The following is a 71,512-nucleotide window of genomic DNA, read 5'->3' as shown; positions in this document are numbered from 1 at the left end:
TTACTTGAGGACTATTTCACCAGACACTGTCACATATTGTATTCATTTTCACATGGATTTCTGTTAAAATCATTGTTTCATTTCATGAACATAACAGTTAGAGGAAGTAAACACATCTGCATATCATTTTAAGAAATAACATCTTATAGTGGAGCTCTTACTGCATTCTGCACACTTGATAGTCACCTGATGCATGCATGGTACGATAGGAAGCACTTTTCTGTCTTTGAAACACACAAAAACATGTTACTTTTAAGACACTTGACAAATGTGTTCCCTTTGCATCGTTCTCTCCTGCACTGTGCCTACACCATCTTTGCAAATGGAGCAGCCTGTATTTTTTGACATCGTCATTGGGCTGTGGTTCAACAGACCTCCTCTTCTTTGTTGGAATGTACTCTTCATCATCAGTACTTATCTCATCATCATCACTGGCTACCTTGTCAACCTGTTGACCTCGACCACCTTGTGCCTGAAGAATATTGCAGCCTCTCCTTCTCTAGTCCCCAAGAGACCTGGTGAACTGACCTGTACTCGATCCAGTGTGTGTGTGTGTGTGTGTGTGTGTGTGTGTGTGTGTGTGTGTGTGTGTGTGTGTGTGTGTGTGTGTGTGCGCGTGTGTGTGTGTGTGTGTGTGTGTGTGTGTGTGTGTGTGTGAGGCTCTCATTTCTCTTTCTAGACACTGTAATACCAATAAACTTCAAAGCCCTAGCACATTCCTCTTATCCATAATGGACACCAGGAGTTGTCACTTTGTCCCTGCTCAGGTCCCCTCGAAAGCTGATATGTCCTCCTCTGAGCTTTCACCTACTGTCTGGCCCTCCTGCACCTCATCTCCTGACAGCTCTAAGTCTGACTCCCCTTCCACGATTCGGAGTAAAATCCGAGTCCTGCTGTTCACTACAAAGGACATTGAATAAACCTTGTGTTTTGAAAGTGTTAAATTGAAGTTAAGACTCTCATATTGAAGAAACAATTTTCAACAGAAACATCATATCTGCAAAAAATGTATCACTTACCTCCCTTGTTGCCATAAAATGTGGAACATGCGACTTTGAAAAGGAAGTCCATGTGCTCTGTTAGCCACAACCCCTCAACTGTGACATCACTAGAAAGCCCAGGATGTCCTCTTGACAGTACAGTAGGACTCAAATAAATGGTACTTGAGACTCATGTCCCCCGCAGAGGACAAAAATTAATTGCCGGGTCTGCTGTCATAGCTTTACATTGTTACATTCAGGTGTAATAACAACTGCTATCAGCTATCTGGGTGTAATAGAGAAATTAGTGACCGATTGCATCAGTCCTGCAAGGCTTTCCTGTAGGGAGAGCACATTGCGTTTGATTAATAACATACCGTAAATTAGGTATTGCATGGGAATAGAATGTAATGTGACGACGTGGGGTTAGAAAATAAGATGTTTTATAATTGTTGTTTTATAATTAATATGTAACTGCACATTTCATAGACTTTTGTTAGTTTTCACGAGTTCATAGAGGTTTATGCTAAAATGTGTAGGTGTGTGTGTGTTTGTTGTTCTTCATAGACTATTTACAAAATGTAAGCAGAGGCATTTAAAAGGTTAAAAGGATATTTTAAAAAGTTAAGAAATATAAATTGAATTTGTGTACGGTAAATTCATAGATGCTAAAAACAAAAAATTACATGTATTTTTCTTATTTTCTATCGAAATTGGAATGTGCCAGATTAATGCTGTAGACTACAGAATACCTTTATTTGTTGATGTACAAATATTGCAGGCTCCTTTATTGTAAATGTGACAGGATCAATGTACTGATGTTCATACTTTTGATACTTTATTCCTTCATTACAGTTGACGATTGATGGGAGCTGCACCATGTTAGCATGGGCGTCAGCAGCTTTTTGAATGTGGGGGGACACTTATTTTTCGGGGGGTCTGGGGGTCCTCCCCCCGAATTTTTTTAAAATAGTAGATTCAATTTCCTGCATTCTGGTGCGTTTTACACCCAAAATAATCTCCCTCTTTCTTTGTTTTTCCTTGGAGCTGGCATGGTCTGCAATTACTGACTACTATTATGTTTTGGTTTAACTCACAGAGGCCTGACACTGACACTTGGCACTTTTTAGGTACTTTATTAAATATGAAGATTCAAAAAGAATCAAAGAGTGAATTAGAAAAGAATGAGGTAACTTTGAGTCAACAAATTGAATAAAAAGTTATGAGGAAACATAAAATATGTACCTAGGCTACTCAGAGCCTATTACAATCAAACTTAGCCCTCTTCAGTGCATTGCAGAACATTCAACTATAACTCAATACAACCTGTTAAATACTTGCTTTTACTCCATTCTTTCAGAAATGGGGATGCATTGAGCACTTGTTCATATTGTTTTTCTCTAATAGAACATTTTAGAAATAGAAAAATAAATGGAACAGGTGTTTTCTTCTTCTTTTTTAACCCTAGCTCAAGCAATCAGATGCAAAATTGATTCTTTGGGTGGGTGCAATGGCCAAATTAAATAGTGCAAATGCTCAGGGCAATGAACACGGGCAGGAGATGCAATAATGACAGGACAGGTAAGCACTGTGAGGTGTTTGTCGCCATTCTGTGCTTTTGATGACATTTCGCCTGTGTCTGTTCTGCATTTAAACATGTCTAACCGCACTAGTAATGCCTAACAAAACTGCTAGTGCCATATAGCTGATCTAGCTCGTATTTGGTTGCTAGTAGGCTATGCTAATTCTATTGCTAATACAGAGAATGTCTCATAAGGTGCTAACATTCTTATCAGAAAAGCTGGCTGTGTTTGACCTTGGGAGAACGCAATGTTGCTGTTTGGCCACTCACGGGAAAACGTGGATGACTTTGACTTACTTTTCTCTTCTTAGACATTTTTTTCCCTTATATCCATCTTGGTGGATGATCTAAATATCGTCTGACTCTTACCCAGTCTGAATGTTTCGAATCTGCGTGCTGCTGCCGTGTTAAAAACAGAAGTAAAACGCGGAGTGGATTTCTGGATATGGGCAATCCCCTACTCATAAAGTGGAACGGATTTGATTGTGAAGCAATGAAAATAACGCTGACCAGTCATGCAACATATTTTTGATGGCAAATGTGGGGGGGTCCAAACGACCTTGTTTCAAAGGTGGGGGGGACACGTCCCCCCCCAAATATATGGTGGTGACGCCCATGCATGTTAGTCACCATAACACCTTGCGTTTCTCATCATTCTCACCTCTCTCCCCCTCCTCTCTCTCTCTCTCTCTGCTCTACCTTCACTGACCTCTCTTCCCCTTTACCTGCTCCATCCCTCCATCCCATGAGTCACACAGGAGGCGGACAGTAACGGCCTCCTGTCCCACCTGTCCAAGGATGCATTGCACCAGTCAACAGTTCTAGAATGCAGTGACGCATAGACCTGTCCCAGGTTGCACTGCAGCTGTCACACGTTGGTCACGTGACCACTCCAGAAACTCTATGTCCATCAACGGGGTCCGAAAAACAACAACAACAACAACAACAACAACAACAACAACAACAACAGGTTTGCAACTAATTGTTCCTGGAGAACATAACAAAGCACCCCAGTAAGTAAGAGGATCAAGATTGTAAATATCTCCATCCTGGTATTGTCCTGTGTCTTCATTCATCTTCTTTTCATATCCTCCACCTTTCAGGGGTGTAACCCTTGCAGAGATCTCTGGATGTTATTTGCTGTTCCTGACTATCTCTTGACTTAATCTTACCTTCATAACTTGGACAGGATGTTGCATTAATCTTTCCTAAATTGTATCAACATATTCCATGTGTCATTGGTTTCAGCCCAACATTGTCTTGAGGCGTTTTCAAACGTTTGAGATGGAGAGGAGAGGAGGCAGCCGTCGTAACACATAGCAGACTTGTTATCCATCGTGTCATAATGACTCGGGGTGGATGAGATTAATAATACAGAAACAAATTCAGGCAGCCAATTTTAGAGTCGGTGAGAGGGGCTATGAACCATGCAGCACACGTTTATGACTTCTGATGGTGGATCTGCATACTAACTGGCCTCGGCTGTAGCCAGACACCGCAGAGCTCAGCTGTGAAGGCCGTGATTAAAAGGGAAACCAGCTCTGATGTTGCTTGTCAAGCACAGCCAAACCCCAGACCTGTTATAGGGTCATTAAAGCCTACTTACATCATTCTCCTATTCTTCTACTATCTAACTATCAACTTGTTAAGCCTCCACCCTCTCTTCTCCTTTTTCCTTCTCCCTCTGCCTTTTCCCAATCAATTCTCTCTCTCTCTCTCTCTCTCTCTCTCTCTCTCTCTCTCTCTCTATATATATATATATATATATATATATATATATATGTTACGGTGGGAATACGGTACATGTGGGAAAACTAGGGTTAGGGTTAGGTGCTAGGGTGCTACGGTTAGGGGTAGGGTTAGGGTTAGGGTTAGGATTAGGGTTAGACATGCCAGCATGTACCAAGTCGACGTAGCACCTAACCCTAACCCTAGTTTTCCCACATGTACCGTATTCCCACATGTGCCGTAACATATATATATATATACACTATATGCACATTAGAACTAACACTAACACTAACATCATCCTGAGCACCGCCAGGCCCTCTCAGACAGCGTCTCCTCAGCTCTCCTGCTCCTCATCCGGGTTCCACGCTGCTTATCTGGGGAGCAGGATGCCAGCCACCTAAGCATTTAATGAGATATGATATTAATAAGAGCGAATTAATTTGTTTCCATTTTACACATTTATAAAATCCCAAGCTGGCCCGAGGCATTAGATAAATTGTGTTTTCATTTAATTTGGACCCTAAGCTTGTGTGTTTCATCTCCTAGACAGAATGAGTCCTCAGACGATACAGTGTTTTACAACTATGACTTGCAGAGAGAGTGTTAGTTAACTTAGAGATTTGACGAGCCTTGCACTCAATATAAAGCCCATGCAGAGTATCAGTGTCATTGTGGGATTCACAGTACAGCGTGTAAAAACAAGACATACGGGAACAAGAGAGAGAGAGGGACACTATATTATTCATTACATATCATTACATATCTGCATCACTTTATTATCTCATTACAGTCAAACATGTAGTGAGTGTAGCAGAGTGTTGCGCAACAGTATTGTTGCAGTTGCTAAGCATTGCCCCTTGTGAACCGCGTATTTGTCGTAGGTAGCCTCGAATTTTGTAGTGACTGTCATCTTTGTGCCACCACCGCCTGACTTCTGTAGTTCAGCGGTGTTGTATGGTTGGCTTGGAGTAGGTCATAATATCAAGGCAGAGGATTTAATCCGAGAAGGGGTTGGTGCATGCCATTAGCAAATGGAATCTCCTTCCTCCTCAACAAACACTGTAAATTATAATGTAATGAATGGAACTTCCCTAGGCAAGTCTTCATCCTCCTAAACTTCTGGCCGCAATTATCCTCTTCTGCTGCAGTTTGCATTCAATATTCGCTTTGAAACAAATAATGTGTTCGAAACCCCCACAAGCATCTGAACATTTGTCGATAGAATCTGCGGTGCTGGTCAAATTCTCCAGATGCAACCACTTCCCAGCACAATTTAGAGATGGGCTCACTGTCAGACTCTCCATTTAAATTGACTTAGTGAAATAAATTGACTACCCTAAAACAAGGCTCTGTGTAGGTAGATCAATAGTAGATAGGAAACCCTAAATTCATCATAATTCTCTCAACCACTCCCTAGCATACAAAATAAATTAAGTCATTCTTCCTCCTTGCAGTACTGTGACTGCCAACGGCCCCCATAGATTACTTGTATGTTATGATGGCTGATGGGTAGATGACTCGCTTACTTAGACAAATGTATTTGTTGTAAGTCGCTTTGGATAAAGGCATCTGATAAATGCCAAAAATGTAGATGTAATGTAATGTAGCATACAAAACATGCCATTTACCCGGGCATGAACTTACGTTACATTTGTTCATCTGGCACATGTGTTCATCTGGCGCTCATAACGTTTTGAATAATGCCACCCCACTGGCTAATTTCCCTCTGCCCACACACTGGGCAGCCCTGGCAAGTACAGTTGCACTAATTGGGGCAGTTGATACAGCGCCCCAGCATCCCACTGTGTCTGTCTGTGTTCCCCAACAGTCAGAGAGCAAGGCAGGGGGCGAGGAAGAGAAAGAGAGAGAGAGCGAGAGAAGCGTGGGCGGGAGAGAATGACTCAGTTTCCCTCGTGCTACCGGTGAGCAATTTAAAAGCCCATTTGGCGACAGGGCGCCATCCATTACATCCACAGTCGTAATGATGGAGGCGTTTTAGCTCCACAAAGAGAGCTGTTGTCATTGGGAGGCCACACTGTGCTGCGATAAGTGATAATTCCCTCTGTTAGTTCTTCTTGTTAGCGAGCGTTGCCAGTGGAACAAGCGACGCATTCAGAGAGCTGAGGAGAGACGAGGCCAGCATCTCTGATTAGCTCTCAGAATTGCCGCCCTTTGGTGTGACAGTTACAAGGCCATTGCCTTGTGCCACCATACAATCACAGGTGGGAATTTAGTCCCAGCAGAGTCCACCACCAATCACGGGACTGCCAGCACTGCTAAGAGACACTCCCTGAGTACTCCATAACGCTCATTGATTTTATGATGACAGAAAAGTTCCAATCGTTAAAGATGCCCTTTTCACACAGTGAGATGTATCATTGTCTCGATCCATAGTCTCTGAACCCTCAAGAGGACTATGTAAGTCCTCCACAATGTACCCCTGTTACTGCTGCCAAAAGGTTAATGCAGAGAAAACACACAAACACACACAGATTCCATTGCAAAAAATGTATTCTTTAAGTGAAACAGATAAGTGACTCATACACACGCACATACGCGCGCACACACACACACACACACACACACACACACACACACACACACACACACACTGTACTTAAAATCTGTGAGATGATGTACTTTCTTTATGAGATAATGAAGCTGGCTATATGGGCATATGGGCTATGTAAAAGCTAAACATAGCAACATATTGGTGTTATATAAAACTACAAATGATAGATTAGACTCTTAACACGTGAGTGACCTGGAGGGATCTGCACATCAGATTTGCCATAGTCATTCAAGCAGCAACGTTGTGAATTCCTGGAGAAATATCTATGGATTGGGTGCTTAGGTGGCGTAGCGGGTTAAGCGTTGACCATGTAACCGCAGGGTCCCCAGTTCGATTCTGGACATATCCTGCATGTCATCCCTCCTCTCTCTCTCACCCATCCTTCCTGTCTAAATATAATCTACTATATAATATATATATACATAATCTACTGTATCTGTCAATAAAAGTTAAAAACATGAGTGGGACTGCCCCACTCAGAAAAAAGAACAAACAAAAAAAAGAAATATCTATGGATTACCTGGCTGCTAGAGACATTCCCACTGGGATGGTTTGTAACCAGGGACAATAGGTGAATCTGCCTGTCACACGGTTATGTCTTACAGACAATGTGGACGAGCATCTTTAACTAGAACTACATGGCGTATTAACACTGCAGAACTCCAAGGTGTCGTATGGAGTGTAGAACACTGGATGTGTACCTTAACAAGGAATCTGCACTCTTACGGTTGTTTCAGGAGGTGTGCCTTATTACATAACAAGGATAAACTGCACTATTCCAATCCTCTCCAGAAACGATAGGATCCATTTTATAAACGCATTCATGCATTCCAGATGTCGCATTACCAGACGTTATCTGTCTTGCAGTCTTGCGCACTGTCACAAACAAACACATGTGTGTATATAGGGTGTGCATCATTAACAGCCGGTCATGCATTAATGCTTACATAGCAGAATCTCTGACTCGTGAGGTTTGCAGAAGCACAAACTACAACTGTCCCCCCTGCAGCTATATTCTGCTGCAGCCATTCAGGGGGTCCTTTTATACTTATTTCCAGTTGAATTGCTGTCCACTTTCCATCAAACACAGCCCCAAGACTGCTGACAGAGAGGGAATAAAGAGAATGACCCTTCAGAGTGACTGAGACAATGACACAAGACAGAAGAACAGGGCTTGACAGGTGTACATTGTGTATGTTGTTCTTGCTTTTCTCATGACCTTGTTTCTTGTCTCCCACTATATGTTCTAGTAGATGTAGTGTATCCCAAGGGCAGCGGTGGCTATGGTCAGGGGTGGTCTCAGCCCACCCAAGCGGGCGTCTTGCCCCCCGGTGGTGGCTATGGGGCAGGGGAATCTTGTATTGAACTCCCTATTCCATATTGCCTTGTACTTTATAACATAGTAACTATACTCTTGAAAGTAATTATTGTTTCACATTCTCGGTGCTTTGACCGAATAGCATAATCAATCAATAAATACACATTTATAATGCTTTACTTTTTTTTTGTTTTTTTTACAGACACAGTAGAGATTATGACAGGAAGGATGGGTGAGAGAGAGAGAAGGGATGACATGCAGGATATGTCCGCGGCTGGAATCGAACCAGGAACCCTGCTGTTACGTGGCCAACGCTTAATCCACTACACCGCCTAAGCGCCCCCGTAATGCTCTACTTTTGACACGACACTACCATCGTCAGCTGGAGTCTTGGTGCCCACACGCAATATCAACCATGTACAAAGAGATGGGAGATGAGAGGGAGTGGTTATTCAGATTGTAATCCCATTTCCTGTCATTATCCTGTCCCCCTGCTGCCTTGTGGCCTTGGAAGGAACATAATCCCTTTAGTTCTCATTATAAACCCTCTTTATCTGTCCCTCTCACTAGCGGGCCGCTGTCAGCAGCACACTCCATTGTCCCATCAGAGCACAGAACAGCTGGAGATTCCACCTGTAGCTCTCCAGGGACCACCGAACCCCATGGCTGCAGTGTTCAGAGGAGGCCCGGGACCTGAGGAGGAAACCGGAGGCAATCTAGACTCATCATGGTTTACACCAGGGGACTCTGTGAGAGGTGGGTGGTTGGAGGGGAGGTACTATATAACAATCTAATGTATCCAATTAGAGTCCTTGGACTAAAGATAGATAGTCATATATATATATATATATATATATATATATATATATATATATATATATGAATGAATGGTCTTTATTGTCATTGCTATAGTACAGGTACCAAACAACGACATTTGGGAGGGGTGGCTCCCCTGGTGCTAGGAAAGAAAAAAACTAAAAAAACAAGAAGGGAAAGGAGCTGGTTTACATAAATAAAGGCTATGTACACTATCCACTATACTATACTGTACAGATAAAACGACTAGGGTTGTCATATTGCACATAGTGTTATTGCACATTCATTTAAAGTGTCGCAGTTTGCAGGCTTGAAATGTTCACATTTGTGCCTCAGCACTACACCTGATTTTTCAATCCAGCAGCTGCCATCAATCCGTCCAGACTGTCCAGGGCCCAGAACCTATTAATATATATGTTGTATTAATATTGACTTAAATATTTGTTATTTGTCATACTGTACATGACTTTAAAAACATAACTAATATTAGTTTGATTTAGTGTAATTTCCAACAAATCATCAGTCAAGTGTTTTATCTGAAGTAATTTTACCAGTTGTCTCTGAATGCTCTCAGACAGACAGACAGACACACACACACACACACACACACACACACACACTCACTCACACACACACACGGTTGGATACACACACACGGTTGTATCCAAATCAGAAGCCGTGGATTACTAATAGTGCAGTCAGGGCTGCACTTACCGTGAGAGATTCTGCCTTCAAATCCGGTGACAAAACCAATGACAAGAAAGTCCGCTATTACCTCCACAGAGAGTGATTAAGGCAGCCAAACGGGAATACAGTGAAAAGATCTATGTACAGTAGCAATGACTCACGCGGCATGTGGCAGGGGCCGCACGCAATTTCAGACTTCAATGAAACACCTAGCTGCGCAGCTAGCATAGCTGGCTCTCTCCCAGACGAGCTGAATAGCTTCTACGCCCGCTTTGAGAACACCAACACCGACCTACCTGAGAGGGCACATACCCACAGATGCTCTGGTCATCACCGAAGCAGACGGGCGCAAGCTGTTCAGGCGCGTCGACATCCGCAAGGCGGCTGGGTCAGACAGCGTCCCAGGCTGGATGATCAAAGCGTGCGCAGAGCAGTTGGTTGGTGTGTTCACGGACACTTTCAACCTGTCCCTCTCCACAGGAATTGTCCCCTCCTGCTTCAAGTCATCCGTCATTGTCCCTGTGCCAAAAAAGAACAAGGTATCATGCCTAAATGACTGGTGCTCTCCTGTTGCTCTCACTCACCATCTTGAGCAAATGCTTTGAAAGGCATGTCAAGGCCCAGATCTGCAGCATGTCAAGGCCCACCCTGGACCCTCACCGATTTGCCTATTGTGCTAAACGGATCCACCGACAACGCCATTGCCACTGCTCTCCACTCAGCCCTCACCCACCTGGACAAGAGGAACTCCTATGTGAGGATGCAGTTCATAGACTACAGTTCAGCATTCAACGCCATTGTCCCTTCCAGGCTCGACACCAAGCTCAGAGACGTAGGCCTTAACTCCGGCCTATGCAACTTGATCATGGACTTCCTGTCGGACCGGCCCCCCCAAGGCTGTGTCCTGAGTCCTCTCCTCTACTCCCTGTACACACACACGACTGCATGGCCACACAGTGATTACATTTGCTGACGACAGAACAGTGATTGGCCTGATCACCAATGGCGATGAGATGGCCTACAAGAGAGAGGTCAACCGCCTGGCTCAGTACAGCCAGGAGAACAACCTCTCTCACTGACAAGACCAAGGAGCTGGTGGTGGACTTCAGGAAGAAAGGTCGGGAACAGGACCCCATCACCAACGGGTCCGCCGTAGAGAGGGTCAGCAGTTTTAAGTTCCTCTGTGTCCACATCTCCGATGACTTCACCTGGGACGAGCACACCAGACAGGTGGTGAAAAAGGCACAGCAGTTCCTCTTTCGCCTCAGGCGGCTGAAGAAGTTTGGCATGGGGTCCTGCGGGCCTTCTACAGAGGTACAACCGAGAGCATTCTGACTCTGTGCATCACTGCCCTCAACTGCAAAGTGCTATAGAGGGTGGTGTGGACCGGCAAGCGCATCAGTGGATGTGAGCTTCCCTCCACCCTGGACATATAGGACAAACAGTGTGTCAGCAAAGCCCAGAGGATCGTCAAAGATCCCAGCCACCCCAACCACAGTCTGTTAGAACCGATGCCGTCCAAAAGACGAAGCCTCTTCCGGAGCCTCAGGGCCAAAACTCAGAGGCTAACCAACAGCTACTTCCCCCAGGCGATCAGGCTCATAAACAAATCATCCTCAAGCACAGCCCATGAATATGGACTACCTAACCTTAAACACAGTCTACCACAACTTGTCACTTGTCCAAATGTCTCACTTATGTCTTGTACCATTGTCACTCCATTTTATCTTGCCTTATCTTGCCTATTGTCTTATTGTCTTGTGCTGCAATGTCAGGGATCGAAGCCTAAGAATTTTACTCTCATACACTTGTGTAATGTGACGTAACAATACAACTTGAAATTTCAAACACACACACACACACACACTTACACAATCACTCACCCACCCCATGTTCCTTGTTTGTGCTCGATCTAAAATGCCAGTGCACTCAGGAGGCATTACCGTCTTTGGGAAATTGCATTGGTGCTCTGATGTTATTTATTGCCTGGTGTTTAGCATCCCAATGACACCTTTAATTTCCCTCAGCCCATCCAGGTCTAGAATAATCTGTGTATGCGTGTGTGTGTGTGTGTGTGTGTGTGTGTGTGTGTGTGTGTGTGTGTGTGCACGCGCACGCACATGTGCAAGAGCATGACAAAGAGAGGCACAGGTCGTATGCCATCTACGAACATAGCTTCCTTTTCTCATGGACATATTTACAGTACACCCATAAGAATTGTATTTGTGCATAATCATATATAGATGATTAGGTTTAGAGAGGCCTGAGTGGGGGTACACCAGAAAAGCATTACGGTTGGGATATCCACTTCCCGCTCAAACACTCAGTGACACAGGGAATAAGGGGGACCACGAATCAAGGGAGAGTGAAGAGGCGGGGGTGGGTGCTATAAAGAAAAAGTATTAATTCAATTTAGACACAGTGAGGCTTCCATAAAACAAACGAGCCGACAACCGCCTTTCAATTTTGTTTGGGGCCTGACCTTAGCGTTCCACCGTTTTCATCTCTTCTCCAAAGTGGATTTAGGGAAAAGTGAATTAGACACAAAGTAATGACTTGATTTAATAAACCTCAATTATTCTACCTTCATGTAAAAGTTGGAGCGGTTACCATTCCAGACCTTAGCCTGAGGGCGGTTAGAGAGTGGGTCACTGATAATGGCAGCCTAGGTGTTATGCACAGAGAGGACTGATCGCCGCCATGTGTGTCAGAACTGTCGACAGGCTTTCCCCCCCTCTCTTCTCTGCTCCACAACCATGGCCTAGGTTCAGACAGACACCTAGAACCTGACTGGTCGATATCCAGCAACCCTGACAATTATAAATACCTCGGTTTGTATTTCTTGGTCCTTTAGATAGGCTCTCTTTGTGGTATAGCTTTGTAGGGCTCGACTGAGGGGCTTTAGCGGTAAGCCCACTCTACAAAGCCATTCATTTGTCAGAAATATGGTAATCCGTAGACTTATCCGTGACTACATCAGCCGCTCAGCAGCCCAGCTGGAGGGTTCAGAAGCCAGTGTTGAGTTAACAGTGTGCAACGGATGCCCACAGCGCTGTGTGATTTAATCAACTTTATACAGACCAAATACACAGAGCCAAGTCAAATGAAGCACAGGTAGTTTGCAGTGTGAATGTCTGCCCGTGTGTGAGAATTCTAGACGGCCCCATTTTGACGTAAAAAAAACACTACTGTCAAAAGAGATTGTGTTACTCCCAATAGTCTCGGACTGAATTCAAAACATCCTCCCTTACATTGCCAATGAAGGGACAGAAATAGTAAGTTGAAAATCAAACAGGGAGAATGTAATGAACTCAATCTAACGTGGTGAATCTATTACATTCCAAACTAGTTTTGAGTATTTGAGATAATGATATGGTCTATTTTTACTACATTTTATTTGTGTTGCAAATAACCCATGCAAGACAATGGTAATTGATACGTAACCGTAAGATGTTCTCTGAAGCGTTGACTTTATTGTGGTATTGAGTGGCCATCGGGCCATACCCATGGTGACAGAAATATTAATCCACTTTTGACCCTTGAGGTAAGAGACCAAATCAATGACAGCTCCAATACAAATCCAATTATGCTTTTGAAAACCCTTTTTCTCCCTTTCTCATTTGGGGGACTAACCAAAAACAAAGCAAGGCCCAAGCTGTTCAATAAGAATGATGTTTAATGTGATCAAATTGTGTGTGTGTAAAAGCAGACCACTTCCTTTTGGCCCACTTTTACAGTTCATGTGGATGTGTGTGATTGCAACAATTCCATATTTGTTCCCCAGCAGATCTAAATTCAATATGCTCCAGAATGCCACAGCAAACACATGGTACACATCAGGTTTGTCTCTGTGGATACAGGATACTGAAGCATTTATCCTTTATTTTCAGGTGAGATCGAACTTAATTTACATCACTGTGTCAGAAGTGGAATGCTGCCACAGTGCTTATTAGTATTTGTGTAATGTGTGCACGTGTGTATGGTGACATAAGCAGAGTGAATTGGAGGATTACCTTTCCTATCAATCTGTTTGTATGCAAGGGCAGGTTAAGACGTCTACACCAACTGTCATCTCTACGGTAACGGTGGGTGTCATTCCTGCCATATGTCTCTCATCCTTTGAATGAAAATGGCTTATACAAATTCCAAATGTTTGCTTATTATAATTCACAGAACATCCCATACCTTCACACCTTCAGTGTGTGAACATATTCTGATATTCTCCTCAGTGCTATAGACTGTGCACTGTGGTTGACCCGGAACATGGAGAGCTAGCTGTGCCAAGCACATTAACGTGCTTTAAATACTCACCAGGGTACTGAGTGTCTCTGGGACCATGTGTGTGTATTGCACATCACTCACATGACACAAGTGTACGGAAACCAGTAACATGTTTTCTTTGAGTCAGATTTCACAACATTTCCAATAAGTCTGAACTGACTTAGTTATGCATAATAAGATCATATAACATTGGTGATGGTGCATGACAGCTTGTTGTGTAGTACGTTGTGCAGTGAAAATGTGCATTTGTGTGTGTGTGTGTGTGTGTGTGTGTGTGTGTGTGTGTGTGTGTGTTTGTGTCATGTCATGCAATAAACAGAATATCCACTAACATCATAGGATCACAATGTTTCCTAATTTTTCACAGCACCTCTCTCTTTTTCAGTCCTAAAATAGAGCTGAGTCAATCCAGTCATAATCTCCTGACCCACTGATCACACAGAACACACAATTCATGCAAACATGCACTTTCATGAATGTTTTTCTGGGCAAACAGTTCAGTTCTAACAGTATAAATGCCCTCTGAGTTAATGTGTGCTGACATAAATGTATTGTTGTCTCTTGGCTGTCTCTACCAATGTGTAAGTGTTAGCATGGCTCTTCAGGCAAATTTGTGCTGATATATTAGATGTTTGTGTATGCATGTGCTCTTTAAATAGAAGGATGAGGGCATGTCCCCTATGTGTTTACTGCTCCCACTGAGTCTCTCCATTTGGTTCCACTTAGCAGAAGCTGTCGACTGTACAACCAGTACACCAGCCGTAATCTCTGTGTGTGTGTGTGTGTGTGTGTGTGTGTGTGTGTGTGTGTGTGTGTGTGTGTGTGTGTGTGTGTGTGTCTGTGTGGGTGTGTCTGTGTGGGCGCCCCTGCTGTGTGTCTGCGTTTGTACAAGCTCAGATTCAGCATCAGAGACATGAAATAGGAGGTAATTATATAATGAAGCATAATATGAAAGTGTCAAATCTACAGCCATAATTCATTGATTCTCGTTGGACTGCACGACAAATACAGTATTAGTACTTACAAAAATGGCATTAATAGTGCTTATTACTAGAGACGCAGACCATTAAAGGAAATAGTAAAAAATGTGGGTTTTACCTGTGAATCAATCACAATGATTTAGCATTGCAATGATTTATCATTGTAATGATTCTGCATTGTAATGAGGCATTCCTTGATCATGGAAGTTCAAATGTGGTGTCAGACTGCCCCCTTGAGGACAGTTAAATACATAAACTGGGAAATGGCGTCTGTACGCACTTTGGTGACAAAGAACTGGGGACTGTGATGGGAGTGAAATCTAAATTAATTGTACAAAGATGAGGGAGCCTGGCTGGCCTAGCTCACTAAGGCCTATGCTATATAATCACAGGGTCCCTGTTTCGATTCTGTCCGTCGACCTCTCCTGCATGTCATCCCTCCTTTCTTTCACCTATGCTTACTGTCAATCTCTAAATGGACTGCCCTTATATAGTGCCTTATTCCAAAGCACTTTACAATGGCCTCTCATTCACCCATCCATCCACACACACACACACACACACACACACACACACACACACACACACACACACACACACACACACACACACACACACATTGACATACCAATGGCGGCAAGCTACCATGCAAGGCGCCGGCCTGCTCATTGGGAGCAATTTGTGGTTCTGTGTCTTGCCCAAGTACACCTCGACGACATGTGGCCAGCCGGGTGATTGAACCGCCGAACCGCTGACCTTGCGATCATCAGAGGCCGGCTCTACCTCCTGCGCCACAGCTGCCCATCCGTCTCTACTGTCTCTATCCCAATAAAGCAGAAATGTCCAAAAAAACATGTAAAAAAAAAAAAGAGGCAATCTGGGATTCAAACAGCAACAAACTCGTCACCCGGCCACTCTTTGGGGGTAAACAGCTGGGTGATGGGGCTGGAGAAATGTAACCACTGTCAAATTCATAGACTGAGCTATGGCCTCCCCAGATAATTTCACCCCTGTCCTCCAGCAACTCCACTGGCTACCCACCAAGCACAGAATAAACTTCAAACTCTTACTCGCCGGTCGCCACCTACAAAGCCCACCATGGTCTAACCCCATCCTAACTTGCCTCACTACTCCAACTCCTCAACCCTGCCTCCCAACCAGGGTTCGAGTTATGTGGGAGCCAATGAGATGGTCTGAGGCTCTCTGAGCTCCCATGAAGGCAGTAAAATCAAAAATCTGTGGGGGTCGCTAATAATACATTACCACAACTATTATTTGATCAAAATGTCAATGTAATGAATATTATTTAATTTATATTATAAATATTGTAAAATAAACACGTTTTCCAAAAGAACTACACGCACCATTAATCTCCTGTGAATGACAGTATGCCTTTGACTGCCTGCACTTCACCACCAAGACACCATGGGGCGCAGTAGAATATTGTGCAACAGCAAAAGGTTGATTAATCAGCTGTGCGGTAAACCGTTGGAACACACAGTGCACAGCTGATTAATCAATTAAACCAATAGAGTGAGACACCAGTTGCCTTTCAGGAAGTAGTGAGATCGTGCACCTAGCCTATTATTGAGAAGCAAACATTCATTCATTAGCTATACAGGAGTATATACATACAGTAGTAGCTACCATGCCGCCCAAAAAAAGGCCACTGCTGCCGACCGGGTCATCAAGCCTAGAAAATTTCGGGTTTTTATCAAAGACAAATTTGACCCTCTCCCGTTCATCCAATCTTGGATAAAGAAAGGACATCGGACGTCAGCATCATGGGTTCCAGGACCGCGACCGCAGCCTACTGAAAACAGACCACTTTGGTCTATCTTGTCTCCGTAAAGGTAAGGTGGCTTTTACTTTTTACTAACCTAGTGTACTAACCTAATGTATTTTTCGCTCCTTCTGTATAGCAAAAATAACACAATTATTGGCCGAGATACATGTGTGACTATCGCTTTTATAGCTGTTGTTTCATGTGGGGCTGTTGATGTGGTGAAATTAGTAGTCTGCAGCTGTAGCGTCAGGATATGTTGGGATTTGAGGATGAGGATGATGTTTCGGTACCGGTACCGTTTTTAAAGTATCGATTTGTCACCGGTATCGAATAAAACCCAAACTGTACCCAACCGTAACTATATGTTTACATGCCAACTAATTAGCTAATTCATTTCTGTCATTTAGAGCTGAGGGGAGCAACAGAGAGACGGACAACAGGACAGCAACAGAGAGACAGACAACAGGACAGCAACAGAGAGACAGACAACAGGACAGTAACAGAGAGACAACGGGAGAGGAGAGCAATAGAGACAGAACTGAATGCACTGAACCTTTTTTTTATTCTTTGCATTATTAACACTGTTGTGTTATTGTGTTATTAAAGTGTTTAAGTGTTTTATGGTAAAGCATTATGAGTGGTGTGTGTGTGCAGGGTGCTCGTGAGTTGTATATTTTGGGGAGGGGGAGGCTTGTGTATGGGGGCGGGGGGTCCTCACACAAAGGAGTAGCCTAGGGCCACTGACCACCTTAATCCGCTACTGCCTATAGCTAATTAAAACTTGTAAGTCCCATCGCTGTGTGGGCATGATTCGCGCGTGCATGAGAACATTTCGCACTGTTATTTTGGAGACCCCCACAGAGTTCAGCTTATAACTCGAACCCTGCTCCCAACCCTGCCTCCCAACCCTGCCTCCTCAACCCTGCCACCCAACCCTGCCACCCAACCCTGCCACCCAACCCTGCCTCCTCAACCCTGCCACCCAACCCTGCCTCCTCAACCCTGCCTCCTTCTCAGCCTCACGTCTGTCGAGCCCAGGGGCGGACTGGAATCAAAAAACAGCCCTGGCATTTGCGACACAACAGCCCTATTTCCAAACGCAACACGCAACACGGATTGTTAACATAAAAAGTCAGAGGACAGATGCCAAACTACCAGTGGCGGACTGGCCACCGGGCATGCCTGGCAAATGCCAGGACGGCCGCGAGACTCTGGGCCGCTCAGAATGTAAAAAAAAAAAAAAAAACTTTTTTTTTTTTTTTTTTTTTTGTCTCTGGTGATTTTCATTGAAAATAACTTATTTCAGCCGACCGCGGCCCAAAACATTATATATCGGCCCGGGCCTCCCACGCAGTTCTGCGCGGGTGCCCGGGCCAGGGCCTAACGTGACGTGTGACGTAACGTTACACGCATTTTCCCATGATCAACTCGTTGCTACTACACTGCTTGATAACTCAACGATAAACTGACAGGAAAATTGCATCTAGCTAAAATAAAATGAATCGGGGCACTAAACGATCAAAGGGTGGGGCAGAGAAAAAGAGGGACAAATCGAAGAAAGCTCTATTGGCAGAGGGGGGGAAATTAACAAAAATAACCGATCTGTTTGTGAAGCAAGCAGCAGGTGCTAGTGTGATTCCTTCAACTAGCACTAGCCTTGAACTTGTGGAGGTAGACGACGAGGGAGAGAAACATGGAGACAAGCAAGAGGAAGTGGCAGAGGAATCGGACATGGACACGGGACTTGTGACCGAAACAGTTCATCATGACAATGACAAGCAAAAGGCGTTGGAAATTACCGGTACATTATCAGAGGGAACGGCGGCCGCGGGAGCAATGAGCGGGGCCGGTAGGATGGCTACAGAGGAGGCTGAGGAGCAGTATGATTTTTTCAAGCGACCAAATTTCGACACACTTGGACAGTTTTTCAAGTTTCACCCACATCAGTCGGCTGAAGGAACAGCCAAGAAAGCATTTAACCGCAAAGATGGATCACAACGGAAATGGGTCAGCTATCGTGAGAAGGACCATTCTTTATTTTGTGCAGTGTGCCTGGCATTTTCTAAAAAGACTGAGATTGAGACACATCCCTTCATTGATGGATATAACGACTGGAGGCACGTACACCAGAGGCTAAACGAGCATGAGAACACTGTCTTTCATATGGAATGTGTAAAGGCATACTTTTCGTGGGTAAGTCAAGCAGATATCGCACATTTGCTGCAGTCAAATCAAATGTCAGCCCGCCGAGAACAAGTGCGTAAGAGGAGGCAAGTTCTAGAGCGTGTGGTTAATGTGGTAAAAATGATAGGCAAATGTGCACTTGGTTATCGGGGACATAGATCTGAGGCCGCATACTCATTAGCTGACATGTCGGTTGATCATGGGAACTTTCTGGAGACACTGTTGCTTCTCAGTAAATATGACAGTTGCTTACAGCAGCATGTGCAAGAGTGCATTGAGAAAAGCAAGTCTGGCCAGGGAAGAGGCTCACTAGTGACATTAATGTCCAAAACAACTGTCAATACGGTTGTGGAGTCTATCCGGCAACTAATAAAAGAGAGTGTCGCTACTGAAGTCATCCAGGCTGGAATGTATTCAGTACAAATCGATACGACACAAGATATCTCAGCAAAAGATCAGTGCAGTGTTGTAGTCCGCTATGTAACAGACAGCGTTCATGAGAAACTACTGGCAGTCGTTGAATGCAAATCATCCACAGGTGAGGACTTTCTTAAACTGCTCAAAGAGACGTTGACCTCTTGCAAAATAGACATAAAGAACTGCATCGGAAACTCCACAGATGGGGCCGCAAATATGCAAGGCCAATACAGGGGCTTCTCTGCCTGGCTGTCAAAGGAAGCCCCAAGTCAAGTTCATGTGTGGTGCTACGCCCATGTACTCAACCTGGTTATGTCTGAAACTACAGGTGTAGTGATAGCAGCGGCATCATTATTTGGGTTGGTTAACGAGATTGCAGTGTTTCTTCGTGACTCATATCAGCGAATGAATGTTTGGGAAGGTGTCAGTCAGGAGGACCCCCAACACCGAAGGATTACACTGATTGGTGAAACAAGATGGTCCTCAAAGGATGCTGCGCTGAAGAAGATCTTTGGATCATTCGCCAAGCCAGACAGTGGTTTGTATGTGGAGCTAGTTATAACATTGTCCAAGATTGAGGAGAATCTACAGTTTAAACCAGCTGTGCGTGTTAAGGCTCATGCCTACATGGAGTCACTTCTTAAATACGAGACAGTTTTGACTGCACAGGTGTTCCTGCGTATTTTCTCACTAACATCACCATTGTCAAAATACTTACAGACCAGCGCACTGGATCTTGTGGCTGCCCATAGGATGGTAACAAAAACACACGAGCAACTGAAAAACCATGTCAGAGACTTTAACACAGTGAAAGAAGCCACAGACAAGTTTGTGAGATGGGCAAACAACAGATTACAAAGTGAGGAATCTGAAATGGAAGTGCAGGATGCGCTGCCACCAAAACGCATCAAGAAAAGAAAAGCAATGCCAGGTGAGTGTGCTGCTGATGCAGAACATGCAGCTACAGACTCATTGATGGCGTATAGAGTACAAGTCCACAATGTAATTCTTGACACAGCCTCTGAGTGTATGCATCGCCGCTTCCTGCAGAATGGGAAACTTTATGCTGATTTAGCATGTCTAGATCCTCGTAATTTTCCAACAATTAAAGCCAATGGACTACCTCCAAATGCACTTCAGGACTTAAGTAAATGCCTACTTACATTTGATGAAGATGCAACTGTTGAGAATTTACAGTCTGAGTTGTCAAACCTCACCACACAATGGGACACTCTGAAACAGTCTCCACTGAATGAATATACAATCAGACAGTCTGTTACGTCTGAGGAACAGGACCATCAGATGGATCAAGAAGAAGTTGATCTGGTGAGCAAAAGATGCACAACCTGCAAGAACTGTGCATTATGCTGCTATTTCCTCCTGCAGCAGTTGAATTTGTTCACTCATGTCTACCACACAATAGGATTAGCCTACAAATTTCTTTTGACACTCTCCTGCACACAAGTGGCATGTGAAAGAAGCTTTTCCACATTGAAGTTTATTAAGAATCGTCTCAGGAGCAGACTGTCACAGGACAATTTGGAGGCCTTCATGCTCATGGCAACTGAAAAAGAAATCCTAATGAAGCTGGACTCCGATGACGTGATTGACAGGGTTGCCGAGAAAAGCAAACTACTTCGTAGCCTGCTAACTAACTAAGGTAAGACACATTTATTATTATACACTGTGGCTGTGCAGTGCTCTTTTTCTGCTTTGGTGAAGCTAAATGTAATGTGCACTGTGGCTGGTGTATTGTTTAGGCTCATACATGTGATGGTTCATGTAACTGGAGGGTGTTTTGCTAACGTTATTGTATTCCGTGTCAGAGCAGCTTCTCTTAGCTACACCGAGTCTATTAGGCTTCACTGGACCTCAAGGTCCTTTTGGCTAAGATAGATGCCACAGTTCAGGTTAAGTCAGTCACTGTGGATTGTTGTCAGCACTCTGAATTCATCAGTGATTGTAGTGTGTGTCAGTGTGTGTTATGTGTTCCAAATGTCTACATTGGATTCTAGTCAGTCTGGTTATCTCAAGCTTTATATGTTAACAATCCGTGTTGCGTGTTGGGTTTGGAAATAGGGCTGTTGTGTCGCAAATGCCAGGGCTGTTTTTTGATCCCAGTCCGCCCCTGCAAACTACCAACATGTTTGCTGTAATTATATGTATTATCAGTAGGCAGTCATCAGTCAATATCTCTTTCAATAGCCTTTTCACACCGAATGTACTTTTTTGTGCTATTTTCGGCCCAATACATGCGAATTTCGGTGCATTCCTACTTCCAACTACACTTGCTCCCTGCATCCAGTTGTTGCACATTAACTGCATCGCTCTCGTCAAATTCCCCCATTCTGAAAATGAAAGCAGTGTAACGTTAACTGCTGTTATAAACGGAATGATGACATGAGGTGCGTGTCCACTGGCGATATAGAGCTGACTACGATAGTTATGGAGATATACTCCAGTTCGATGTCCGCGCCCGCCCTGGGGTGCTATAAAACGGGCGTCCTCCGTTCCCTCATTCTCCCAAACATACAATACAGCCGGGTTTGAACAAGTCGAAGTGGGCCAGCAGCCCTATGGGGCTCCGCTCCACTCATAGAACTGGAGTCTATCTCCATAACTATCCTTCTATATCGTGGAGCTCCGCCCCATAGGGGAGCTCTGCTCCTATTGGTTTAGGGCCCTGGGCATACGCGCAGAACTGCGTGGATGGCCCGGCCGATATAAAATGTTTTGGGCCGCGGTATGATGAAATAAGTTATTTTCAATGAAAATCACCAGAGACCAAATTACAAATATATATATATATTTTTTATATATATAATACATTCTGAGCGGCCCAGAGTCTCGCGGCCCTCCTGGCATTTGCCAGGCTTGCCCGGTGGCCAGTCCGCCACTGGTCGAGCCCAACCTATTAGTCCCCACATCCAGAGCAAGGCTCAAAACCTGGGGGCACAGTAGGGTCTTGGGTATCACTGCTCCCTGTCTCTGAAAAGCTCTCCCCAGGGACCTCAGGGATGTTCCGGGGCAGCTGTGGCGCAGGAGGTAGACCCGGCGTCTAATGATGGCAAGGTCGGCAGATCTGAAAGTTTGAGAGATTTGGAATAAGGCACTATATAAGTCAGTCCATTTATGTTCCCACTCTGTCCACCTTCAAGTTGTAACTCCCCAGGGACTTTAATTTTGCTCTTCCTAAAAGGCTTTCTAAAATATTGAGTTTTGCTGAATGGAGTGGCAGTAAAAATACATGATTAGCCTTGGAAGATATGTTGTGTACAGTCCATTATGTGTTCCCTACGCAGTCTAGAGGTGGCACTTTGAACTGTTGTGCCACAGTAAAGGACCAAAAACACTCTGGATGACAACCTTCATGTTTGAAACTTACTTTCTACCTACATATTCTAGAAGTGTTGTTGAGTAGTAAAAATGTGACCAAGACTGCAGTGCAGCAGTCTTTCATCAGGGTAATTAGGATATTACAATAAATACAATCCTTAAAAGCACACAAATACATTGAGAGGATTAAATGTTTATTCCCATATATACAGTAGTAGGTATAATTTGTGGTTCCTTACAACTTTAACGTGGGCGCTTTTATTTTTGATGAAATCTTCATTCCCATACACCCGAGCTAAGTGTCAAACTGAGTTCCACCAAAATAAATAAAATACAAAATATAAAACATAATCTAGATTATTATCTAGAATAAATTATTGATCATCTCTGTTTTCACGTAGAATACTCTACTACTCTAGCTGTGGCTGCGTTCGTAAATTCTCTCTGGATATCTGACCAGCACTCATGGGGATGCCTCTTGTCCAATCATATTAATTGGTCCCTTTATGACGTTGAACCCAGTGTGCGCTCCGGCGCTCTCAGAGCGAATTTATGAACGCACCCGGTGTTGTTGCACATGCAATGGCTTCCAAAATGCGTCCGAACGAGGAGCGTGAGTATTCCATATTTAGACACATTATTTCTAAATGATGTTACCTGGGAATCAATTATATTATATTCCATCATGTGTTTCGTTATGTTATGTTACTGTGTAGCTATCCTGCTAGCTCTGTTGGCTAATGCGACGTTGCTAGGTAGCAAGATAAGACAATTAGCCTAGCTAGCTACAGGGTATAAACAGGAATCTGGAGGTTAATTTCAAGACCTTTCTAAGACTTTTTAAAGAATAATATTTTTCCAGACCTCACCGCCACTTGGAGCTGTAACCGTTTACATCAGTGACGAATTTAACTTAACAGTTTGAGTTTGCAACAGACTAGACCACTATCATACAACACAATTTCCGGTTCATCTTTGTTTTTTAATAAAACTAATACATTCACGAACTTTTACTAAACGTTTTTAGGACTCAAACTCTTTGGACAGAGTCTAATTCAGAAAAACACCTACAAAATTCAAGACCTCATAAAATCGTGCTAAGAATTTTTAATGCTTATTAGGGGTCTTGATGTTCCCAAAATTGATTTATCAACTTGTAATACTTTTCAAGACACCGCGGATACACTGAGCGAGCTACACAGCAGCAGGTCACGCGACTGTATACACCATGAATCATGACGTCAGTTGTAACTATGAATCCATTCATCGAGTCAGTATCCATCATGGCCGGATCATCTAGCCAAGAAACATGGCAAGAGTGTGTATCTAATCTAGACATACATACACAGCCTAGCTCACATGAAGGATAACCTTACCAGGGCTAGCTCTAATATTCATGTTGTCATCTAGACAGTTAGACTGTATTTAACACTTGTATTCGTCTATCTTCCCTAGAACTGGAGGACATAGTGCGGGCCAGAGTGCCTCCTGATCAGGGGGAAATCCTGGGCATTGAGGTGAGCATCCTGGGTGTTGACGTATTCTAGCGAATGGCTTTACGAACGCAGCCACAGCTAGTAACAGTCCACGTGACACAACTGACTGATGCTCATTAACCAGTCGAATGGCATCATGTATGAACCTAGGCCTATATGTTTGCTACAATGGACCTACATTATAGGTCGGTTTCACAGACGCCAAGGCGTAAGCCTAGTCCTGGACTAGGCTAAATCATACTTCAATGGGGCCAGTTTCACAGACAGGGCTTAAACCTAATCCTGGACTAAAAAGCATCTTCAATGGAGATTTTACATTGAAAGTGTGATTTAGTCCAGGACTAGGCTTAAGCCTTGTCTGTGAAACCGGCCCCAAATGTCAAATCTCCATTGAAGATGCTTTTTAGTCAAGGATTAGGCTTAAGCCTTGTCTGCGAAACCGGCCCGATTATGTCATATCTTGATATAAGGCCTGCATGCAGTGAGCTTACATGTTGTTTTATGCCATCAGCTGTGCAGACACAGCTGTGGTACTTAACACATTATGATTAGCTTAAGCTTATTCACGCAGACGTGTTTCCTGATGAAATCTGTCGGTTCTGATGTTTTATGCAGTCTCTGGGCAAGAATCAGGCAGAGATATTCACGTCTGCTTTCCTGGCGAAAAGCTTACGCCGCATGGACCAAGAGGCCATTGATGGCTTCATGCTACGGAAGGCAGTGGTTCTGAAGTATGCCAAAAAGAAGAGGGAGAAGAAGAAAAGAAAGAAAGCCATGGGTCTCAATGCTAAGCAGAGGAGGGAGATGAAGGTCTTTCAGCTGAATCCAGAGCATCAAAGGTATGCAACAGTCATTTTCCTTTAGTGCACATCTATGTCTCTAAATACCTACTGTGCTATGGCATGTAATCCTTAATACACTCCCAAAATGTTGTCTGCCTCTTTCTTATTCCATAGCTTGTGGGTATAACTGATAATACGTGTTATTCTTTTGGTTAGGTATAGTCTTTTCAAGCCCTTACATAACCTGTGGAAACAATACATCATAGATCTGTGCAATGGATTGAAACCAGAGAGGTACGTGAGTTTGTGAACTAGATTATAAAATTCACATTTAAATTCATTGACCTTTTGTCTGTGTTCGATGTCAATAACGTTCCATGTATGTTGCAGCAATCCACAAACCATCCAGCAACGCCTTTTGAAGGCGGATTTTCATGGTGCTATTATTACAGGTGAGAGAAAGTGGAAGCTTGTAAATACGTTCACTCTTGTGCAGGAGTTGGTGGTCTTGCCAAAGCTTAAATACGTATGCCTCTTCAGGACCTAAATCTTCCCGCTTGTGGCATAATTGATGGTAGGGCCATAGATTTAAGATGATGTCTTCATGCTCAATGGTCAACAGTGTTTTGTTGTTCTTACACAGTGCACCGGTCAAAATGCCCCTCATACGTCGGCACCACAGGAATCCTTGTGCAGGAGATGAAACATAGTTTCAAAATCATCACCAAAGACGACAAACTGAAAGGTTAGTAAGACACACACAATACAGCACCTTGCTTAGATAGGCATTGACTGTAGTCAATATTTAACTATTCTCAACTGCCATTCTGCCATTCTCTTTACTTCCATCCTTCCTCTGCAGTCATACCCAAGCGAAACAGCGTGTTTGCTGTGGAAATCAATGGCTTTGTCTCCCACATCTACGGCAGCAAGTTTGAACTCCACTCCAGTGAACGCTCAGCGAAGAAGTTTAAAGTCAAAGGAACCATAGACCTTTGATGGAGATAATGGGGTAGCTTTTCTGCACGTATGAGGATGACAAGTGAGGACTTGAAACTGGACAGGGGCAACAAAGAGTGCCTTAGACTGACAGATGGAGTGGAGAGGTGAACGACCACTCCTGGAATCTATCGTAGCCTACTCTTGGACATGTTTTATTTTTTGGATTATTATTATTTCCAGGTAAAAACAGGTATTTTTGTGTAAAGTCAAAACCTGCGAGAAATACAAGTTAGTGAGGAGACATAGTGGTCCAAACATTGCTGTATTAAAACGTAGGGAGTTTATAAAGACGTTTTTTGTGTTATCTTTTCTTTTTTATGTTACACTTTCATGTAAATTTGCAAGAGAGAATTTGTAAGAGAATTGCAGGCTAAAAGAATTTAACTTGGTCATTATTTATTTTGAGTGATGCATGTGTAAACATGTATGATGCATAGGATGTATGAGCAATTCTACTTATGCCCACAAGGGGGCTGATATCGAAGCTGTTGCTGTTGAAGGACAAAATGATCAATAAACAGTGGATCTTCAGAGTACAAGATGATGCTTTTTATTAACGAGACAGGCACAAAAGCAGCAGATAAGACGGGTGCCTGGGAGAGCGTTCTGGATCAGCCATTTCTCAAAGTACAATTCTGCTGTGCATTCATAGTTATACCTTGTTCTACATCAGATTTAACATTGCACTGATTGGTATTCTCTAATGGGAGGAATCAAAATCAGCTCAAAATCTGTTCAATATCAGAACACCGTAACATGTTTTGGATTTGAAATCAACAGTGAGCTGTCCACATCAATTTCTTGCAGGGCATGCAGAGGTGAGTTCTTGACAAATAATGAACTACTTCTTCAGCCTGTCTGTGCTAGGCTCTGTGGACCACAACCTCTGGGTTCAACGAGATAACATAACAAGGAGTAAAACACTTCTCTAAGTAATGCTAGACACCTGTGTATGACTTCACCCTCACAGACAAAGAGGTTGTGTCAATAGTTAACTACATAGTTAACGCAAAACATGTTGAACAGAGCAATAGTAGTCAAATACACCAGAATCAGAATCACTAAAGCCCTGCTTCCATATAGGCCTTTATTTACTACTTAATGGCTGCAGGGGCACCAAACCCTTAAGTTGACCTATGACCATATTTATCTGACCCTTTACTGTTATAAACTTGTCTGGCCTCAAGCTATCCTCCCTATTTAGATGGAATGGTAGCTTCAAAGTTAATTGACATGTCTCTTCTCAACACAGTGACTTTGTATGACATTTAAAGTGCATGAAAAGCATGTCTATTATAAAGCAATTCACAAAGTGTACACTGCCATATGTGCCTACAAGATGCATAGCCGCATAGCTGATTGGGGAAATGTGTTTTACTGTGGAGAGCTCGATGTTCAAGGACACAAAACATCCATCCTGTTGGACTTGGTGATCAAATTTCAAGTCAAACTTGTATCATCTACTTACATAACTCTGGTTCAAAATGGATCAACAATATGTTGCAGTCTATGATATTGTACATTGTTTATCTTCTTTTTTTTTTATAAATATATAATAATAAAAATAGATACTTTTTGTACATGAAATGCAACTCAAAGCAACTCAATGTGCTCAGATAATGATTGAACGATTCATTGTTTCAGTTGGAGTTTCCATTGAGCAATGGGAGGGAGGGAGAGAGAAGGAGACACTATTCTGAATTACCATTGCAGTGAAAAGAGGGCACATTCCTGCATATGGTTCCTTTAAAGTTTCAATCTGAAGTCTGCACATAAGATGAAATGCTTTGGGGGTAGTGGTGGCTAGTGGATAGTAAGTTGGATTGGTGATGGGTTGAAGGTGAAGGCCATGAGTTCAAATCCCCCTGAGAACACCACCACTAGTGTGCCTTTGAGTGTAAGTCGCTTTGGATAAAAGCATCTAGCCTTTGTCCAGCTAAATGGTTAAAATGTACATTTAGATTGACAACAAAGTGGATAGTTACATTTCCACTGTTTAATTTGTATTGCAATATCCATTATGTTACATATATCTCAGTTCCTGTAATGTGTATTTTGACATGGTACAGACAATAACAATTGAGACGTTGCAAAATCTCAAAATGTTTACCACTTTTCCTGTTCGACTGCATTTTGTTTCCCGCTCAACCCACAACAAAAAGTTTATTTTTGAAAGTTTTTTTTTTTTTTTTTTTACTGTGGTGTTACATCATACATTGCCTATGACTGCCTGTGTTATTACCGGTATGTTGTCACCAAACTGAAAATCCATCACTGCCATTTGCTTTAGCTACTGTAGTTCTGCTATATTCATAGCTATATTCATGTTTGAACAAACAACACAATTATTCTAGTGAATTGAGATGTTCTATAGAAGGGTAGGCTCTCATTTTAATGGTTATTCAAAAACATGCTAACAAGTATGAAATGTGGTGCTGAAAAGATAAACAGCCAATACACACATACAATGGACAACAGTAAAACACACTACAATCTTACTTATAACACTGACACATATGGTGGCTTAAACTACATATGGTGGTTTAAACTTTAAACTACAATACATACTGTCTCCACCAGCATGATTTCAGGGTGCTCTCACATACCTGAGTACTTTTATTGTGGAATAGTTGTGAGAGCAAAATTAAATGCAGATATATGCCATTTAGCTGACACTTTTATCCAAAGCAACTTATAGTAGCCTACAATCTTATCATCAGGAAATGAATGCATGTTCAGTTGGATTCAAATCGGGTAGGTTGACTTGAGAACTTTCAGCTTTTTGGCCCTGACAAACTCCCTAGTTGCTATCGCAGTATGTTTGGGTCATTGTCTTATTGTGTGATGATGTGCCATGTACTTGAGCTAACAGGATGTTTCTGTGCACTTCAGAATACATTCTGCTGCTACTGTCAGTTGTTTTGGGGGGTTTTCTCAATTATGGTGAACATTCTTCAGTCCACAAGTCTTCCTTGGCCTGCCAGCCTGTTTGAGATTGCTGAGCTCACCAGTGCTTTCTTTAAGGTTAAGTCTAAGGTTGTATGTAAGATGTAACCATGTTGTCACAATCCATCAACATTACCCCATTGTTTACCCAGCTAGTATACATTTTTAATTCCTCTTCAAAATAATAGAATAATTAAAATGTATTGTAGCCCTAGTTTAGTTTGGCGAATTACAGTTAGTTGGAAGAAAGCCACTCTTTATCTGATTTTGTGATTCTAACTGCCACTTAGGATCTGGTTTGACATGGGTTTTCCCACTCTCTCCCCCCCCCCCTTTTCTTGCACAGCAAGTTTATCAGTAAATAATCACCCTGTTAGGAACTCCCCTTGCATAAGTGTGTCTTTAAAAAGAGTGCTGTGGCATCCGTCTTGATTTCAAAACACTTACACTGCCAAAACCAACTGCACTGCACCGTGGCCAGACGGACTCGAAGACACTTAATGCAGAGAGAGAGACATAGACTGCTTAAATAAATCACTAAGAGTGCCAGAGTATAACATTTACGGTAAGAATAACAGATTTCTAACTGTTCATGAGTTTCAACTAGAGTGAAGGCACTGGCATCTTGGACATAGCATTGAACCACTTTAACGTTTGGTATCATTTACTCATTGTGAACCTTTTGTTTATATATTGTTTTGCTGTGTCTTATTCCAGCTCACCATGGTTGACCAGCTAGCTCTCACCCATGAGAACAGAGAGCGGATCCAAGCAGTGGAGAACTCCTTTGGCCCAGCTGGAAAGTCCCTGGGTAAACTGGGCCGCGTCCTGGTGGGCGAGGGGCGACTGTGGAAACTGTCCCGACACCGCCCTCAGCTGAAAGTCTTCTTCTTGTTCAACGATGTCCTGGTGTATGGCAGCATCATCCTCCACGGACGCTGGCACAAGAACCAGCAGATCATCCCCTTAAAGGACATCCAGTTGGAAGACCTAGAGGACGGGCTCAGTATGAAGAACCAGTGGCTGATCCGCACTCCCCGCAAGTCCTTCTATGTTTCCGCCGCCTCCCCTGAGGAGAAGCGGGCCTGGATGGAGCACATCGAAGACTGCAGGTCCAAGCAGCTTCACCACGTGGGCTGCCAGCCAGGGAGCACCTTTGCCTCCACCTGGATCCCTGACCGGGCGTCCGCTATCTGCATGCGCTGTTCAGACAAGTTCGGGGTGGCCCACCGACGCCACCACTGCCGTCACTGCGGCTTCGTGGTCTGCAACGCCTGCTCCAAGAAGCGAGCGGTCATCTGCCACATATCCAGCAAGCCCGTCCGGGTCTGCAGGCTGTGCCACCTCAGTCTCCAGGAGAAGCAGGGACGGTTCCAGACACACCCGGGGGATAGCGTCCGGAAGAACTCTTCAGATGAGGACGAGCTTTCTCTGCCTGAGTACGAGGTGTCTGATGCAGAGAGTGATGAGCAGGATGAGGAACATGCACCCAGCCAGTGGGCCAACTCTCAGATATGCTCTTGGTCGCCATATGTCTACTTAAACCCTGCCCACGGAAAACCCAATATCACTGGATCGATAGAGCTATGTTAGGGCAGGGAAAATACTGACTGAAACAAGAAGGGTTTCATTCTTCAGAACAATGTCAAATCAAGAGTATCCACTACATTAGTATTCCTAATAATGTTGCGCAACATGATGTTGTATAAAGGTAAACAGTTGCAGATTGAAATATGTTTATGGCAATAGACTGCAAATGTAGATATAGGGTGGCTGAGAGAGTGGATATCTTTAAAAGAAAACTTAAAACACACCTGGCTTTTATCTAGTGTCTATGTCAACATGAACTTTTACTGTCTCCTATCTTATCTTCTACTTTAGTTTTATTGTGTTATATTTATTTTATCTATTTCATTCTACCTCTTGTTATTTAATATTGTTTTTATGTTCAGAACTTGGAGTTGCATTCAATGCATGACTTGTGCTATAAAAATAAATGTTGATTGATTGAATGATATAGGCCTACAGTAAGCCTTCATGATGATATTTCCTGGTCTATTTTTAAAACCTTAGACTTTTGATGATGGCAAACCTGTGGTGTAGGGACATTGTACTTATGCACAATTAAACAGTCTTTGTTTTCCTAAAAGGCCTATTGCACGTTATGTTGTATCTTCCGTTGCTTATTAATTTGTTTTATAAATGATGGGAGTATGTCCTACAATTAGCTGTACCCATTTTCCATGTAATAATAATAATAATAATAATAAATGGCAATGCAATGATAACTGTGCTTTGTGTGCTTTTTTGTCACAAAATCACATCAACACACACACACACACACACAGATTACGGCTGGTGTACTGGTTGTACAGTCGACAGCTTCTGCTAAGTGGAACCAAATGGAGAGACTCAGTGGGAGCAGTAAACACATAGGGGACATGCCCTCACCCTTCTATTTAAAGAGCACATGCATACACAAACATCTAATATATCAGCACTCATTTGACTGAAGAGCCATGCTAACACCTACGGTACACTCGGTAGAGTCAGCCAAGAGACAACAATACATTTACGTCAGCACACACACACACACACACACACACACACACACACACACACACACACACACACACACACACACACACACACACACACACACACACACACACACACACACACACAGTAATTTGCACTGCCAGCTAGATTGAACATCTGCCTTCCTCAATTGAATTGACTGCATTTTAACTCAGAGATAATAACTGTGTGGAGAATGCACAAATAATTCAATTCATAACTCTCTTTCAGGAAGTCAAGGCCCTTGGCTTGTCTCCATTAAATTACAGTAAGACATCTATTGTGGTTTTCTCTAAATGTAGGTAACTTTAAAACTGTCATAGTTAAATGCAAAAAGGGCAAGTCAAGGTTTGATGAAAGTGCATATTATTGCGTGATCATACTGTTCACTCCTTGAAAAAGAGGGTTATTCAGTGTGACCCTGGAGGAGAACCCTTTGAAGAACCACAGAGAACATTCTACAGGGAACCAAAAGACGTCTCCCACAGAGACGAGCCACATATGTATTTTTTTTTTAATATATAAGAGTGTACAGTATCACCAAAAGCTGTTGTTTTGAAAATTGATTGATCTCTGGATATGAAATAAAATGTAGTAAGCTTCATTCAAAAGCGGATGGGCTGAAAATGAAATGTGTAGATTAAGCAAACCCACCCGAAACTTGTAACCTACAACCTGATTTTTATCTTTGAAGAGACCTTTGCTAATAAACATAAACATCTGTCTGGAGGAAATCCGGAGAGCGATTGCAGCCGGCATCTCATAAACACACAAACACATGGTCTAAACAAGACTACGGACTTAAGTAACGTCCATTTCGATAACAAGCACCTTCCTGGTATGGGACCATTGTTATGGAAGTGATATTGCAGCTCAAAGTGCTTCAATCATTATATAATCATAATTTACTTATTTAGTCATTTAAAGGCAATATTAAAAAGATGGTAGACATATTTAATGTCAAGTTATCTATCCAACATTAGGCTGATTTGTGCATGATAGTCGCGCGTTTTGACCTAGTTCATGTCGCATTTCCCACCCGACATTCAAATGAACACAAAAAATACTTTGAAGATGAATGCATGAATATATTTAATGGTTATGACATTTGAGGTATGAGAGATCAACACATTCTCAATCATAAAGAAGGTTATCTTCGTCTTCGTCTTCCTTCAACATCTCCTCCTTAGTGGTTTCCAGGATCTCGGTAATGAACTGCTGACACTCTGGTGTCACTCCTCTGGAACAGCTGTGGTCACCAGTGGTTGCGTTCAGTCCGTATATGCTGGTAGGGCTGTCATGTCTGCAGTCATCATCCTTGCCAGATCCATTGTTGTCTGGTGTGCTCTTTTCCTCTTTAGTCTCCTGCTCACGGTCAGAGCTGCTCGCTGATGTTCTGCTCACTGGTCTCCTCCCTTTCTCCTCCTCTGACAGAGATGAGGTAGGGACACCTGGCAGCTGCCAGTCCACTGTAGCATCCTGATGGTCTTCAATGCTTCTCAGGGAGGTCCGCGAATGTGAGCTACACAAGCTTTGAGTCGTAGGTGGATGCAGGGTAGGGTCTTGTATGCAGGTAGCGCTGTCATGTCTGCAGTCATCATCCTTGCCAGATCCATTGTTGTCTGGTGTGCTCTTTTCCTCTTTAGTCTCCTGCTCACGGTCAGAGCTGCTCGCTGATCTTCCGCTCACTGGTCTCCTCCCTTTCTCCTCCTCTGACAGAGATGAGGAGGGGACACCTGGCAGCTGCCAGTCCACTGTAGCATCCTGATGGCCTTTAATGCTTCTCAGGGAGGTCCGCGAACGTGAGCTTGTGCAAGAGCTTTGAGTCGTAGTAGGTGGATGCAGGGTAGGGTCTTGTGTTGTGGTCAGCTCACAGCCTTTTTCCAGAGTCTGTTGAGCTGAAGAAGGTCGGCTGCCTTTAGACCTTTCAGGTATGACTTGACCACTGCCCTTGCTTTCTTTGTCTTTACCAGTTGTCATTTGCTTGTTGCCAGGGTCTCTTGGGTCTGGTGAGTGACCTTTTGTCTTTCGTCCAGAGGTAGGTCTGCTGTGGTTTGGTCCAGAGGTAGGTCTGCTGTGGTTTGGTCCAGAGGTAGGTCTGCTGTGGTTTGGTCCAGAGGTAGGTCTGCTGTGGTTTGGTCCAGAGGTAGGTCTGCTGTGGTTTGGTTCAGAGGTAGGTCTGCTGTGGTTTGGTCCAGAGGTAGGTCTGCTGTGGTTTCGTCCAGAGGTAGGTCTGCTGTGGTTATCATTTGCGTTAGGCATATCAGTCGAGTCGGAGTGTCGTCTTTCCTTTCTCTTTCCAAAACATCCTCCACAGCAAGTGAGGAGGGCAGCCAGCTTCAAAAATGCAAAAAATGCATTTGTTTTCTTCTTTCCCTTGTTCTCATTGTCTTCCTTCAGACCTTCATGCCCTTGGGGGGCATTTGGGTCACTTTGGGTTTGATTCATCTGATCACGTTATGTGAGTCTTCTCATAAAGTCAACTTTCTATACTGTAAAAGCAAGAGGCGATAGTTCTCAAGAGGCGATGCTCTGAAATGACCTGTTTTTTAGAATGCAACAGCTATGATGTTCTTTTTAATTATTGATGACATCATAATAGGCCTATTGCATCATAATAGCTGTCACTGGCTGAGTTTGTAAATTTGCTCTGGAAATCTGATGGATGGAATGCCTCTTGTCCAATCACAAACAGTTTCATTGAAAAACATAACATGTGTTTTGCTCATGTTCATGATTCATAGTTGGATTTGTTTGCCTGTATTTTAGACACACACACACACACACACACACACACACACACAGTAAATCAGTAACATACAGGTAATACCGGGTATATCCAGTAAATCATCCAAGAGAAGGTTCTTGTCTAACTTCACTTTTGAACAACAATTCCATTGCACTCATAGTCAACATCATCTATCATTAACACTTAATTTGAAACATAATTACTCTGGTTATGTAAATTCAGAAAATAACTGTCAACATATCATTGAATTGTGTGATGATATTTGGACTAGCGAGTAAGCTAGCAAATCTTGTACTGATGCCAAATCTTCCACCAAGCAAAAAGCTGTTGAACTGCTTTGTCAGTAACTCATAATCCTTGGGATCTTCCACAACAATGTTTCAGAAACTAGTGACATCATAACCTCATCATAACCTGGTTTTTCCATCCTGGGTGCCAATGTTGACCTATAAGGAACAAGGAAATGTTGAGAGATGTTATTGTTTCGAGGACCTCTGTAAATGCACATGGCACACACATGTGTGAAGTTTGAGAGAATGGAATTGTATCAATTTCATAAGATGTTTCACTGACATTTGAAGTTTATGACTTTATGATATAGTAAAAACTTAAGAGCACATGAACAGCAACATTACACTCACTTTGGTTACAGTGTGGGACTTGGGTCCCAGTTACATCAATTCAGATAATGAATAATGAATGATATGACAGTCTGCTCAGTTCAAAATGCATTAACAATTGTCTCATTTTGTGTTATACAGTATTTAATCATTTCACATCTGCAACTGTCTATAGGGAGTAGGGGCTTGGGGTTGTTCCTGGCTGAATAGGACCTGTTTCCCAGCCCCCCCCCCCCCCCCATGTAGGGGGTAGTTGACATATTGGTCTCTAAAAAAGCAGCACACTCTGCTTACAGAGGAAGTAATCAATCAGTTGTTTCAACCCACATAACGACACATTAACGCTGGCTTGACAGCCTTAAACCATGCATGCCCATGTACAAAACACACTTTTGAACATGCATTTTCACTGTAGCAGAGGAAGATATTTGATTTCATGTAATACTGTGTCTCAGACAGTTGGTAAAACCCATCAAATGGTTTCGGGGGAAACAGGGCAGGTCATCGTCATCTTGTGGTTATTCAATAGAACTGCCGACACGTCATGACGTCATTCCCTCTGACGTACTATGCAATCTCTGAGAACTTTGTTTAACAGTATAGACACTTTGTTTGTCTAGTATAGACATAGATACTATGCTAAGCTATTGTGGTGGAAAACCCCCATGTCTGTTCATACATTTCTTCTCAGCACAAAAAAATGTCAACGGTCACGTAGGTTGATATCCAGATTGTATCAAACAATTATACAGGTGTGGTTCACGTCATGGAAAATTACTTGTGCCACCTTGTTGCCTTCTATTTGGTCAATAGTATAGAACAGGAGGTAGGAGGCACCTGAAGATAACCAATCAATGAGTTTAGGCTCTGTGACAAACCAGACCTACTATGAAAATGTATTTAACACTATGAAGGATTGTATGAAGTTCAGTTGCTCTGCAGACCAACTCCGGGACTTTGTAATCGATAAAGACCTGTATTGCATCTGATAACTCTGGTCTCCTGGGGTCTCTTTGAATTCAACCACACTATTCTCTAACTTTACCAATATGGAATATTCTTTAGTCCCTTGCTACCCTCAGACATCACAGTAATATAATGGCATGGTCAGTAGAACAAAGCAAATCAGTCAGAACACTTTGTTGGAGGCTACAGTTTCAATACAAAAAGTAAAACATAAACGACTGGTATATTAACATCAGGGACGGCTGGTATCAATGGGCTAGCAGGGCTAAGCCCCCCCTATCTTTTACAATAAATATGAGAAAGTTATTAAATTAAAGAAATATTAAAATATTAATACAACGTAGAGCAGAAACAGCACCGAATAGTCACAAAAAACTCAGGATATATCTAAATGGGCAGATTTTTTACAGCCCAAACTCCTAGCATCATCTTCCAATCATTGTTATCACATCATGATTGACAGGTGTGTTGGCGCCGCTCCCAAACATTTGGGCTAAATTAATTCAGCCCAGGCTGCCTTTTGACCAATGACAGGGCGTAGCAGTACACTAGCAGTACAGTGAGAGCAGGCCGACTGTAGGGGGGAGAAGAGTAGTGAAGTGAAGCGGCAATTGCGGGTATTAGCATGCTAAACGAGGTGGATTATTTACTTTCTCATCCATTTTCGTTAATGTAGGAACAATTGGAATTGAAGAGACGGGGGCACATCGTCCAAACGGTGTTCAAATAACACAAAAGGTCAAACGACAAAACCGTAAATGTTGTGTTCATGGTTTCAACGAAAGGGCTGGCTAACAGCAAGTGTAGCTAAGTGCAAGTGAACATTTCCCGATGATCTGCAAAGAGAAACTGAAAGGGGAGCTGATGGTGATGTACAGTAGTGTGGAGTTTGTGGGTTTAACATCTGCAATGTCACTTTTGAGGATGATTACTGAGAACACTTTCAGAACACTTTTTCGGAGACATTGAAATTGAATAAATAGCCATCACAACCTCTATGACATCGGCAGAGTCAGAGAGGTGTTTCAGTACACTTAAGAGGATCAAATCATTTCTCAGAAGTACTATGTTTTCCTGCTGGTCTCGCTGCCTGGGTTTGAACAGACTTTGGGATCAGCTACAACATCTCCATAGCCTACGCTACATTATAACTTTGCATCCTCTGAACAAAATTCGCTAACAGCATTTAAATAGTTTCAGAATAAAAGTCAGAAAAAAAAGTTTCAGAATAAAAGTCCGAAAAGAAAAGTTTCAGAATAAAAGTTCGAAAAGAAAAGTTTCAGAATAAAAGTCTGAAAAAAAAAGTTTCAGAATAAAAGTCTGGGGGAAAAAGGTTTCAGAATAAAAGTCTCAAAAAAGTTTCAAACTGATGTTGCAAAAGGTCAAAACTAAATCTGCATTTACTTCCCTGTGTTTAAATGAGTCCTCTTGCTCCTCTATATTTGACCTACTCTACATTTTCATAGCCTTATTGTAACATGTATTCTTACCAGTAGCAGCTAGTCAAAACCATATCATTTACTGCTTTTTATAAAGCGATAAAAGTAATATTGAGCAGAATTAAGTTCAGCCTACTGGTCCGGCCCTCCACAATAGTCCCGGTTTCTCATTAAAGCGCTATACAAATAAACGTTATTTATATATATTTATTATATATATATATATATATATATATATATATATATATATACACACAGTCAACAGAGAGCACCAGGGCCTGTGTATCATGGGAATAATGTTGGATACAAATTTTATTAAATTTTTCATAATTTTCACAACCCTTTCAGAGCATGACACAGCATAACAATGTATATACCATGTATATCACAGTATATGTATATAAAAATGTATATACCAGCCATTGTGTCAAATACACAAATTACTTTCACAATGATTATGGTTACATTCTACATTAGCAGCAGAGAATATCAAGGCCTGTTTCAAAGGGGGACTATACTGTATAATATAATCACTGAGTGCAGTGTTTGATCTGATAAAGTGTCATCTGATAAATTGATAGTCTACAGACAAAATGCATGGTTTAAATTGAACAGTTAATTGAATAGTTGAACAATATTACATTTGTACATTTATGCAGATAGAATTGGTGGTGTTAGATGACTTTCTGGTCTGACACTATCCACAATTTATTAAAGTTGTAAGGCCTCTGCAAGTTAACCTATAAAATAAGTTAAATTTTTTCAGCCTCTCAAAAATAAGCTTACGTTTCATGTGTCAGATGTCAGTTGTGACTGACTTGTCAGATGTCAGTGCTCGTCAACTCTTCATGATGAACAAAAGTACAAAAGTCACTATTGTCCGTGGCAGCATATAGGTGAGTTCTTAGGAGATCCTTAATTGATCGTCTTTACTCTGGACATCAATCCCCATAACGCACCTCTGCTCTCAGCTCCTTGGTGATGTAATTGAGCAGGGCGGCAGCGACCTGCTGCTGGAGAGTGGCATTGCCCATGACCAGGGCGGTCAGCTGGGCCAGGTCTGTCCAGTTCAGACAGCCCAGAACGGCCATGATGTCAGTATAGAGTAGCTGCTGCTGCTGGGGAGGCAGCTCCATGATGATCTGAGGGAGAGGTTTGAACTGTCCACTGGTCATCCAGCATCCCAGCAGGCCACCCACTGCGCCACCTGTAACAGAGAGGAGTAACAACACACGTGAATACTATGTATGCCCTGTGGCCTGGGGTCAGTGGTCTAGTACCATGGCCTACAGTTCACAGTCACACATATGCCCAACCATGTCGGCATGGAACATGTCTCGAATCCGGCCCATGCCCTGCTGACATAACCTCTGTCTTTCTCTACTATCTCTATCCAATAAATAAAAACAACTGAAAAGAATGAGAGTGGGACTGCCACACTCCAAAAAATAACCTTTAAAAAATGAATACATGTCTACAGTGTATTCTACAATTATGTACACTTAGCAGTGTATTATTACTATTAGAATGCTTTAGTGGTGAGATTTTGAGACCTATGTTCTATCTAGAAGGTCAAGGGTTATGTTCCTAATTCTGTCTGAGTTATGTTTTAGGCATGGTCCAAGATCTACATGCTTTAGCCAACTCATGACTATGCTATCATGCCAAACATACAGTAGAAAAACAGTTTTACTACTACTACTACTACTACTACTACTACTACTACTACTACTACTACTACTACTACTACTACACAGCCTATAATGAATCGTGTAGCTGCATTAAATGCACATAATATGAAAGAAAAGGTATGGTGTCGCACTGTGTTTAAAGTATGGTAAAGCATGTCCTGATTTGTGTTGCTATGATCCTTACCAACAGCAAGTCCTGGGGGACCACCAAGAAGCCCCCCTAAAAACGCAGTCCCGCCTGCCAATACCGCTCCTGTCGCAGAATGCTTCACTGCAACTTTTATTTGTTGATTTGTTGATAGATTGCAGCATAGTCGCATGACATCGTCTATACGTGAAATCATTGTGGCATTACAGATGTCCTCCCTAGTGTGATAAGAGAGACCAGACATCAGTCAACAGAGCAGTCACAAAAACAGTGAGATTGAATGCCACTATTCTACACCAAGACGTGAGCTTAGAATGAGAAGGTTCTATCTCCGTCTAGGGTAGTTCAGAGATATTGAGTGTCAAAGTTTTTACATTCCATTATGTTTTGTGAGATGGAACCTTTGTATTTTATGAATTACTAACTCAAAAATTTCAACATTTTAAAAACAACACCACACAGGCATTAATAAACACCTAATGGATCAGATTATGTAAAAAACTAAATTTTGACAAAAATGGAGATAGAACCTTATAATTCTAACGTCACGAAGAGATACAGTCAAGTATATCCTGCCATCTACTGGAATATAACTAGTACTACAACTGCTGAGAGGCAACGAAAATGGAATGGACCTGGTTCACGTTTAGTCACTTTGAACCTAGCAGCTTGACATTTACTACTCAAAAATAACCTACAGCAACATGAAAGATATCTTTTTCAAAAAAAAAAAAATCCACATTATCCACCACGTTTAGGGCAGACTACTTGGGGATATTGGATAGCCTTCTCTGAATATCAGAGAGAGAATCCCACTAAAAAATAACTCGCTAAATGACGTTTTACTCGTCCGTCTTTTAGACAGTAGTATGTATAGGTATGCTTCTTCATATCTTAATAGACACGCTTGTTTCTCTTTGCATTATTGTTCTGCCATGTGCTGTGGACTGTCATCGACTTTACTTTCGTTCCCTTCTCTTGCATTGCGATACCTTTACAAAACATCCACATCATAGGCTACAGCAGATCAGTGGCAAATCATCAATAAAGCTTATAGTATAAACCTTGAGACGAGTCCCTTACCGTGGATCCTTGGTGAGGATGATGTGTGTTTCTGAAATGTTATTATTGCATGTATGACCGCGCTGAACGGTGGCATGGCGAGTTGTGACTAGTCGCTACTTCCTGATATTGATAACCACCCCCCAAAAAATAATAATAATCATATTCATATTCAATGTAGGCCTACTTCTCCCCACAGCAGGCCGACTATTTACAACATAATCATTTTACGTTTCGGATGCACAGTTTAATTGTAGGCTGAGTTCAAAGCTGAATGTTCATGACATTGATAGTAAGTATTCTAAGTAACATTGTTTTTGTTGCAAACGTTGTTGTTGCAAAACAATCTATCGATGTTAATGCGTACACGGTGATGTTGGCTTATAGGAAAAATGCTATGAATCAAATCAAAGTGTTATATAATAGGTCAGTTCCAAGAAGGGCACTTGATCTTATGACACAGCTCGGCCAAAAACATTGAGAACACACGTTCCCCCCTAGGCCTACGTAGGCGAGTGACTCCCAGGGTTGCCAGATGGGATTGACAATTTCCAGCCTAACCACAGTCTAAAAACCGCTCAATCCACCAAAAAAACAGCCCAAAACCTATTATTGTCAGAAAAACGCAAATTGCTATTGGGCAGGTGCCCATCTCCTGCCCCTAAACTGTATGTCTGTTGCCAATGATGTTTGTAAAATAAAAAATAAACACCTGCACATTGTATGTAGCTACTAGGCCCTAGTAGAATGGTGGACTGATGATTCACATGCTTATATATAGCATTTAAATGTATTGATTGTAAGTCGCTTTGGAATAAGGCGTCTGCTAAATGCCAAAAATGTAAATGTAAATGTCTGAGTGTGTGTCTGAATGTGTGTCTGAGTGTGTGTCTGAATGTGAGTCTGAGTGTGTGTCTGAGTGTGTGTCTGAGTGTGTGTCTGAGTGTACACGGGGGTCAGACACAGGCCAGAGGTCAAGTTGTGTGTGGGACAACTCATTGACCCTGATGTTGACCGTGTGTTTGTGTGTGTGTGTGTGTGTGTGTGTGTGTGTGTGTGTGTGGTGTTTTCCAGTAGTGCTCCCATGCCCTCCCAGAATGAGGAAGTCCTGTGCTGTGCATACTAGACATTTTACACATTTCTGAATCTCTTCCTTGAGTCAGACGAAACTCTCAACTTCCTTGAGTAGTTTTTTTCGATAATGTTTCCCTCGCTTTCTCTCTCTTAACCATGATGTTGACCCCCTCTCTGTGTGTGTGTGTTTGCGTGTGTGTTTGCGTGTGTGTGTGTGTGTGTGTGAGGTGTTTACCAGTAGCGCTATCGTGCCCTCCCTCTCTCAACTTCCTTGAGTCATATAATAATAATAATAATAATAATAACTTTTTATTTGTATATTGCTTTTCCTGCAAACGTTGCAGCTCAAAGTGCTCCAATCATTATATAATAATAATTTAATTAGTTAGTCATTTAAAGGCAATATTAAAAAGATGGGTTTTTAGTCTTGACTTGAACATATTTGCTGAGGTTGCATCCCTAATGTAAACTGGCAGTGCATTCCACAATCTGGGTGCATAAAATGAGAATGCAGCCTCACCAAATCTCTTCTTTTGTACATGTGGTACACAGAGAAAACCAGCGTCAGAAGACCTGAGAGCTCTATTGGGCTGATATGCTAGCAAAAGGTCTCTCAGATATTCTGGTGCTGTGCCAGTGAGAGCTTTAACAAGCAGAAGGATCTTGAAATCTATTCTGAACCTAGCAGGAAGCCAGTGTAGAGTCTCTAAAATAGGAGTTATGAGCTCTTCTACTTGTTTTGTTGTTTTGCTTGTCAATAATTACCTTTGCACAGTGGACGAGCTTCAGCACTAAGACTGTACACGGGGGTCAGACACAGACAACCATAGGATACCCCTTACATTTAGACAAGGGGACACAGTCAATCAACCACCTGCTTCAGTGCAACAAGAATTGGGTTAACTAGTTCCTATGATTAAGTAAGTGACTACAGGTGATCAGAATCAGATACCTGGTTGAAAGTAAAATACTTTGAGCATCCCTGCATATATATACATGAAAACACAAAAAGGGCATATCAATTCAGCACATTTATTTATACATTACTTGACACCATGATGTCAATGGGAAAAGAGCGGCGCAATGCTACCAGCGATAATTTCAAAACGGAGATAACCGAGGCTGCGTTCGTAAACACGCTCTGGAAATCTGATCACCACTCATGGAAAGCCTCTTGTCCAATCAAATTACGTGGTCCCTTTATGACGTTACACCTAGTGTGCGTTCCGGTGCTCTCAGAGCAAAATTACGAACGCAGCCCAAGAAACGAGAGGAAACAAGTAAACTCCGACATGGATATAACGATTGTGCGCATGCGACAACGTCCAACTATTAAGTGTTAAATTATATTATATTATAGGTTAAAAATACGGGAGATTTATGGGAAAATATTTAAACGGGAGCACAGCGGGAAATAAAGGTAAAATACGGGAGAATCCCGGGAAAAACGGGAGGGTTGACAGGTATGTACTAGGGTGTGTGTTTTAACTTCACGCATTTTGTAACTTTCAGACACTTTCAGACATTTTGATGCCGCCTAAATGCTATTTATCTTCTAGCCCAACCACCCAAATGCATTTTTTTTTCCGGCCCAGTGTTGTCAAAAGTAGCCCATTCGGCGGGTTGACCCGTCCAATCTGGCAACCCTGCCTTCGAGATGGGTTTGGTTACCAACATAAGGGGGGAGGATCTTCTGTGTTCATAAACAAGTCAGAGAGAATCAAAACAATCTCAAAACAGTTACATAGTTTCCTTCTGTCCGACGACTACCACCGTTGTATTTCCTGATTTTTTACCATCTACCTTGACAAGTAAGAAAATAATAGCCTAGGGCTATAATAGCCTTGTCATATCTTACATTTAACGAGCAATTCGTGTCTGTGATCTATTATTCTTTTTTATGTTTATATTATTATTTATATGTTAGTAGACAACTTTACAAAAACATTGGTGAAGAAATGTCTTGATAAGGAATTTATTCCAATATTGGCCAAATAATATGCCCTGACTATTGTGTCTATTGATCTTGCGTTGTCTGGAGTTTTCATGTTTTCAGACGGCTACACCCAAATGTCACACCAGTAATATAGGCTCTCTCTCATAGTGTCGGCTGTCGATTTGGCAGATTTAATGCAGTTTATTCATTCTTCGCATGTGAAGAATGAACAGATCTATAGTTACACTATATATTTTGAGTTTTTTTTTATTTCATGATTAGCATATCGTGAGCTTAGAATGATAAGGTTCTATCTCCGTTTAGGGTAGTTCAGAGATATTGAGCGTCAACGTTTTTACATTCCATTATGTTTTGTGAGATGGAACCTTTGTATTTTATGAATTACTAACTCAAAAATGTCAACATTTTAAGAATAACACCACACAGGCATTAATAAACACCTAATGGATCAGATTATGTAAAAAAAAAACTAAATTTCGACAAAAATGGAGATAGAACCTTATAATTCTAACGTCACGATATAGGCCTACTGTTATGATTGATGATATACTGACGAGGATTCTGTTTGTTGAGCAACGTGTGCTGCAGGCAGACTTGTGACCAGAACGACAAACACTGGGATGTCTGGAAAAAGCCCATGTTCTCGAAGGATATTGTTTTTCCCCACTTGTCTAAAATATGATATCCCAGCTATTACATAGTTTATCTTTGAGAGGCATAACAAAGCATGTCCATGTTCAGTTTTTCTATAACAAATTGTTTGATGTAATTGTTGACATTTCATAAGCCTACATAATCTATATCAGTGCTATAAGACTCCAGAAACGGAGAAAAAGCTTTTTCCACATGTTCTGTCCTTAAAAGTGTAACCTATTCAGTCCATTCACTCAGCAATCAGCTCATTCAAATGTATCATATTAATTTAGGTTGTGCATTCGGATTTAGGCTTAAAATGAGCTTGTCAGAAGGGATGCTATGTCTTCCGGCCAGCAGGGGGCGTGTTGTTCCAATGTGCTAGCAGGGCCAATAACTCTGGACTGATGTGATATGAGGAGTCACCTTAGTTATATTTTCTGTTAATGTAGTTATTAAACTATACCTTTGTAGTCAAAAGATGACAGATTGGTAGAAAAAAGGTTACCTTCCAGGTCCCCCACATTGCAGTCGCCCTGCAAATGTATTAGATCTCAAGGCCTGGATAAGTGTTCGACATCTCAGAGACCACATCGATATGATATAACAATTCGCTGATATGTGTGGCCCACCAGCAATGTAGACAACATGAAATGCAACCTTCGTCTGAGTGAGACAGTTCCAAAATGTCATTTCAATGGCGTCCCTCAGGGGCTGACATCACACTCCCCTTCTGTGCAGACTGATCCAGAGGGAGCCAGAACATCTCCACAATGATCGCAAAGATATTTGCCCATCTGATTGGAATCCCAGATGAAGACTTAACCAGCCCCAAGGATGTCACCTATGAGGAACTCATTGAGTTTGAAGAGGGAGGATGGGTCATCATTGACATTCAAGGTAAGCTGACAATTCAGTTTGTAGGAATCCCAATTAACCTTAAACTGGTATGGACTGGTATTATTATCTGGAGCTTTTGTAGATAGTAGGCTAGATTGAATTGAGGCTATAATGGACTCTCACATAGCGTGAGCTTTGTATCAGTTTTGTAAATGTATAACAACGTTTACAGAGAACCACTGCCTGGACCCCCCTAAGGTGCACTGCCTGGAGAACCTGTTGATCGAGCACCCCAGTATGTCTGTGTACGAGATGAGAGGTCAAATGAGCGACGAAGATGACCAAGGCTCAGATGAAGATGAGGAAGACTCCCTCAGGTCAGTTTTCATCAACCCAGGGGTCCATCTCATCAGTAGATATGGTCACTAAACCATAAAGTGCTAAAGGGCATTGACTTCCAACTGTGTACTGGAGAATGAGTAGATAACTTCAGACTATCACTAAGGCAAGTGTAACACCAGGTTAAGATGGTAAACAAGTTGAAATATCCACACCATTGAATTGCTAGCTTTCAGTAACGTCCTGTAGCTGGTTTCCATCTGATATTTCCATGAGTGTCACGTGTGTTAGCAATACAGAGGACGCAGGTCCTACAGTTGTGTGAGCTCGGAGTGCGGGGACCATACGTTTAATCTAACATTGTGAATGAATTCCAAAGATAAGGGATACTCTACCATTTACTGCATTTTTTTTTACCCAACACACATACACAGTTCACTAAAAAAGGAGGACCAATGCACTCTTCATACATTTAAAATGGCTTTATTTATTCTGGCATGTTTAATACTACAAACACTATAAAAACATGTTTCGGCATGGCCTTCATTGGGGAGTATAATTGCACAGTCAGAAAATGCACAGTAGATGGCAGCAAAGTTACCACAGTTTAATCAAACTATAACCCTCCAGGAAAGCTGTTTAGCTGTCTAAAGATGGTCACCTTTTTTAATAGTGGCTGGACTATGATCAACACCCATAGCTTGTATGGAGGTAGGATTGCTTTGTTGTAAAGACTTTTATTGTCCTCCTGCCATAGAGTGGTCCTCATTACCTACACGTATGGCATATTTATGCTCAGCCTCTTTGTCCCTCCAATAAAGAACATGTTGCACTGTGGACATTCCAATCTGCAAATGGCATTAGTGGTTTTACAGTTAATTAAATGCTTGACTTACTGCGTTAGAGGCTATGTCAACAAAATCCTTTTTCTGTGCAATATTTCTCCAATGGTTGCACTGGCTGTATTTGAAAGTGCCCCTTGGTTTATGGTCTAGCCATGTCATTTGCGAGTCATCAGGATGGTAGCTGTGGACTAGTTTGACATTTAAGGTAGGACATCTCATAAAGCTTATGACTGGTGGTTCTACATAGGCTTTGCATAGTAGTGGGTCACTCTGCATACTCCACCAATTATTCTAATGTACTCTGCTTCAATGCGATATTTAGTAACAAAGTACACTCTCACTGGGGCATCCCGGGGGGCTTCACTCTGCAACAGGTCAGCTCCATCAAGTCATCAGGCCCTTGTCCCCACGTAACTCGGACTGCTGTAACCTGACACAAGAAGTGATTCTCTATTCTATACTCTGTAGTCTGTTTCTTGGTTGCAAATTCTGTCGAGTCTTTGGAATTGGCCAAAAGGAATGTTCTTTCTTAAGCCTGGGATGGAAACTCTCTGGCCTCAAAATAGTATTCCCATCAGTACACTTCTTGAAGATGGATGTGTGCAAAAAAACCTTCATCGTTTTTACTGATATCAAGATCCCAAAATTGTATGGGATTGTTCCTGTTCTCAAGAGTTAGTTTGATCTTAGGGGGAATGCGTATTGATGAAAGGTATTGATGAAAGGAAATCACCTAATATTCTGAGCCAGACCAGACCAGATAGACATCAATCGATGTAGCGTCTCCACCATATAACCCAGTCAAGATTGTTTTTATTTTTTGCCACTCCCCCTTTTTAATCAGGGTTTATTGGAGCGTGGTTTGTTAAAGGAAGATATGTCTCACTGTGTAATTATACTCCCCGACTAAGGCTGGGCCAAAATGCATCAGAGTTTTAGTGTTTGTTGTGTTAAAGCCATTTTAAATTTACGAAGAGACCCTTGGTCCTCCTTACTTTGATGATGACCAATTAACCAATTTACCGAAGAGCACCTTCAATCTACCAAGACTACCCCAGTATATCCCCGCAGCAATTCTCTCCCTTCTGTTTCTTTCTACACATACAGTTATTAGCGGTCACCATTTTCAGGCAGGCAGTGGGTAGAGAACTAGTGACTGCCAATCTCATCCAAATAGACAAGTGTGTCTCTGCTATCCTCCTGCAGGCCTGTGCCAGTCAAACAACATTTATCCTGGAGGCTGGCAGCATGGGGCATCCCCCTTCCAAGCAATGTCCACCTGCTCGCCGTGCAACGGACAAGGGACCACACAGAGCGTAAGAGGCTGACCAGGAGTGCTTTCCAGAGGCAGAACCTCGCCAGAGTACGTTTCTCCCCTTCCGAGAGACGCTACGGTCACTTCAAACAGCCCAGCCTGCGCCTCTACAACTACTGAGCGTCACCGACCACAGAGCTGTTTGCAACCACTGAAAATGAGTCATCAACTGAGTATGTATTGAGTTAACACACGTTTGAACAAGAGAAAATAGCTTTGATAGAGGTTTGTGTATGACAGGTCTTATCACTGGCATATCACTGTTCACAATGTGAGATGGTTCAGATGAAAACGAAAAACGTCAATGATTGTATTGCATTTAAAGTAGTGTATGAGGTGCAACATACGTACATTTTGATAGGATCGCTTTCAGCTACGAATAGTACTGGGTGCCTAAGATGTAGATATGTTGTTGTGACCGGTGCTTTACAAAAGTTTATAATTTCATACCTAAAACAATGTACTTGTAATGTTATATGAGGACATTGGACCTCTTTCTCTCGATTGTAAGGTTAAAATCTTAAGGTATGTCTTTCTTACAGAACAAACCAATGTTATGTAAGGACTACCAAACCACTGTCTAAAAGGTTTTGAGTGTTGTTTGCTTGTTTTATTAAGCTTGCTTTGTTGCTACAGGCCCTGTTTGTAAATATAACTAAATGTGATTTTGTATCTCAGTGTATATTTGTGAAATGTAAAAAGAAAAAAAATATTTGGTTTTGGTTTTTATTTGGTTTTGTTCAATGTCTGTTGTATTAAAAAGAAAACATGAGACATCTATTCTTGTTACAAATGTACAGTGTCATTGATGCTTGCAAGTTGATATTGATATAATGGGAGCAGCAATTCATACAGGGTGGAACCCTAACTTGAGATCAGCACACTTGAGTTGAATCGTCACACACATTTCCAACTGACTTCAATGCAAGATTGACAGTACGCCGGGTTTACGTGCAAGGATCTCAAGTTAGGATTGCTCATTTAATTTATTTTCTAAGTTCATGCACCTTTCCCATGAACCTCTTCACTCTCTCTGGATCAACAGCATTTGCCCAGTACCCTCCCCTCTTGAAGTAAGAGCCAATAATCATTGCACTTGCATCAAGGTAGTGTTCCATGTTATCAAAGGTCACCCCCGAGCCAATCAGGACAGGAATTCTTACAGACTGCGCCACATCTGCAAATAAAAAAAAAACATATCAAGACAAGTAGAGATGTTATACTGGGTATATACTATAGATACAATGTTACTACTATAATAACAAATGTGATTACAACAGTATGACACCAACAACATAAAGTACCTAGGGTCTATTTTATCTTGCATATCAAGTGTAAGATGTGCAAAGGCACATTGAATCTGAAATACAGTACAGATGCAATAAATGGCTGGATTTACAATAGCATGATAGCAACGATCACACATCTCCTCTGGTAAGTAAAAACAAGGGATGAATATAATGGTCGTCATGGATCCAGATAGACACAAGAGGAGAGACATAAACCCAGACTCTGGCAGCTCCGTATACCCAGCTGACAACAGACCACCAGCCCAATCGGATCGTACTGGGGGAGATTGTACAGTGGGCAGACGTCCAAACTAGGCAGCAGGGTTGTGTGTATGGCAGCAGCCTGCCCCCAGCCTGTTTAGCTGCCTGTGTTTACAGCGTCCGCCATCTGGAGAGTGTGCTTTAAAAATAGCAGACAATGTTGGTGTCTTTATTAGCCAAGCAGGGCTATGGCAGGCGGGCAAGGGCAGGAGCGTCCAGGACGCATGCCACGGTCAGCACTCCCCAGGCTCCCGGGGGTGGGGTGGGGGGGGGGGGACGGACTGTGAGGCATCCATCTCCCTAGACACGGCTGCTCTTTATAAGGCTTGCAGCCAGGCTTGTGGGCTGACGCCTCGAGCATTAGGGCAGCTTAACCTTAACCAAGAAAAAGTAGCGCCAAAAACTGAACAGCTCTTGCAAAAGTATGGCAATAGAATGGTATGTGGTGGGAGTGGTAAGAGATATGAGTAAGCATACCATTGTAAGGGTGTGTACCTGTGTGTGTATGTGTACAAAAAGGGTGCACTCTTAATAACAAAGAGAGAGAGAGAGAGTGTGTGTATGTCCATACGTGTAAATGTGTGTATGTGAGGGGGTGTATGCTAATCATTCCTAAAATGAGACACAGAGCTTTACACTTATTTTCAAGTGTTACATCTCTGCTGACCTCCAGACAGTGTTCCAAATAAGCAAACCAATGGTTTGTTCCTGTCAGTAACAATGCAACATTAACCAAACAATTTTGCTTGAATAACAAAGCGCCAAAGAGTGCGCTGGAGGAGCCATCGAACGGACAGTGTCTGGGTGTGCATACATGCATGCATGTGTTTTCAGGGACATAGACTTGAGCCGCCAGAGTCAGGATCCCACCTTTCAGTTCTGCTGGATCTGCCTGGACTCCTGTGGCGGTCCCAGTGACAATGAGCCCATCAGAGAGGAAGAACTCAGATGCTCTGGCTGTCTCTGCTATGCTCACGTCTGATGTCAGGGCATGGGAGCTGGGAAGACATATAATAAGATATAACCAAACAGAACATGAAAGTGAGAGTAGTCACACTGTAACTCTCATTACCATATCACCTGTTGCTAGCCTTTATGAATAAGATTAGCCCTCAGTTCTAGCATGTTCAGTGAATAGGCTGATTTTGATAAGGACACTGAGACACAGTAGGGCTGTAATGGTTGAATTTCTGTACATTTTAATTGAACGGAGGCACACCTATGCTTCTTTTTGATGTCAGTGAAGATCTGCACATGTTCAGCTCCGATCTGCTTGCGGTATCGCAAGAGGTCACCGGCGCATGCATTCAAGAGGCCTTCATCAGCGATGTGTGAAAAGACATACCCCTCAGCTCTGATGAAGTCCAGACCTTCAACAAAAAGGGATAGGTTAATGTCCTCTTCCCGAATCATGCATTAAACATTGAATCTAAAATGGGATAGTAGGCAAATGCAGGCTGTATCAACCTGAAGCCAGTGCAACAGCCATAGCGGGGTGATTTGCTGCAGACAAGATCTGAACACCAAGGGGCAGAGACGGATAGAGCCCCTTCACCGCTGCACACACTGCTGTCATAGAGGCACACACCTCTGGCCCAACAGAGAAGGTGTAGGGGATGTCATGCATGTTCTCAATGATCAACCCATCCTGGGAGAAAGATGAGGACATGCAGTACAATGATCATTACATTTTCCAGCATATACAGTAGCTGTTCATTGAGAGCGCATTGTTGAGAGGGATGCTTGGATGTCTAATCGAATCATGAGAGAATCATGAACCTATTCTTACATTCTCAACTCTCATACAGTCAATGATGGCAATTCAGCTGGTAGCATAGTTTACACAGCATCAGAATCACAATCCGAAACAACACAAATATATTTGACATAACAGCTCTTAGTTCTTTTATTTGACAAACTGTATAAGTGTTGTATTATGTCTTTGGTTTATACTTACAATCCCTGCATTGTGATAGATGTCTGCTTCCCGGCATGCCTCTTCAATAATCTGGGGCATGGTCATACTACCTAAAGGTGTACCTATGGAGATCATTTAATCAATGTTAAACACCTAAAAGCTGCAAGTAAAAACCTTGTGTTCCTCAAAAACAATTGCATCGGCCTACCTGGCAAGGCTTGGACATGAATCATTCCAATGACTACAGATTTGAGACGTCCAAAGAGATTTAAAAACTTCATGTTCATGTTGTTTAAAAACAGTTGCAGTTCCTCAGCAATCCAGTTGATGGATCACGTGTCTGGTCAAAGGTTAAAGTTTACACTTCGCTTGAAAATATATTATCTACCGTCCGATCGTTGTTGGCCCCTTTCCAGAAACAACCCCATGGCATTCACCTTAGGCCTAGACACTTGTTTAGAAGAACTAGGTAGATAGGTAGGTAGGCCTATGATGTCTTTTGTAGCATTCTGTAGTATCCCAACAGGAGATTGTTCACAATGTTGCTACTGCATGCTACCTATCCAGTTCCTTCTGATCGTTATTATGCCCCAATGTTTTTCATTTCACTGTAAATCCCTGGCTGCAGTGTAATCGCGCACTCTGTCAATGACATTCGACCCAGCTACCAAGAAGACATCCTTATTGTTCATGGGAAACATCAGTTTACAAGTCTCACACTAGCGCTTCTCCTTTAGCTACACACGATTCGCAGCAACTACTTTTTTTATTTCACTACTTTTTTTCATTCAAGGGGTATTATAGGGCCAGATCAGATGCTTCCTCCATGCCTCGTTACCTTCTTCTGCACTGATCAAATGTAGATAGGTCAAAGTCATGGTTGTTTATCCGGCAAGACCGATTTTGACGGTACGATTGGCTTTCACCCTCTTCTAATTTCACATTAGAGTAGCAGATCAAGGGAAAGAAGACAGTGAAAGCCGAGAGGGATATGGGAAGCATCAATCAACGGTCTTTGGTGAAAGCCACTTTAGGCAAATGGGATGCACCCTTAAAATACAGTAGTAGTAGTAGGGCAAGGGCGTCAGCTTTCTGTCAGAAAATAATAATAGGTCTCGGGAGTATGGACACAATAATGACAATCCACTCTGTCGGTTCAATACAAACCCAAAACTTTAATTTCCTTAAAGCCCTGATAGCAAGATTATCCCTTTTTTTTTTTTTTTTTTGGAGTGCTACTGCTTTTGTTTACATCTGTCGTCCCTAGCCACGTGGGTATCTTCAGTTCCGTGTTTCAAGCCCCGCCCCCTGGCTGTCACTGCACCGGTGGCCACGCCTCCCTTGTTTTTGCCGGCAAAATTAGAAATGTTACCGGGTATTCCAAAAATGTAGGACCCAAATCGAGCACTTTTAAAATAACCATCTGAAGATCTGAAAGTGTTTTTAAAAATGTACAAATCACGTCATTTGAATTGTGGCAGCGAAAGTGGTTGAAATTTGGTCGTTTTGCGCCAAGTTTTTAAATCACCCGCTCTGACGTCCCCATCTGTGGCGTTTATAAGGTAAAGGCGCAAACTATATCGCGCCAGCAGAGGAAGAAAGCAGCTGCTCTCAGCATCACACCAGAAACCTTTGGGTACAAACCAAGGCCACACCAATAATCATCTCTAATCCAGCAAGGATGTTCTCGTAAAAGAGCGATATAGATGATCGATCAGTACATCGCATTTATCGTGTTAAGAGTGGAACTTTTGAGAGGGTTTGAAATCTTTGGAGGTAAGCAAACAATCGAAACACCTCTTTTGCTATAGCTATCATAGCTAAGTGAGCCCAGCTTGCCTTGGATTGAACTTTGAGACGAAATTATTCAATTGGATCAGATGATATGTTGTTACAGCATTTGATATGTTAGCTTATATAGTCCAAAAACAACGCATTAGGATGCAGGATGAATGGGAAAATGTGGGGGTCTCTGTGTTTGTGGTTGAGACATTTTCGAGCGAAATTCTCCCCAGAAATAAACTAAATACTATGTTGAAATCTCGGTTCGGAGTTGAACGTAGATGTTGTAACGTTGGCGTGTGCGTGGTTTTGGTGATTTGACTTTTCTATTAAGTTTGTCGCCTTTAACATTGTGTCCCGTTTCCATTTCCCCGCGCCCAGTTTCTCTCTCTGGCTTTGTGAGACTTTGTGGGGGTTGGGGAGAGTGTTTGTTGCTTATTACATCTCAGATCAGAAAAACGATCTAAACACTTATTTCCCCCTTGATCCATAGGGCTTACTCTTCGTTTGAGGAATACACGTGGGGGATATAATAATGCCAAGAAAGGGGTGAGTTTCAAAGTCAGGAAAGAAACACATGATGTAGCCACGACTAGCCTCAGCTAGTGCTACTCGAACGAGATCACAGCTTAGCAGCAGGCTAGCCTGACAATTAGCTGGTTGCTTAGCTTAGCTGGCGAACAACTCGTATATCCTCCCTTTTCACAAGGATGCATTTGAACTCAACTATTCTCGTGTCATGTTTGCAGGCAGACATCGGAATCCCAGATCAATGAGGTGCCCAGGGAGAGTGCAGTGCGCTCCAGGAAAAGGAAGGCAGACGTCGCCGTGGTAAGTTTTTTTTTGCCCCAAGTTAGCCATCTAGCCTCTAGTCCTGAATATGTTGTGTGCATGTTTGAACCACATTATACATGAGAATGAAGACTGATTAAACGTTTCTTTCTTGTTCTCCACTGATCCTCCAGCATTTGCAAGACCCAGACGAGGAAGTGGCTGAGATGACGAAAAAGAAACAGTGTGGATCTCAGGTACTGTACTTGGCCTGGCTGCCACTCCAAGGCCTTTCCCTGGCCTCTCAGACCATGTGTTCTCATGCATGGTTAATAGGCTTGCTTGAAACCAATTTTAAGTTACTATTTGTCTGTAACCCAATGCATTATATACATTATATACAGAACTAGCCTACAGAAGACTCCTGTTATACACCATTTGCTGACACAGGTCATTCAAAAGGATGTGGTAGTTAGTATTCAACTTGTTCAGGGGCTCATTGCCCCATATCCGAATCGCATCACTGAAATCATTTAGTAGATTTACATCTGTCGTCAAATATTGCCACAGTCTCAAGTTTCTGCTGCATCTCTGGATATGGGCAGTGGCAATGCATGATGCCATTGTGTGCCTCGTGTATTGTTTTGTAAACTCAGAATCCTCTTAAGTTTTTTTTTTATCAGTTGGTGACGTTTTTCTTCTTTTTGCATCCCTCTCCTGTGCAGATGTGCTGGAATCCTGATGCTGGTTACACAAGTCCGTGCAGGCGGATCCCCACGCCAGACCATGAAGTCGATGAACCGGTTGCTTTGAGCGGCGCTGGGTTCGCTCAGTACACCTTCCCAAACATTTTTGTCACCCCCACCAGGTCTTCCCCTCTCCCTGTCCTATGGTGAGTCACTGCTGGAGTTCTGGTACACACTGTGTGGGCAAGTTACACTGATGCTGCTGATACACAATGGCATACAGTACGGGTAGTAGCCGTGGTTTTGCTGACTAGAGCTAGGTGGCCACATTTTATATATAGTGATGTGCATTCGAAACAGACCCGAACCCATAGGTCATTTAACTTACGGCGAAAACACACCACGTCAAGCGTCAGCCTCAACACCCCGTCTCCGTTTCAGTTCGGCGGCCATCTTAGAAGGTTAGAGCAGCCATACAGCGTGCGTCTCACTGCCACGGCACGCCACCTACAGATTAGGACTAGCCTATTTTTTCTGCGGGCTGCGCAGGCAAAACTCAATGTACAAAGATGTGGCTGGCAGTAGCAGCTCCGCAGTTACAGCCACAGGAGACACGCAACCAGTGTGGAAGCCGCAACAGTGAGAGCCGCAGAAGTTCCGCCACGCACACGCACGCGCTGCCGAGGTTGACGCTTGCGGTGTGTTTTCGCCGTTGGGCCTTCAACTGTAAGCACCTTTGTCTGAGGGCTGTGAACTTGCATGTCTCGTCTATTGAGAAAGTGCAGCTGTCATAGGGACCTATAGCCTACATCCCTGGTGTTAGTTCCTGAATCATCACACAATCAGTTCTGCCCTTGTATACTCTGAAACTCCAGTTGGGAGAGCATTTGTTGATCATAGAGATGAGATGCTTATCCCTCTATTTCTTTATTTCTAGTTGGGCAAGCAAAGATGACGTGTGGAGTAACCTTCTGAAGAAAGACAAGACATACTCTCGAGACAACCATGTCTTGAAGAAACACCCCCACCTCCAACCCAAAATGAGGGCCATTCTCCTGGACTGGCTTATGGAGGTTTGTCCCTCCTCCTGAGTCCCCCTCCGACAGTCTACCATTGTTTAAAGCCTTAATGACATTGCTTATTCCATACCATGTCGTCGTTTGCTTATGTGGTTACTACTTGTAATCTTATCAGTTGGCTTCATGTTGGCATGTTTGCAGCCATCAGGCCACTTGCACCCACCTCAAATTAACTTATTGGAAAAATGGCTGTAAGCTGATAGAACATCACCTAAAAGCAACCGACAGGGTTCCCACGGGTCCTTGAAATCCTTGAAAGTCTGTGAATTTGAGGGGAAAAAAATCAAGGTCTTAAAAGTTTTTGAAAATAGGCATGGGTCATTGTAAGTGCTTGAATTCCCCTCGCTCTCTGTATTGCTTAACCTCACACATATTTCACAATATATTGTTTTGCTGTGCTGTGGTAGAGAAGGCAAGAGACCATCTAGTGTTCACACATTCAAGCCTCTCTTTTTAATTGTTGTCTGTGAGTGGATAGTTCCTATTATATAAATTCTCATCTAGTTCTGTCTCAAACTATGCCGTGTTGGGTCCTTGAATTTGATGTTTCAGAAGGTGTGGGAACCCTGGATAGAATGTCAGCTGAAAAGCAACCAAACATTGATAGACTTGAAATTGTTTCATAAACTGGTCTCAGTCCCATGTTTTAGAGCACCTGCATCAATTCTGTAACGTGGGGATTGCATCCTTAATGGTATAGGTTGTGGGAAAGTTGTATTCTCAACCTCCCATTTTCATTTATTTTTTTCTCAGGTTTGTGAGGTGTACAAGCTCCACAGGGAGACCTTCTACCTTGCTCAGGATTACTTTGACCGCTTCATGGCCACACAGGCAAATGTTTTCAAGTCAACACTACAGCTCATCGGCATTGCTTCTCTGTTCATCGCCGCTAAAGTGGAGGTAGGAAGGCGTCTCCTGTGTAACGTCTGTGAGTCGGTGTGCCGCAAATATTCTTCTAGTCGGATTGACCTTTTTAACCCATCTCTGTTTCCCCCTAGGAAATCTACCCTCCAAAGGTGCACCAGTTTGCTTATGTCACTGATGGGGCGTGCACTGAGGATGAGATCCTAAGCATGGAGCTTATTATTATGAAGGTATGCCTCTCAAACAGGTCTTTCTTCCCTCTGTTCATTGAAACAGGTCTAATTGTGTTAATCTTCTGGCAGTGAAAGGTTGTTTGCGTATAAAAGGTCAATGATGAGCCATACCTCTCTAAACAAGCACCCCTCTTCTCCGCTGGTGTAACTGGCTTACTTGTAGTGAAAATAATTTCCATGCAGGGTTCGACATTAACGCTTGCCCGCTCGCCCGGAGCAAGTACAAAATTCGCCAGGTTTGTTTGAGCGAGCCCTGACGACGCTGCTGGATCCTGAATATGTTTACCGGTGTGCAGGAAGAACAACAGACGGCTAGATGATCGTGGAGTGAAGATATTATTAACTGGTCTGGCACCGGCACCGTCTGTTCTTCCTGCAACACGATAAACATATTCAGGATCCAGCAGCGTCGTCGGGCTCGCGCAAACTAACCCGGCGAACTTTTTACTTGCTACGGGCAAGCGTTAATGTCGAACCCTGCATGTGACCCTCATAGCATCTGGACAGAGGAATCCTTCTCTATGGTAGTAACGACAGCAGCCTTCTCAATGACGTGTGAGGCTTATGTTCTCTGGTTTCTTCTCTGTACTGTTATCTCTGTCTAAGTGCGACCTGTCTCTGTTCTTCCTTCCTAGGAGCTGAATTGGAGTTTGAGCCCCATGACACCTGTGTCCTGGCTGAACGTATACATGCAGGTGGCCTACCTGAAGGACTCCGCTGAGCTCCTCATCCCTCAGTACCCGCAAGCTACGTTTGTACAGATTGCAGAGGTACGGTTCAGCGGGCATTTCCCACTACCACTGGCAAATAGCATTCTTTACAATTCTTGTTTTTTTGTTGCTTACTGCATCAAGTCACAGTTTCAGAATTTTCATCTAGGTGTGGTGGTGCTTTGGTGTTGGTTCTCATAGTTCTTCTCTCTTATTTATTCCTCTCCCTAGCTGCTGGACTTGTGCATGTTGGATGTGAAGTGTCTTGAGTTCTCCTATGGAGTGCTGGCTGCCTCAGCCCTATTCCACTTCTCTTCCCTGGAGCTCGTGGAGAAAGTCTCAGGTATATTGTTTGATTCTGGACTGATGCTCCATTTCAATTTACCTCTTAAGTCTGTTGTGTAGAGAGACACTTGTGTAGATGTGCAAGTGTTGTATAGGGAATGACTAGCAAGATGGTGGTAGCTCCACCTTGCTTGTTTCTCATCTACACAAGTGTCTAGGGCGGAGGGAGGGGCTTTGTTTGTTGTTTAAGAACAGGACTCTCAACTTGAGCCCTATAGCATTTTGGTGTATCATTTGTTCATAATGGGCCAATTTCGAGGAGATTTTGTCGGTTTTAATCCTAACCATATCCTCCTGGTCCGTACAGCGCTGAAGTGGGCTGATGTTGGGGATTGCGTGCGGTGGATGGTCCCCTTTGCCATGTCCATAAGGGAAGTGGGCAGCTCCACCCTCAAGACCTTCAAAGGAATCCTGGCAGATGACACTCACAACATCCAAACCCATGCTACCTATCTGGACTGGCAGGTGAGCGCCTCGGTTCTATCATGTCTATGGTCTTCACCAATGTCATCAAAGGGGATGCCCTTGCTCCAGACAGTGTACAAGAACAAATTTTGCTCAGTACTCGGTAGCATGTCCTGTAGCTCGAGGACATATTTGTATGGAGAAGAGAACAGCTCTTAAATATGATTTAAAAATGTACCCAACCTATAAGCATTTTGTGGCTACATTAACGTCATAACCTGTTAGTCTGACGGTGTTCCTTCTTATTTGTTTCTGTAGGAGAAGGCGTACTCCTACCAGAAAGTGGATGTGGAGCGCAGCCAGAGTTCACCTATACCCTCAGGAGTGCTCACTCCACCCCCCAGCAGCGAGAAACCAGAGGGCACGGTCTCCTGAGCTCCCCTCTGCCGGGTCAGAGAGGGCACTGGATGGGGGACGCACAGGACAGAACCAAGATATTGGAGGACTGGACGAACTCTGAGGCATACACAAACTGCCAGCATTAATTACCACAGAGTATGCACATGGGTTAATTCCATGGCTGGTTTTTATTTGCGGAGGTGAACAGACATTGGAAGTCTCTGCCTTTTTTAATTGAGTGACATTTTGTAGTTGGAATGATGATGATGCCAAGTTGGGACCACCTGCCAAAAACCCAGAGCTGCCATTGGCTCTGAGTGCTGCTAAATAAGGTGGATTTGGATCTACAGAGGAACCGTGTGTGTGTGTGTGTGTGTGTGTGTGCGTGCGTGTGTCTGTTCTGGTTGTGTATGGCGAAGTCTTGTCATTTTTAGTAAGAGAATACTGATAGGTTTTGGTTGGGACCAGTAGCTCGGCTGCCAGAATGGACCAGTGGAACAGCTAGCTTCAGAAGCTCAAATATGGATTGCATTTATGAATTATGACTCTGGATTATGTTTTTTTTTCTCCTGAGTTTTTTTTATTTTTAACTGAAATGTAAGATATCTTGTTTTTTGGTTTGTTTTGCCAATGAGATGCTGCTACTTCATATATTTTGTAATAAAGTCACTGTCTCAGAACATTTTAGTTTTTCTCAGTTGCTGGTCACTGTCTTGTAAATCATCATGATAGAGGCCTACAGTGGTAACCAGACTACTATTGGAGCTGTGTTGGATGAGGTGGCCCGTGTTAGAGGACCTCAGAGTTCTGGATGGGGTGTAGTAGGAGGGATTTGTAGGTGAGGTTTAAATGTGATGCAGTGTTTGACTGGGAGCCAGTGCAGACGGGCGAGGGTGGGGGTGATGGTAGGAAACAAAAGCTGGTCACTCATATAACATACCCAAATTCATTTGCTGTAGACTTACATGAATAATCCTGTGAACTACATTTTATTTTCAGTTATAGCGTTACATTTCTGTACCACTCTAGGATGACATGTTACTGCAATGGGAAGTGGAACTCAAGTAGCATAATAAGGGGGAAAACATGATCTACATACAATAGATTACAATTATCTCAGATTGCAACACTTTCAGTAGATTCATCCACCAACACTTTCCATTGTGGATAGAAACATAGTGATCTGACCACTGATCTAAAACAAAATGGGGCATAGGGACTCCCTCTTCTAATGGCTGTCTCTTTCATGCATACAGTGATAGACAGTGCCCTCTACTTGCACGGAGTGTGTGTTTAAAGACACAAGGCAGTGATCCACTAGATGTCAGTATGATGCTTTGACTGTCAAAGCCCGTCCCTTCTACGAAGGGGAGTAACAGATGCTACTTAGACATGAGTCATTACTGCCATCTCTGGTCCCTCACATTGTCACAGGCAGGCATTCAGTCTCTTTGCCATGTAACACCTGATTTTTATGAAGAAACATATTTGACATATTTCATTAATCAAAACTGATTCAAAACAAACCGTTAAGATCTGTGTGAAACATATTTTGGTAAACATCCTATGTTGAGGAGCCGCAGACATTTCTACAGTCATTTGATTACACGGTCAACATGGCCTCCCATTACCACCCCTGTTCTATGTGCTTTTTAACCATTTTAAAGGTGTCTTGAAAATATGACTGTTCCATGGCTTAAAAAAAAGTTGATTTTACTTCTTACTGTGGGAGGAGTCTTTGAAGAACTGTTTTGCACCAAAACGTGAACCTTTTGCACCAAAACGTGTTCACCTCGGAACAAGCCAAATAGCCCTTTTTTAGTTCCCTCACTGGCTAAGCTCTACACCTCTACCCAGTGATTGTTTTGTCTCAATGTTGGGTGATTAACAATGCATTAAAGCAACAGCCCATGCTGTCTCTTTAAAGAGCGGGGAGGGGGGGCTTCCACCATCAGACAGGCCCTTGAGGCATGGGGCCCTCAGGCAGGCAGGCAACAGCACAACAGCTGTTAGGCGTTCAATGCTCCCATTGTTCCCCCAGTACAGAAGCTTGTGGCAGCAGCAGGTGCCTATTGGCTGAGGCACCAACCACTAGCCGAGGTCACACCTACACAGGGGGTACGCTAGATATTAGACAACTTAGTACTTTAGAAATTAGACAATCGTTTTAATGATTCCACCAACATGCAGCTTCTGTGATATAAAAGCACACAGCGGGTTTGAAAGTATGCCTTCAAGTGTAGGTACAAGGAATGTGAAATCTAATAGTAATCCTATTGACTTAATTAATGACAGACGTTCAAAATATAGCCTAAAGTCAGACACAATTCTACTGAAAACGTTATTCCTCACATGGTCTCTTAAGCTGATCTTGGGGAGCGAACAGTGAGTTTCCTTTATTAATGGGGGATAGTTAGGGAGGATAAAGAAACAGTTAACAAAGGACTTTACATAGCTGTAGTCACTATATGATTGAGAGGGAGAAAGTAAAACAACTGGCTAGAGGGGTGAGAGAGAGAGAGGAAGTGGATGTGTTGATTTAGAAAGACCTTTCGATCACCAGGTTGTTTTTTGTAGACCAGTCTCATCAAAGACCCCCTGTTGCCTGTTTGGAGGGGGTGCTGCCATGCCAGATTAAGTCTGCCTGATGTAATCAATGGCTGCGTTCGTAAATTCGCTCTGGAAATCTGATCAGTACTCATGGAATGCCCAATCAAATGACTTGGCCCCTTTACGCTCCGGCGCTCTCTGAGCAAATTTACGAACGCACCGAATGTCTTTCAAACGCTATGTCTTATCTAATCTTGCACTTGAATAGCATTATGGTTGATGCAGGCTCACTAGTCAGCTATAGCTTTTATGTTGGCATGGCCTTTTTATAAGAAAATACCTGCTAGCATGCTAATTTCACACATAAATCGCTCCGCTAATGATACGGAGTTGGCTAGTTAACCCACATCACATAGTAGTGGGATAAACATGATCAAAGTAGTGATAAATATAATTCCATAACTGGATACTACTGTGTTTCCAATCATAGATAGCTAGCTTACTTACTTACTTACTTACCTACCTAGCTTACTTACTTCTAATACTTATAACTAAACTTAAATAATCTAGTTTACTTATTCTAGGTTTCATGTTTATATTTACATTAAGCGGTCACGATTTGGCAGGCAGACTTAATCTGGCATGACAGAGAGAGAGAGAGAGAGAGAGAGAGAGAGAGAGAGAGAGAGAGAGAGAGAGAGAGAGAGAGAAAGAGAGAGAGAAAGAGAGATCGATTCTTGGGTCCACTGTTCTCAACTCACTTTCTACTCAAAACGCTGGACGAGAAGATCTCGTAAATATTCTCCTCCATCATTGGTTTTTAGAAAAGGACTCGAGTGGAGGACGGAAAAGAGAACTATGGACCCGATGATGATGTTACCCGTTAGAAAGGGCCATGGTCATGGTCTGTTACAGCCGTCAGTGGTTGCAGCTGTCAGCAGACCACGTGGCCGAAACAGCATGACAATGTTTACACATGTGACTAGGGAGAACACGCCCACTTCCATGTGACTAGGGAGAACACGCCCACTGCATGTGACTAGGGAGAACACGCCCACTTTGCATGCAAGACCATCCCATCCAGGGATTTTGACAAAGTGCTGCAACTTCCTTAATGTCCTCTGTCTGCTATCGAGCCGCTTATATCACGGTTCACCAAGTCATTCAACTTTTGCTACGGTTGGTGGTATCGACCACTTAAATAAATAAATCACTCGAACTTACTCTATTAGCAATGCAAAGCACGAAACTATCTTCAACAGTAGGCGTAATCCAAGCCTGTAGGCTGAAGTTAGTAAAGCCATGCAGCGCCCAGTTGAAATCCACCCGGAGTCACGTGGCCAAGGTACAGACAACATGATGCGACATCAGTTTGCAAGAGCGATGGCATTGCAAACTCGTGACGTTAGAATTATAAGGTTCTGTGTGGTGTTATTTTTTAAATGTTGACATTTTTGAGTTAGTAATTAATAAAATACAAAGGTTCCATCTCATTAAACATAATGGAATGTAAACACTTTGACGCTCAATATCTCTGAACTGCCCTAAACGGAGGTAGAACCTTATAATTCTAACGTCACGAACTGTTTTATTAAAATGTTAATCAAAATGCATGTGAGGTGAGTTCAACCCATCCACAGATCAGATGCTGGCCTTTTTGCTCAATGCGAGCAAGAGTCGTATGTCCTGATATTGGGTAGAAAACCTTGTATTCTTAAAGTAGGCCAAGGCCTCAAAGTGAAGGGACTAATTATGCATTGTGTGTGTGTAATTGCTGGCTTTCATAGACTGGCCTGAGCATTTCAACAAAGGAAATCAAGCTTGTGGATTTAGATTGGTGTTTTTTCTTCCTGAGAAGAATATTTGGATTTAGTCATAGCCAAATACAGCATGTAGGCACTTGATGGAGCCCACTATAAATCAAATACAAGTTTATTCTTCATATACAGACAATACGGCTGTGTGTAAACAGTGCAATACGTGCAAAACTTGTAAAAATAAGCTTACTTTTAACCTACCTCCCAACAATGCAGTGAATATCAAGAACTATACATATCAACAATAATAAGTGTAAATAAGGCCACACCTGTAAGGTGTGGGCACTACAACTTCCTGTGTGTGTGGGTGTGTGTGTGGATTGGGAGTGTTGAGTGTCAATGCAAATGGTACAGTGCAGCTTAAGGTTCGATTTATGCACAGACAATTGGGGTTAGCTGTTTAACAGTCTTATGACCTGGAGGTAGATGCTGTCCCGGAACCAGATGGTAACCAAGGAAACCTTCTTGATGACAGTCCCGGTGTGATGGGTCTATGTTAAGTCCTTAGTGATTTTTTACACAGAGTAACCAGAAGCCACTGACCCTCTCCACCTCAGCCCTGTAGATATGGATGAGGGCAGTGCGCTGTTGTGTTACAAAAGTGATGTTTCAGACCCTGCAGATGAGCCCTGGCCTTGCAGACATAAACGTAACTTACCTTTGAATGCAACTGTGCGGTTGATGATTATTTTATCATTTGATTAGGTTTTTCGCCCCAGCCTCTTCAGGCAATCCACTGAATTAATATTGAGTAAAAATGAAAATGGGAAAGAAACAAAACAACCCTACTATGCTGTGACAGTGCCTCTCAAAAATATATTGAACAATATTTGCTCCCAATGTTGTTTACCTTATGTAAGAGTATGGACTGTGTGCTCTGCACCATCTGCTCTGCAGACTATCTATGTTCCATATTCCTGCATACTTCTTTTTTTTACTGCCACACGTGTTGCCCATAACTGTCAGAAGTGGGTTAGGGTGGAGGTCGATACGTCCCAGAAAGCGCAGAGCAAATCGAGACTTTTTGCTGCTATTTCACACTTTCTACAGCAAGAGGCTGTTCACGGTTCTTGTTTGTGGTTACCCATAACCAGGCTATTCCCTTCTGGGACATATTAGCTTGTGTAAACAAGTTTCTACAGTGTGTATATATGCTTTGATGTCACTGACTTTGTTTCTTCTCTTACGTTTCAATATTTTATTAACTTTATTCATAATTATGAAGCAATACTCATGGAGATCTGAAACATGAGTAGGCCATAGCTTATTTACAGTAGAGCTTTTATATAATGGAACCAAGCTCTCCACTAAGGGTGTTTGCTATATCTGAATAGTTTATTTTTTTTTTAGGCCAAACTTTATTGCAATGTCCATCCCCCCCAACCACAAGTTTTCAAGTGTGTATCTGCTACCCCCTGGTGGCGTATCACATTAACTACAGCCACATTAGATTATCTGTGATTTGCTCTGATCGATCTCAAACCTTGAAAAGCAGGCGAGGAGGTAAATAGCCACTGTTCTTTGTTCCATGTCTTCATATTTGGAGAATAATATTCTCTTGGTTGATGTTTTTAATCAAGATCCCAAATGAATTGATTCTTTCAAATAAGCCTATATTCTCTCTCTATGATGTTTGGACAGCATTAGTGCTCAATTCTGAAAGCAGCTTGTGAAAGGGGCTACATATATAGTCAAAAATAGAAACTCCCCAAAATAGAACAAATCATTATTCTTATTTCCTGCCATTGCTTTACAAATCAGCAGGGTGACTCATCAATGTCTGTAAATGTTGTCATCTGTGTTAATAATTCAACACTTCCGCGTATCACATCAACATATTCATATAGTCAATACATGTTTTATGTTATATTTCATGTGTCTCACTATAAATAGGCTATCCATTTCTTTCTTCCTCATGGTTAAAGATGGAAGTGGACAATTACCAGGCAAGACTAAAGACTACAAAATCTCAAAGTAGATTGTTGTGTGTAATAAAACATGTGGGGATTAGGCTTATTAAAAATGAGGAACACAAAGGCACTCTGTTCCTTTAAGTCTCTAAGTCTATGGTTGTGGAGGCAGTGTGTGTGTGTGTGTGTGTGTGTGTCAAACACGAGGGCCGCTTCCTGTCGATTCTGTTCCACATATCCCCGGTTCCTTTCCATTGTAATTCCTTTAATTAAAGTGATTTTATTCACAGGCACACAGCTGGCACCGGCTACTTTCCATTAGGCATCTGAGTGGTCGCCTCGCTGGTGGGAGGACCCGCACTGGGGCCGCTTCCTAGGGAGCACAATACTATTTTCATCTCCCCCCTGAGTTTGTTGTGTGTTTTGAATTTATTAATCATTGATTTTAATGTGCGCCTCTTGACAGTGGCAGCTATCCGTGCATTAATTAATTCCGGCGTCCCTGTTTTACAAAATGGCATTTAGAAACAATGTGAGGTCGGCTGGTGTTTCCATTGACCTATAAAGGGAAGGCGATGAATGCAAAATGTCAAAATTTGCTTTTATTTGTTCTTCAGTGGGCAGATGATTTTTTTTCTTCTTCAATATATTCCTTTTGATGGGAGTAGAGAGAAATGAGGCTATTTTAGCTCTATTGGAATATCTGTAAATACAATTCCTTTCTCCATATTCAGCAGTCTTTGGGTTGGTCCATGAAATGCAATAATGTTTCTTTTGTTCAGAACATTTCCACAATACACCAGATTTGCATAAGGCTTCTGTCAGTCTCAAAACAGCATATTCTCGGCGGAATTGTCGGCCTTAAGTTGAGAAGAAAGGTGCTGTGCGATCAACAATAGGTGGGATATGTTTATCCTTTCAGGTCTTAAACAAGTATGTTAAAAGATTGCCTTCTGTGAATTCCGCGGAATAAAGAGAACGATTAGATCTCACATTAGGCATATGGTGTTGGAATTTGAATGAGTTTCGGATTTGAATGTATTTATGGAAGGATATATATTTTTTTATTTATTGAAGAGAACTGAACTATTCACTATTCACCCATTTAAATGACTGACTGGTCTGTGTGGTTGAAAAGATAAAAGCTGGCTTATAATCCTTATTGACATGAGGGATGCGTAAAGACAGCTATTGCTAAGTCCCAGCCGTGCCCTGCCCTGTGGATAGGCCTTATCCTTATTCAAGGAGGCTTTCTTAACACTAAAGATTTCCTGACAGATTGCTTTCACCAGATTGATTAGCACATGTTGTTAGTAAGTGAACTTCCTTCCTTCCGTGTGTGTGTGTGCGTGTTGGTATGTGTGTCTGTGTCTGTGCATGTGTGTGGGTTCTATGGGAGAAAATACAGTGCTTATCCCTCGCCTCAAAAAGAGAACATAAAAAAAGCAAGCAACCACAGCCATAACCTGATGGCATTTAGTTGACACCCTGCTGGGGTTTAGCACAACACACAACTGTGCTGACAACAGCAAAAGATAATGCGGAGACTCAGAGCTCACCTCAGTCAAATTGTAGTATTTACGCAGAAGCATACACACGGTTGTTCTGTTGTCTGAAATATGATATCAGAAAGGCTTTGGGTACAGTAGTAGGTAGGTGGACTCCTCACAGGTTGATATATCACATTTTAAGAATAGGTCACGTGTGACTACAAAGGTTGTTGTGAAGACGGATATTCTGCATAAATGACTGAACAATACCCTACGATACCTAGAACTCAAAATCCAGAATTATCAGGGTTATTTTTAGAGCTCTTTATGTTGTGTATTCATTAACATCACTGTTAATATCAATTCTATACCAAAGACGTGTCTTTCCCAGAAGTCTTTTATTTAAGTAATTGCAATCGCTCATATGCAAATACAACTGTATCACATGTTCAATTGGACCCTTGTGATGAAATGATTAGGGCTTTGAAGAAGGGTTCCCACTGTTGCGGCACCTACCAAGCCCTAAAGCAGCAGTCTGGCCTTTCCCCTTCTCCCCTCCTCCCCTCCTTCCCCACCTCCCCGCCTCATCTCTAAAGGAGGGGATAACAGAGAAGATCCATCGATCAGCAGCCGATCGTTCAGCGCCCTGCCTGCACCATGCCTCTCATTGTTTTTATCTTGTCTCTCAAGCAGGGGCGAACCCTGTTGCCATGGCATCCCCCTCACACTGGCGATGGCACTTGAAGCCCTTTTGCTTAATGATCTCTTGGATGATAGCCTACTTGTCAGGCATTCATGTTCTGTTGAGACACGAGGGGTGGGGGGGGGGGGGGGGGGGGGGGGGGGCGTGTGTGTGTATCATAACCTTACTGTATCTACTGAACCAGGGTTCTGTTCACTACTTTTCCCAAATCAAAGTGAGCTTATTTTTCCCTTCTAATTATTTCAAGGGGTATGAGTTTTTTTTTTTAATGGACATGTTCTCAAAGATGGTCATTCCAAACGCGCGGAGAAGACACCAATTTGCATTCATTTGGTTTGTTTTTTCCATTTTTTTTAGGCATGACTTTAAACCGTCACTTTTTTCTGGCAGTTCAGTGCTGGGTGAGGGATTATTGCTCATATAAATAGCTGCCATTGATTTGACAAAAAAGGAGACTACTCTATGTCATTATGAAGGCAGAAAATCCTAATTTAGAAATGTGAACAAAAAAAGATGAGCGTTCAATTCAATTCCGTAATCCTCCATATTGCATGAAATCAGGGGTGTCGTGTTACAATACACCGTTTTAGTCAATGCTGCGATGGAGACAAAGGTAGTGCCTGCAGCCATCCTAATGCACTGAGCAAGGAAATGTGCTCAGAGGATGTTTCATTTGGTATTATTCTATATCTGGCAACCCCCAGTGCCTTTTCCCCAGCTCTATATGTATACCCAGTGTCTATGCATGTGTTCTGTGCTTTAAATGTTTCATAAGACATGCAGTGATGGGTTAGAGCCCCCTGTTAATTAGTTTAATGTATTTTCTCCCCTTCTGCTCTGCAATGGATGAAACAGTCGTGTCTAATCGCATATGACTTTGGGGAGATGATGCGTGCCACAATGCCATCACGTTTGCCCTGTTATTTGAATATGGAATCAAGCGTCTCAGACATTAGTGACCGGTATTGATTGAGGAATCCGGGAAGAGCTGTCTGGTAGAAAATGCGGGGCCTGTTCGATCAGATCTGACCTATTATTCATGTGGTAAAGGAAGACAAAAAAGATGGAGAGGTGGATAGAAGTTTGATCATAATTGGGGATAGGGAGAGAGTTGTTGCTTTTTTGTGTCGTTAATATTCCTCTCACATCTCATGGATCACTCATCAACAGGCCCTTGAAATACCACAGTAAAATGCATGTGAACTTGAAGGAGACCTGCATTTTGTCTTCTTATAATGGTAAAGGAACACTAGGTTTATCTGTTCCGTTATCGGTTTCAAATGTAGCTAGCGTTACTCACACCTGCAATAGAGAATTAGTAATCAGGGTAGTAATCAGGCGTTTACTTTGTGAGATGACCATTTGTGGTCGATCCAAGCCTCGCTTTCTGTTGTGATGGTATGCTGCAGAACTGGACTATGGGCAGAGTTGCTCTGTCTTAAAGGCAGGAGAAATAAGTTATTCCATATCGGTTCACAAATGATTTCTATCCCTTTATTAGCCAGGTAACCTATAAAGCAGCACCCGTAATGTATGTCACTACCAATATGTCTAAGTTCAGCTAAAATGTTCTCAATAGTAGATATTCAGTGTGTTTTCTCAGTTAGCGTGAACAAAATCTACCCAGATAAAGGTCTAGTAGTAGCTAAGTTTAGTAACACATGTGTTGTGTATTCAGTAGCTGGAACTGGCCAAACACTGATGAGGATAGTCTAAATCACTCAGGAGGGATCATCTTCACTTCTCCATGTTGAAAAAGAAGATGAAAAATGAATAACATTTTTTTCATATCTGAAGCTTTAAAGAATCAGGTTGATCTCTTTTCACTCCTGTAATCTAATAACGTGAAGACTTCCTGTATGTCATAAGGTATTGAAAGGTAAAATTGAATTAAACTAAAAGAGCTCTGAAGAATGGGAAGTACTCGCTTTCTGCCTGTCTCTTTTTATTTTTTTTATTTTTTTTGACAATGGGGATTGCTGTAAATCGACACTGAAACGGTTCGTCTCTCACCCTCTCAAATGCCCTCTCCAACACCGGATAACGTGCATATTAACTGGCTCGTTGCAAATTGTGTCGAAATGGGACAGAATGCAGTAAATGAGATATCCATCGTCTCCAAGATAGCATTTCCTCTCATCAGTGAGCTTGCTTTATTTCCTCCCTCTCTCCCGTTGATGGTTTGTGACGTAGACCAATTAACTGACCTTGGCTTGCTGTCCTCGCACACAATTTGACTGGATTTTGTTGGACCAAACAAAATGTGTCAATGTGTGTTTTCCTGTATTGTATTTGCAATGTATAATAAGGCATACTGTTGTTTAAACCCACACTTTGAGACCTGTTGGCTCTCGTTGGCTCTTTTGGAACTACATGTGTATCTGACCCGTGTTTTCTTCTTTGTGAGTGTGCTAGTTGTTTAGAACTTATATCAGTATTTACTAGTTCACATACATCCTTGGGTGTAGTGTTAGGGCGATTGGTTCTTCTCGAGTGGCAACTGCCTGGGAATATTTTTCTGCGACTGAAAAAAAAGAAAAGAAAAGATGCCTTGAATATACATACTATTAATAATTAACTTACTTTATTCCCCTTTGAAAGTTATTATGCAGAATTAATATTTAATATGGGTACAAGCCTTACATGACAACTGTGCTAAGACAAAGGATACTAATGGCACAAAGTTTGACAAGTCTGTGTTGGTTTGCTCTAAAATCATTGGCCTTCATCATACATTTAGCATTCAAGAGACGTCAAGGGCGAGTCTGTTTTTGTTCATTTTCTATTCATGTATTCAGGTTTTTTCATCTGATTTCCCCACAAACATGTGAAATGTTCTTACATTTTGAAGAGTTTCTCATACTGTGCATGTTCTTACATTTGGAAATGCATACAACAGTTGTTGGCCTACTTGGTTCTGAGTCCCCTATAATGTACTATACTAATAACCAATAACTTCAGATTTCACCTGCAGGGGGGAGTATCAGGCCAGAGGACTCCCTCACACAGACACTCCTCAGTGAAGAATACAGCATCACCGCCTGTCTGCATTTGTCCAGTGACATCACTGCCCCTCTCTCTCTCTCTCTCTCTCTCTTTCTCTCTCTCTCTCTTGGTCTCCCTCTCTTTCTTTCTCCCACTCTCTCTTGTCTCATGATGTGCCACAGAGAGACACAATTATCCACTTCATTTGAGTCGTGGTGGTAATGGTTCACCCACCCCTCTCGGGGAAATAGGTAGCAGTAATTGTAAATTGTGTAATGAGTGTGGAATCGCGACCATGCCGGGCGGCGCCATTAGAACCGACCTGCTCGTGACCCCCACCCCAACAACAAGTGAGACCCCCCCAGCCTTTCGAGTTCATGAGCCACAGCGGAAATATTTAGGCTTGCAGACAATTAATCCCAAGCGGTGTGGTTTTTACCACTTTCTTTTCTTTCAATATCTCTTCCTTCTAGTCCTGTATGTTCCCAGACTTCTTCTGTCCGTCTTTCTGACATCAGGTTTGCCCTGTGCTTTAGCTGGTACTTAGATTGACACCTCCAGTAAAGAAACCAGTGATAGTCAGGGTACATTTTGCCTGATGTCTGCCTTGTCTGCTGTATCCATTTGGAGCCTCAGCATAACAGCTATCTTGCTGTGGGTGCTGTATATGGATGCTACACAGGTATTGGTTCTGCACAAAGTGTATACAATATCAAGAAGGGGAATATTGTTTGGGGAACCATAGAGAGTAAGAGATGGATAAGATAGGGTCTTTGAAGAGTGTATTCTATGACAAATATCAGAGACCCTTGCCTTGACACTATTCTCCTCCTACTCCTTATCTTCCTCTTCCGCTTTCTCTCGGTCCTGGAGCAGCTGTTTTACCCTCAGAGGGAAGAGGGCGGGAGACTAGATATCCTTCTCGCCTCCGGCGATGACACCTCCGCACCTGCGAGGAGACAGGTGAGCGAGCTCAGTGACGCGCCCCAATTATCAGAAGTGACATGGGTGTCAGTGAATTATCTCTGGTTAAAAAGTCTGGAGTGCCAGAGAGCAGCGGGAGGGACGCACAACCTGAGGCGCTATTAATCTGAGAGTGTACAGTATAGCCGTCGAAACCCCCTTCTTTCCCCTCCTCTCCTCTCCTCTCCTCGTGTGTGTGTGTGATGAGCTGCTTATCATGGATTCCTGCTGTTTCCGAGTGGGGGAAAGCGGTGGGCTTTCTTTAAACTGCTTTGTATTAATTACCCCCCCCCCCCTCCACATTCTCTCCATTGTAAGTGGTGTCACTGTATTTTTTTGTTCTTGAATCATGAATCCATACTTTATTGGACCCTTACTTCAGATCAGACCCAATGCTTCAGTTCAGTGGATTTACTTTGAGCTGAGGTGAGACTGTATAGGGTTAGGGTTTGCCACCATGGGAAACTAGAGGTTATGAATGCAACTCAGGTTCTCTGAAGGAGATGAGAGAGACCCCTCACTATGGGACACACACTCTGTGTACCTAAAAGCCTATTCAATCATGCCTGTATAGGCTGTGGAAGCTTACACACTACAAAAAGTCAGCTCAAAAAAATTGGGGAATGGTACAAGTAATAGACAAACAAGTAATAGATATGCCAGGGGAAAACTGGGTAATCACAAGTAAGACAGCATGAGGGGCCTCACTGCATGAGGGGACTCACTGTTTGACGTCTGGACGAAGACAGTGCATAAAATGCCAGAAACCTACATGGCACACCAAGATCGTAACCAGGTAGACTTTCACTGTGGCGAAAGGTTTTGCCCTTGTCAAGCAGGCCCTGTAAGAAGGAGAGGTCCATGGTCTCCCCAACCAATTTTGGGCTATCAGCAGCAGGGACAGGCTCTCACTCACGAGTGAGTTGGAGGAATTAGGCTCACTGAAGGGAAGGTATACCGGAGCGCATGGCCATTGTTGATCTGTAATCGACAAGAATAACGGACATTTCACATGTTCCTGTGAACAGATCTATGGTTGCCACACCGTAGCATCTCCAAACCTCTTGCCACTACCCTGGAAGGAGTACTCCCAGCGACGGTAAATTAAATGGACTGACTTATATCGCGCCTTATTCCAAAGCGCTTTACAATGGCCTCTCATTCACCCATCCCCCACACATTCACACACCAATGGCGGCAA

At 42.7% G+C, this 71,512-nt stretch overlaps 6 protein-coding genes across 6 annotated transcripts; 4 read left to right on the top strand and 2 right to left on the bottom strand.

Annotated features, from left to right (window-relative positions):
- Positions 1-23,227: 23,227 nt before the first annotated feature.
- pop4 (POP4 homolog, ribonuclease P/MRP subunit) lies at positions 23,228-26,420 on the top strand. Its single transcript, XM_080528199.1, has 7 exons — positions 23,228-23,283; positions 24,126-24,187; positions 24,782-25,005; positions 25,165-25,242; positions 25,339-25,400; positions 25,592-25,693; positions 25,811-26,420. Exons 1-7 carry the CDS (start codon positions 23,253-23,255, stop codon positions 25,945-25,947), a joined length of 696 nt encoding a protein of 231 aa, XP_080384325.1. The 5' UTR covers positions 23,228-23,252; the 3' UTR covers positions 25,948-26,420.
- A 3,199-nt stretch (positions 26,421-29,619) lies between these two features.
- On the top strand, positions 29,620-30,489 carry plekhf1 (pleckstrin homology domain containing, family F (with FYVE domain) member 1; the record flags this gene model as incomplete). Its single annotated transcript, XM_080528123.1, has 1 exon — positions 29,620-30,489. The coding sequence occupies one exon, from the start codon at positions 29,620-29,622 to the stop codon at positions 30,487-30,489; it is 870 nt and encodes a 289-aa protein (XP_080384249.1).
- A 7,114-nt stretch (positions 30,490-37,603) lies between these two features.
- Positions 37,604-40,237, bottom strand: LOC308155647 (protein C19orf12 homolog). The gene is made up of 3 exons (XM_080529020.1): positions 40,170-40,237; positions 39,123-39,304; positions 37,604-38,454 (listed from the first exon to the last, which is right to left on the bottom strand). The coding sequence occupies exons 2-3, from the start codon at positions 39,280-39,282 to the stop codon at positions 38,189-38,191; spliced, it is 426 nt and encodes a 141-aa protein (XP_080385146.1). The 5' UTR covers positions 39,283-39,304; positions 40,170-40,237; the 3' UTR covers positions 37,604-38,188.
- A 2,694-nt stretch (positions 40,238-42,931) lies between these two features.
- LOC308155649 (uncharacterized protein) lies at positions 42,932-47,284 on the top strand. Its single transcript, XM_080529022.1, has 4 exons — positions 42,932-43,033; positions 44,554-44,712; positions 44,885-45,029; positions 47,043-47,284. Exons 2-4 carry the CDS (start codon positions 44,586-44,588, stop codon positions 47,269-47,271), a joined length of 501 nt encoding a protein of 166 aa, XP_080385148.1. The 5' UTR covers positions 42,932-43,033; positions 44,554-44,585; the 3' UTR covers positions 47,272-47,284.
- Positions 47,285-48,136: 852 nt separating this feature from the next.
- LOC308155648 (uncharacterized protein F13E9.13, mitochondrial) lies at positions 48,137-50,949 on the bottom strand. Its single transcript, XM_080529021.1, has 6 exons — positions 50,828-50,949; positions 50,659-50,741; positions 50,169-50,349; positions 49,921-50,071; positions 49,572-49,699; positions 48,137-48,328 (listed from the first exon to the last, which is right to left on the bottom strand). The coding sequence occupies exons 1-6, from the start codon at positions 50,904-50,906 to the stop codon at positions 48,138-48,140; spliced, it is 813 nt and encodes a 270-aa protein (XP_080385147.1). The 5' UTR covers positions 50,907-50,949; the 3' UTR covers position 48,137.
- A 1,987-nt stretch (positions 50,950-52,936) lies between these two features.
- On the top strand, positions 52,937-57,929 carry ccne1 (cyclin E1; the record flags this gene model as incomplete). The annotated part of the gene is made up of 11 exons (XM_080528122.1): positions 52,937-52,950; positions 53,151-53,232; positions 53,367-53,429; positions 53,898-54,064; positions 54,796-54,931; positions 55,691-55,837; positions 55,936-56,031; positions 56,670-56,804; positions 56,976-57,087; positions 57,397-57,554; positions 57,813-57,929. 11 exons carry the CDS (start codon positions 52,937-52,939, stop codon positions 57,927-57,929), a joined length of 1,227 nt encoding a protein of 408 aa, XP_080384248.1.
- Positions 57,930-71,512: the final 13,583 nt, after the last annotated feature.

The sequence above is a fragment of the Nansenia antarctica genome (genome assembly GCF_963989245.1).
Source record: "Nansenia antarctica genome assembly, chromosome: 4".
NCBI lineage: Eukaryota > Metazoa > Chordata > Actinopteri > Argentiniformes > Microstomatidae > Nansenia > Nansenia antarctica.
This window is presented reverse-complemented; position numbering and strand designations above follow the sequence as displayed.

Excerpts from the sequence above, each read along its gene's own strand:
- pop4 (XM_080528199.1), top strand. The coding sequence starts at position 23,253 with ATGGCTTCCAAAATGCGTCCGAACGAGGAGC. Across the intron at positions 23,284-24,125 it reads AATGCGTCCGAACGAGGAGC|AACTGGAGGACATAGTGCGG; the intron begins GTGAGTATTCCA and ends TATCTTCCCTAG. Across the intron at positions 24,188-24,781 it reads GGGAAATCCTGGGCATTGAG|TCTCTGGGCAAGAATCAGGC; the intron begins GTGAGCATCCTG and ends TGTTTTATGCAG.
- LOC308155648 (XM_080529021.1), bottom strand. The coding sequence starts at position 50,906 with ATGAACATGAAGTTTTTAAATCTCTTTGGACGTCTCAAATCTGTAGTC. Across the intron at positions 49,700-49,920 it reads GACATCAAAAAGAAGCATAG|CTCCCATGCCCTGACATCAG; the intron begins GTGTGCCTCCGT and ends ATGTCTTCCCAG. Across the intron at positions 48,329-49,571 it reads AGATCCAGCAGAACTGAAAG|ATGTGGCGCAGTCTGTAAGA; the intron begins GTGGGATCCTGA and ends TTTTATTTGCAG.
- LOC308155647 (XM_080529020.1), bottom strand. The coding sequence starts at position 39,282 with ATGATTTCACGTATAGACGATGTCATGCGACTATGCTGCAATCTATCA. Across the intron at positions 38,455-39,122 it reads TCCCCCAGGACTTGCTGTTG|GTGGCGCAGTGGGTGGCCTG; the intron begins GTAAGGATCATA and ends TCTCTGTTACAG.
- LOC308155649 (XM_080529022.1), top strand. The coding sequence starts at position 44,586 with ATGATCGCAAAGATATTTGCCCATCTGATTGGAATCCCAGATGAAGAC. Across the intron at positions 44,713-44,884 it reads GGTCATCATTGACATTCAAG|AGAACCACTGCCTGGACCCC; the intron begins GTAAGCTGACAA and ends CAACGTTTACAG. Across the intron at positions 45,030-47,042 it reads GATGAGGAAGACTCCCTCAG|GCCTGTGCCAGTCAAACAAC; the intron begins GTCAGTTTTCAT and ends ATCCTCCTGCAG.